The following is a 72,089-nucleotide window of genomic DNA, read 5'->3' on the forward strand; positions in this document are numbered from 1 at the left end:
TACCCAAACAGGAGAACATTCATCCAGTGGAGGCGGCAAAAGAGTATTTAAGAGAAGTCACCTTAGTCACCTCCATTGTACTGTGGGTAGCTGAAGAACAGGTGTCAAAGAGCGGATCAGACTGAAAGCAAAAGTTTGATGCTAATAAAGAAGAAGGCGGATGTTCTGCTGGGTGCTCGTGACTTGTTTGCTTTTGGTGTGAGTGAGAAAATAAATAGCAGAGGATGGTTTTGATCCAGCGACTTCTAGGTTATGGGCTGCACCAGGCTTGCGCAGCGCCACTCTGGTCGTGGTTGATGCCCTCCGTAGTCGTACTTGAGGCAAAGTTTGACGAAATCAGTAACAGGTTGATCAATGTTCCCAGAGAGGTGAAGCTGCCGCCCCGACCTTCCTTCTGTGAAGGTGATTCCAGTCACTCCCCACTTTCCCATCAGAGCAACGTCACAGAAGAAATAACATCGCCTTCACAGAACAATCATTCAGCACGAAAGTAAAATATCTGAACTATGCTGACCAGAATCAGTCTGCTCAAACGTCTGTTCTTGTTGGAAGAACAAATCAGAAGGTGAATAGTTGTCTGGCTACCGAAGGGCAGTAATGTCGCAGCTCCTGGTTCAGGGAGCAGAGTGCCGCAGCGGAAGCGTGCTGGGCCGTTACACCGAGGTCGAGGAAACGGGGCTAATCTCGGCTATTTACATTCTCCCTCTCATCAAAAGTGATCATTACGCACGTTCCTGTTTGCTTTGCAGCAAATACCTATCAGAATCTTTCTTGCAGGCTCATCCTGACATTAGTCCCAGGAATGAAGGAGACAGCATGACACGTTACATCATTGTAAAGGTCACAAATAGGGAACTACAGTGAAAATGCTTTAAAGTCTCAGCAGCTCTCACAGCATGTGTAGGGAGAGAAAACAACTAACGTTTCGAGTCCAGGTGACCCTTTGAGAAATCTGGATTGGAAACGTTACCCAGTAGTACCCCACAGAGGAGCAATATAGATACATACTGATGTCCGTGAATAGCTCACAATAAGGAAATAAAGCATTATCGAACAATAAATCACAACAGAAACCGAGTTCCCAACTTCCCCTCTCGGACGGATGTGAACAATCCAACCAGCCAGACTATTTACAACAAGAGAAGACGAATTTTACCCGAAGTCCTGGGCTCAATATTAATTCCTCAACCAGAGTCACAGAAGGAGATTATCGAGTCATTAACTGGGCTGCCGCCTGTCGGGTCTTGCTGTGCGTATTTTAGCAGGAATCTCATGCCCTGAGACCAACGCTTTTCCATTGAATTGGAGGAATTGGATCTTCCTGAGGTTGAAAATCTTGCTGGTGAAATTTAACCTCTTGGAGGAAAATAAAACAATAGGAGTGGGATTCGAACCCTCGCTTCCAGAAACGACTGCGATCTGAACGCGGCACCTTTGACCGCGCGGCCATCCTGATGCATTGAATTCCGTACACAAAGATCCGCACACAAATCGACTTAAATTCTATCTTCATCGTCAATTCATTTCAAACAAGATATGCTTTTCCTACTTTTGACCGCGAGCTAGAGTCCTGTATCTGAGTGCCATCCCTGTCCCTGCCGCTCGGGGTTAAGAAGCTTCGCATTGCTGCATTGATCAGTTTGCTCCAATCAACAAGGACCGAACTACCGCCGACCTGTTCCTCACCCGAAGATATTGAGAGTCCAAGATCTGAGCGACGTGCTGTATCTAATCGGAGTCGAGGAATCGAGGCTATTGACTGCTATTTACATTCTTCCTTTCCTTCCAAACATGGCCGGGATTTTCTCAGACCTTACTTTCTTGCTATTCTGTTCGTTCAATTATCTCTCATCTTGGTGCTTTGTTTAGATGCTTAGCTGTCCACAATATCTTTTTGATCTGGACAAATAATCGATGCTCCAATTAGAACAAAATGTTTTGTTTCAATCGGTTCAATCCAATCCTGAGGAGGGAATTCTAATCTCCTCAGGATGATGTTTAATGATTTGCTGAATGATCTGTTTTTTGTTGACGCCTTGAAAGGTTATGTCACTGGATTGGGAATCCAGGGGACAGCAATAATCTTTGGGACAGAGAATAACTCCCAGGACGGCAGCTGGTGAAATTTAAATTCACTGATTTCGTGAATCTGGAATTTAAAGGCATCGGAGCTGGTTACATTTGGTCAGGAGTAAGGTGGCACATTTTCTGATTGGTTGTTTAATTCTCCGCAGTAAATACACAACTTCTTCACCGACTATCCACAATGTTTTCAAAAACAGTTGAATTTCCACGATATTTCCAATGTAACTGATATTGTTGCACAAATAATGTAATCAGACGAACAGTGCGTTTCGGAAGCTGAGATTTTCCAATAGTTCAAGTGTTGGTCTCCAAATCCAATGGCCTTTTTCGAAGGAGATTCTATCCCTTCTCACAGGCAGATTGGGACTCCGGACATCGCATGAAAGCACTAACTTCCTGGAGTGATTTCAGGCTGGGTTTATAATGCTTTATATCGAACAAATTGTCAATGACTGTCCTGTTAAAAGCAGTTCAGTTAGCGGAGTGGCTGTGGCTTTGTACTTGCAATCAAATGGGGCAGCACAGTAGCACAGTGGTTAGCACAGTTGCTTCACAGCTCCAGCAAGCTGTCTGTGCGGAGCCTGCGCGTTCACCTTGTGTCCAAGAAGAGAGCCAAGAAAGTCATTAAGAAACCGGCAGTAAAGGGCGGCAAGAAGCGGCGAAGTTCGAGGAAGGAGAGTTACTCCATCTACATCTACAAAGTGATGAAGCAGGTTCACCCCGACACCGGCATCTCCTCCAAGGCCATGAGCATCATGAACTCGTTCGTCAACGATATTTTCGAGCGTATCGCGGGTGACGCTTCCCGCCTGGCCCATTACAACAAGCGCCACACCATCAGCTCCCGGGAGATCCAGACCGCCGTGCGCCTGCTGCTGCCCGGGGAACTGGCCAAGCACGCCGTGTCGGAAGGGACAAAGGCGGTCACCAAGTACACCAGCTCCAAGTAAAACTGCACAATGGACTGAAAACCACCCCAAACACAACGGCTCTTTTAAGAGCCACCCACAATATCTGTGAAAAAGCTGCACCGTCTTTTCCCGCATTGACTTCATGAGAAATCTCTTTGTGGAGGATAGAGATTTGTTCCGTTCCAGAATGTTGTGAATGTGGCTTCATACCCGCCCGTCACAGACAGTTTCACACAGAAGAGACACTCAAACTGAAGTGAGAGCGGATTTTAAACCCAGTCTAGTATTTGTGACGGACAATGAGGAGAAACACAATTTCAGGAGGGAATTATTTAAATTTAATGATAAATATATTCATAGTTTAACAACAGGTGAGTTAATGGAAATTATTATTTTGTTTCTCTCGGGTGACCTGGTTCCCGCTCCCAGAACAGAGTAAAGGCGGGAATGAAGAGGGTATTTTTGGGCTGATGTGTTTATTCCGCAGTTTTCCCAGGGGGCGGAATCAGCGAGATTTGAGCACACACAGGACCTGTGTCCATTGCAGCGCTTTAAGATCTGCCTCTCCCCGGCCCTCCCTATTCTCCGGACACAAAGCTGCCTGTTCCACCGGCGGGATAGACTCGGGGATTCTCTCCACAGTTCCCAGTGTAACATTCCCGGCCGCTTTCAGGAGAGAGGCTCAGAAATCAGCCCTTTCTCTCTGTCCCTGTGTAGCCTGTGTGAAGGAGTTGGTTGGTAGTCTCTATGTTTCTGCTTTTGCAGTGAGCTGAGATTTGCTCCGTTTTAAATTGCTGAACGGGGTCTTATTACCGCCGGTTACAGATAAGAGACTGACAAATTCAAACTGTTCCTAAAATAGAGCCAGGATTCTGGGAGGGAAAACCCAATAAACAGATCACAAAGTGTGAGATTCAAATGGTTTCCTGAACATTGAGCCGTTCCGTTATTTGGGATTTTCCTGCACTGAAATTGGCGGGAGTTTCGAATTTGAAAATGTCAGCCAATCAAAACCTCCAGATTCTTCTCTCTGGCCTGTGATTGGTTAATTGATGACTGCCCTAAAGTTTTTAAATATAATTTGTTTCCACAGACAAATACCAGAATATTCTGAACATGAATAAATGTAACGTCTGCTCCACACAGGTCACAGGGAAGAGTGTCGCCAGCTCCTCACCCACATTTCGGACATTGTCACTGACAGAGCACAGAGACAGACAGGCCATCAGTTCCACAGTCTCAGGCAGCATAAATAGTTCCAGAGACACATTTTCAACTCATTAATCAAACAGCAGGAGAGACAGACGCTGTGTCCATGTCAGCCTAACTCAGTACCACTGACAGGAGGCCCCATAAATCCCAGTGCAAATTCTCACCCTCTCTCGGTGCTATGTCTTTTCGTCCACGTCTTTTCGTCCAACGTCTTTTTGTCCGCCCGTCTTTTGGTCCAACGTCATTTTGTCCGGTGATTTATTTCGTCAAAGATTTTTTGTGACTTTTTACGTGTTTTTGCTGGATGATTTTTTTTGTCAAAGACTTTTTGTAACTTGACTTTTAGTAACTTGCTTAGTAGCACTCCACTCCACTTTAACTTTTGTACATGGAAATCTTCTCTAATGCACATAATATACAATAAAGGATCTTTATTACCGGCCTCTTTCCTTTAACGAGTCTCGTTAAAGGATAGTTATTATCGTTCTCTCCCCTTTAACGAGCCTCGTTAAAGGATAGATATTATCTGTCTCTTTCCTAATCCCGAATTCGCCCATCCCGAAATGGCAAAGTTCATTGTGTCAACGAAGAGTAAACGGAAGGTGGCTGATGGAAATAACTATATCTACGATTTTCATTCGAGCAGTGCAAACCAAGGAAAAGAATACTGGAGATGTGAGAAAAGAAGGCTATGTTCAGTGCGGATTCACACGGTCACGGAAAACAATGAGCCTAAAATTATTTATTTCTCTAATGAGCACCTTCATCCAGCTGATGTCGATTCGTTAAATGCTAGAAAAGCAGTTGCAGAAATAAAGCATGAAGCAGTGGAAAACATAGCAGCAAGTTCGCGTAGCATACTAGCGGCCAAGTTTACGCAGCTATCAGAAAATACCTGCTCTCAACTCCCAAGGCTGCCCGTCGTCTCAAGGACTATTCAAAGGTGCCGACAAAAAAATTCTGGATTTCCCGCTAATCCAGCGGCTAGACACGGTTTTGAAATACCTGACAAATATTGCAAGCTTGACAATGGCGAGCAGTTTCTGAGATACGATTCGGGCGTCGAGGATCAACAGCGCTTACTAGTATTCGCATCAGAAAGTGCTCTTTAGGATTTAGCATCATATCGTCATTGGGCATGTGATGGAACATTCAAGATTGAACCACAACAGTGGTTTCAACTGTTCTGCATTCATGTACAAGTTAAAGGTAGCAGTCTACCACGGGTCTTTGCATTACTGCCGAATAAAAGGAAGCAGACATACGAATTATTCTTTGACCAATTGAAAATTATGCAACCTGATGCAGATCCGATTGATATCATGGCAGATTTCGAAGCTGCAGTTCACAAGGCAATTAATTCATCATTCCTTAATGCATCTGTCGTGGCATGTTTGTTTCATTTGAGCCAATCTGTGTTTCGAAAAATTACCGATTTAGGCCTCAAAGAAAAATACAACACAGACTCTGAATTCTGTCTTAAAATTCGATGTTTTTCAGCATTAGCTTTCCTCCCCGTTGAAGATGTCGAAGAGGCTTATGAAGATTTGATAGACGATGAAGAAATACCTGCTGAATTCATCGTTTACTTCGACTTGACTTACATAGGCATTGTGAGAGGACGTGGTGCCAGACGAAGGAGAGAAACACCTACGTTCCCGACAGCTGTATGGAATGTTAATCAGCGTGTTCTACAAGATCTCCCGAGAACAAATAATGCTGCCGAGGGGTTTCATTCTGCGATTAAGCGTTCGGCGGGTGGAGCTCATTTGAATATCTGGAGGTTAATCAAAACTCTGAAGGAAGAGGAAGGGTTAATAATAGGCAAAAAGGCTCAAATTCTTCGGGGGATCAGGCGACTTCATGTACGCAATATAAGAAAATAACTGAACGCCTCAAAAGATTGGTCGTTGAATATGATCCTACAGCGAAAATTGATTTCTTGAGGAATGTTGCTCACAATTTACATCAATTTTAAGTAATTTGGGAATTCATCAGTAGTAAACTTTTAGATCTTTTTAACTGCATTTTTAGATTTTTTAACTTTTTAACTGCATTTTTAAGCTTGCATTTTACTTGAATTTCATCAATTACTTGCATTTTAGCAATTAAATTCACTTGCTGTATTATAGAATATAGAGAAATACAGCACAGAACAGGCCCTTCGGCCCACGATGTTGCGCCGAACTTTTGTCCTAGGTTAATCATAGAATTTTGGACAATTTGTCATGGCCAATCCACCCATTGTGCCTGCTTTCTATCAATTAAATGCTTTTATACGGAGTTGATTTGCAATTGGTTAATTGGACGAAGTGACGTTGGACAAAAAGACGGGTGGACAAAAAGACGTTGGACCAAAAGACGTGGACGAAGTGTCGTTGGACGAAAAGACGCGACACGCCTCTCTCATCCTCACTCTATCAGTTCCACGATGGAGCAGGCTTAGTGAAATAATCAATATCAGAGAAAACTGGTTTCCGGTTAAGAATTACACAATTAACCTTAATAATGTACTCTGAGATTCGAGTTAAATACGAGTCACATCACTCACATCAGGGATGGCTGTACTAATCCCCAGAGTGTGTCCTCACAAATACATTAGATGCAAACCCAAATATCAGCTCCATTCTCAGATTGAGATATGCTGAATGTGACAAAGATACAAATTCCGATTCTCATTTAAAACTCACCTAATTTATGAAAATAAAAGATACAATTTTATTTCGATGACTAAGAACTGAGCTGTAACTTGCAAACTATTGCAAAATCCTCACTCACTCAGTTCCAGATGGAAGACACTGCCGCAATTCCAGACTGTGGTCCATTTTACATTCATGTCAGAATTCTGACTCAGAATCAGTTTGAGTGTCACAGATCATATCAATGTGAGCATCTTGAGTTAAACTTCCAGAACAATCCAGTATCAGATTGAAGGTTACATTATCTTTCACAATTGTGTTTGATATTAAATGCTGGTCCAAAGCTATCACACATTTTTTGCTTAAAACCTCCCACAGCAATGGTCTCTTTCTGTGCTGGAAATTTACGTGAAATGAATGCAAACTTATAAACTGTCCCTGAGATTGAAAGGTCACATCCTGAATCGCATCCGCACATTGAGCCACAGAGCCTGACAAGTACAGGATAATCCTCAAACAGTTGTTGAGAGTAAGATCCATCCTCACACTAGAAATGGTTAAAATACTCTCAGAGTGGAAACAATAATGACATGCAAATGAAATGAAAATCGCTTATTGTCACGAGTCGGCTTCAATGAAGTTACTGTGAAAAGCACCTCGTCGCCACATTCCTGCGCCTGTTTGGGGAGGCTGGTACGGGAACCGTGCTGCTGGCCTGCCTTGGTCTGCTTTAAAAGCCAGCGTTTTAACCCAGTGTGCTAAACCAGCCATTAAATGGAAAGATTGGAAGACTGATGGCAGACTGCTCGCACACACACAGGTATACACACACACAGATATACACACGTATACACTCAGATACACACAGTATACAGGCCCTCACACATTATACACACAGAGTTACACACTCACGTACACTCAAACATACACACACAGGTATACACACACACAGGTATATATATATACACGTGTACACACGGTATACAGAGCCACACACATTATACTCACACAGTTGTACACACCCGCACACAGGTATATACACACAGGCACATAAACATTCACACATATTCTCAAATACACATACATATATAGAAGCACATGTGTGCACACACACAGATATACACAGAGACACTTACATTGCATCAGATTAATAATTTATCCAGCTACAGTGAAGTAACAGCGATATATTTCCAAAACAGGATGGTGACTGACTGGAGGAGAGCCTACAGGTCGTGGTGTCGCTCTGTGTCAGCCGCCCTTGTCCCTCTCTAGATGGTGGTGGATGTGGGTTTGGAAGGTGTTGCCAAAGGAGCCTTGGTGACTTCCTGCAGTGAATCCTGTAGCTGGTATACACGCTGCCAATCTGCATCAGTGTTGGAGCGAGTGAGGGTTTACAGATGGGATGCCGATCAAGCGGGATACCTTGTCCTAGATGGTGTCAAACTTATTCAGTGTTGTTGAAATTGCAACTATTAAGGAAATGGAAATTATTCCATTACATTCCTGATTTATGCCGTGTCGACAGGGTTTGGGCAGCCAGGGAGTGAGTGACTGGCCACAGGAGTCGGTGTCTTTGACCTGCCTTGCAGCTACAGAATTTATATGAGCAGTTCAGTTGCTGGCCAATGGCAATCAGTAAGATGTTGGGAGTAGGGTTTCAGTGATGGTAATTGTGGTGAATGTCAAGGGGTGATGGTTCGATTCTCACTTATTATGAAATATGAAAATATGAAAATCGCTTATTGTCGCAAGTAGGCTCCAAAATAAGTTACTGTGAAAAGCCCCTAGTCGCCACATTCCGGCGCCTGTTCGGGGAGGCTGGTACGGGAATGCTCTTTTCTTGGAAATTTCAGGCAAAGCCTGGATAATGTCCAGGATTGCTGCATTTGTACATGGACTGTTTCATTAACAGAGGAGTTGTGAATGGTGCTGAACATTGTGCAATCACGGAAAGCCTGAGATGGTGGGTGTTTGCAATATTTACAGCGTGTGTCCCTGTGTGAGTACATACCATTTCAGACATTGATTGCACATATTAAGTGTTTGCTGGAAGGGGGAAGCCGAGTTTAAAAAGAAACGTGTCCTGTAAAGAAATGTCAGATCAGACAGACTTGTGGCGAGCAGCTGAATATTTCTTTTTACTTTAACGGAAAGTGTTTCGTTTTACTGTACCGGATATTAAGAAAAGTAACTAGCAGAGAATGGTTTCGATCCATCGACCTCTGGGTTATGGGCCCAGCACGCTTCCGCTGCGCCACTCTGCTCCTTATTATTGTGTTGTAGCGACACAATTCTTCACTTTCGCAGTGTTGTTCATCAGGAGCACATGTGCTCGACAGCGCACCCTGGCGGCACAATTCCACTCTGTCACTTACCAACAATGGAACACACACAGCAGCAGGACACTGTCACCTTACACAAGATAACACACACGCAAAGGAGAATCGACTGTCTGATCATATATGGAAAGTGATCCTTCCTAAAATCTAGCCTCTTTCCTCTTGTGTAACTGTGTTCTCTGCATCTTCGCTCTGTTATTGAAAGGTTTTCCCTGATGTTAAGTAAACTGCTTTCCGATATTTAAGTATATTCTCTCCCGCTGAACTGTGATTTCTACCGTGGAACCGAGATCTCTATACTGTGTAATTGCTCTCTGCTGTGGAATATGATGTCTGCTGTGAACTGGGCACTCCGCTGGGAAACTGCGATCTCTCCTGTGGAAATGTGCTCTCTGCTGTGGGACTGTGTTCTCTGCTGTCAAACTGTGCTCTCTGCTGAGGAAATGTGGACCACATGTGATGCAGCTGAGGATGATGAGTGATCATTGTGGACATTGTGAACTTACTGGCCAGAAACGTCAGAATTCTATTTTTGTTTTTAATGGACAGCTACAATCCACGTATTTATTCTGAGACACAACAATGAAGAAAAGTGAATCAGTGCTCAGCAGATTCGAACATCCCACACCTCCGGTTTGTTCTTATTGAGAACCCCGTCCTCAATTGAAATTTTTGCTCTAAGGATTGGACCACCGCCTCCTGTGAATACGGCAGCAATACCTCCAAGATCTGATCTGTAACAGAATCACAGAATAATGCAATGTCCCCTCGTGACAGACCCTTCTAGTGAGGGGAACAGGTGATCCCTATCCGCCCTGTCTATACCTATCATAATCTTGTGCACCTCGATCAGATCACCCCTCAGTCATCTCTGTTCCTGGGAGAGAAGAAAAACGAACCTCTCTTCATATCTTAAAAGCAAGCAAGCAACATCCTGCTGATTCACCTCCGCACCCCATTCAGTGCAGTAACATATTTCATATGACGCGTTGACCAGAATTGCACACGGTACTCCAGCTGTGGCCTCACCAACATTCTATACAACTCCAACATGACCTGTCTGCTTTTGTAATCCATGCCCCGATTGATAAAGACAAATATCTCAGATGCCTTTTCCAGCAGCCTATTAACCTGCCCTTCTGCCTGCAGAGATCTATGGACAAACACTCCAAGGTCCCTTTGTTCCTCAGGACTTCCCAGTGTCAGGCCATTCACATTAATCCTATAATAATATAATAGCCTTTATTGCCACAAATAGGCTTATATTAGCACTGGAATGAAGTTACTGCGAAAATGCCCTAACAAATGGATCACATCTCATTTTCAGCGTTAAATTCCATCAGCCACTTTTCTGCCCATTTGACCATCCCGTCTACATCTTCCTGCAACTCAAGACACTCAACCTCACTGTAAGCTTGAAACTCAGTGAAAGGATTTCACTCTCCTCTCGGAATCTGATCACCACCTCAATCCTAACATTCAGCTTTGGTGGGCAGACAAGACAACTTCCTTCCCGCAGCCCCCCAGCGCAGACTGGATAATATCCCAAACTCCTATCCTGCTATTGTCACATTGCTCCCCCACCTTGTTCTCTTCACAAAACACCAGGAATCTCAGACCAAATCTTCAGACCTTTGATTCTCTCTTCAAACGACATCTTGTCCCTGATTATGTCCATCCTGGGAAGAGGGGCTTGACATTACGAGTTTCTCTGCAGACATCCAGTTGCTGTTGATGGACCAAAAGAGGCCTCAAACCTGAAAGTGTTTCAGGCCTGTGAGCATGTCTCCATTAGACAGTGCATTCAGTACCTGCAGAGTAGACAACAATGGAGAGAAGGTTGAGCAATTTCAGCGTCACAATTCTCTGGACATAGAGGATTCAAAATAAAACTTATTGAAAATACTGAACAGATCCTCTGAGAACAGGACTTAAGTCAAAGGGGAAAATCCAATGGATTTCTAGTGGAAAGATTTAACAACTGGATGATGGCAGCTGAAATTTGTCCTTGCGTTATAATCTCTGTAGATATTATACTGAATTGAAACCTGCAAAAGGCATACTTTTCGACTAGAAATCCAACACATTTCCCTCTGTTATGGAAGTTGTCAATCGCACAGATGGTCAAACGGAATAAGGCTCGGCTGGGATTTTAATCCATATTTTTCATTAGGGAACAGACACTATAACGCACTAAGATACAGAGTGTGAGGATGTTCAGCTAATCACAACGGAATGCTGGAAATACTTTACTGATCTGTAGTATCTGTGAAAAGAGAAATAGTTAACATTTCACATCCTGACCTTTCATTGCAATGACCTGTTTCTCTCTCCACAGAAGCTGCCGGATCAGCTGAATATTTCCAGCATTTTCTGTCTTTGTTTCAGATTTGCAGCATCCGCAGTATTTTGCTTTTGGGCCAAAGGACAATGAGTTGCCTTTCCTGCCCTCAGGGTTATTGCAGGTCTCTCTGTCTGTGGCTGTCGCTGATTCGGCCAAACATTTACATTCTATCATTAATTGTCCGTGAGAATGGGCGGTGGGGTGATTCTGGAACCGCTGCAAGTCCATATGGTGTATGTACACACACAGTGCTGTTAGGGAGGGTTCCAGGTTTGGATGGTGCCTCGCGGAGGAAAAGTCAATGTCAGGAGTGGGATTCGAACTCTGACCTCCAGAGGAGACTGCGACCTTCACTCGGCTATCCTGAAGTATTCGAAAGGTAAGGTGCGATTGGGCCGAAATCGGGTGCTCTTTCCGAGGTTCGGTACCGACTCGATGGGCCGAATGGCCTCCTTCTGCACTGGAGGCATTCTATGATTATTTAAACAGGGTGAAAATGGCAGCATCAGGAAACAAGGACAAGTTAAGGTCGCAGACCAGAGTAAGTGTCCTATGTAATGACACATAGAACATGAAAAATAATTAGATAAATAGATTTATTGTGGACTTATGCCATCTGCTGGCTGAACGGGAGCCGTTCGACACGGACACTTTCATTCAGAAGCGTTTTAAGTTGGAGTGAAATAACGTACGCAATGTAAGTATTTATTACGAAACAGTTTATAAAACTAATCTAAAGAACCAAAAGGACACAAAAAGAATCAGCGGGTGATGGTGGTATAGTGGTGAGCATAGCTGCCTTCCAAGCAGTTGATCCGGGTTCGATTCCCGGCCATCGCAATAACAAATTAGAAACTTTTGCGCCCCTTCGTTAGTTTCAAACTGAGGAAGAGAAACAGTTTCTCACTCAGAATTTATGCCCAATTAGGGAGGGGAGTGAAATAAGTAACTTTCTCATCATTTTTAATGTGGTTTCAATATGGACAGTGTTCCACTATTCACCCACAAGCCGTCAAACAACAGCTAAAAGTCACAGCTTTTTCACCAGCCTCATGATGTGGACGAAAGACACAACAGACACGTTACAGACGAGGATGGGATTTGAAGCCACGTGTACAGAGCACAATGGATTATTGTGCATCACCTTAACCACGTGGTACAGATGCTTTACTGCATGGCCCTTTAATATCCCTCAATCTAACGACTTTGCGTTTCTTTCGCACGGTTGGGTGTAAATAAAACATGAATCTATGAGGAGAAACACTAACTGCTCAGCAGTTGGGCTTGTGGCGCAACGGTAGCGCGTCTGACTTCAGATCAGAAGGTTGTGTGTTCAAATCACGTCAGGCTCACGGTGTTCCAGGAATTTCTCTCTCTGTGGTGATGTTCTGGAAATGACTCCGATCTAAACCGCAATGCTGGTAATTTTTTTCCGGCTGTATTATTAGCAATTTTTTCCGGCTGTATTACCCGCTCAGTTTATATTTTTGAGCAGTTTCATTAAATATCAGGGGACTCGGCTAGTTCAGTCGGTAGAGCATGGGACTCCACATCCCAGGGTCGAGGGTTCGAGCCGCACGTTGGGCGTTTCCATATTATTATCTGAGAATATTGAACCAACTGTTTGGGCAGCATGGTAACACAGTGGTAAGCACAGTTGCTTCACGGCCCCAGGTTCGATTCCCGCCTTGCTGCCCATGGGTGAGACCAGAACTACTGGTCAGTTAAAAACAAGGATGTTGCCCTTTTCGGACGGAGATGAGGAAATTTCTCACTGTCAGAGAGTTGTGCGTCTTTGGAACTCTGCCTCAGAAGGCGGTGGAAACGGGACATTGATTATTTTTAAGGGGGAGATGGGGAAATTCATGTTCAGCAAATAAATCAAAGGTTTATCGGACTTACATACAACCATTCCATTCAGCCAGTTACCTGGGTGCACAAGCACTGGGTGCGGTTTTTATTTGATATATCAATTCCACACCATGGTGAAACGGTCTTAAAATATCGCTTTCATTTCTTCACGTGTTCTGCACTGAAATATTCGCTGCAATACCTTCACTGGAGCGCCACCTTCCTCCCGATTTCAGTCAATGACACCATCCGGGCTCCTCCGGATTTTTGAACCCGGGACCTCTCACATTTTATCACAGCTGAGAATCAATGTCAATGTCAGGAGTGGGATTCGAACCCTCGCCTCCAGAGGAGACTGCGACCTGATGTATCCAAACGGATCGGAGGGGATAGCCGAGTTGGGGTGCGCTTTCCGAGGGTCAGTGCAGACTGGATGGCCGAATGGTCTCCTTCTGCACTGGAGGGATTCTATGATTACTTAAACAGGGTGTAAACGGCAGCATCGGGACACAAGGACAAGGTGAGGTCTCAGGCCAGAGCAAGAGTCCTATGTAATGACACACAGAACATCAGAAATAAATACATTTATTGTGGACTGTTGCCATCTCCTGGCTGAACCGGAGCCGTCCGACACGGACACTTTCATTCAGGAACATTTTTAATTGGAGTGAAATAACATAAACATAGAAAGAAGTTTTTTACGAAACAATTTATCAAACTAATGCAAAGCATCAAAAGGACGTAACATTTGACAGTAAGTGATGGGGGAATACTTGTGAGCATCGCTGCCTTCCAAGCAGTTGATGCGGGTTCGATACCCGGCCATCGCAATAATAATTTGATCGGAAGCGTTTGCGTGATTCCGTGGGTTTCGAACTGAGGAAGAAAGCCTGGAGAAAGTGAGGTGGCTGGAGGCAGGAATCTTCGCTTGTTGTAAATAGTCTGGTTGGATTGTTCACATCCGTCCGAGAGGGGAAACTGTGATCTCGGTTTCTATTGTGGTTTATTATTGGATATTGTTATATATCCTTATTACCCCTCTGTGGGGTATTCCTGGAAGTTATTACATAAACATTTCCCCTTCTGGCTGTTAAATAATTTGAAAACACTGAAAAACTCCTGGTTCTATCTTTACCAAATGACATGACTGTGTTAATAAAACAGAACCCATTCCAGTCAGTGGAGATGTGATATTGGCATCATTAATACTCACACACCACAGCAGATGTTGTCTGTTTCCCTCAGAGAGTCAATTGAAGAGATTCCCTATTTTGCTACTTTGAGCTTCACAATGTTGTAATGCTGTCTGCTTCATTCCTGGGACAAATGTCCGGATCACACTGGAAGCAAGACTTTGATACTAATTTACTGAAAAGAAAAGGCGGATGTGCTGCAGGGTGATAGCGACATGTTTACTTTTGGTGTGAGTGAGAATATAAATAGCAGAGGATGGTTTCGATCCATCGACCTCTGGGTTATGGACCCAGCACGCTTCCGCTGCGCCACTCTGCTCTTTAAAGCCGCTGTGTTCACAGTTACTGCTCTGCGGTAGCCAGATAACTATTCACCTGCTCCATTGTTTTCTTAAACGAAAACCCACGTGTTATGAAGCTCACCTTTGCTGGGGAATAACAGGAAACATCAGCACGGCTGTAACAGACAGAGAAAGACACACAGAGAAGCAGGAAGAGACTATCAGGGCACACACACAATGACACACACAAAAGGTGCCGAACAAAGCAGCAAGATACTGAGATGGACAAACTGGTTATTTGGGAAAAAGGGATTATTTGTTGAACAAAGATAGGCATTTAAATGCATTTCCTGCTGTGCAACTGTGGTCTCTGCTGTGTCACTGCTCTGTCGTGGAAATATTATCCGTCTGAAGCAGATCCTTTCTCCGCCATTACTGAGACGAAGTTCCAGATTTACCATATCCTGACAGGAAAGATTAGTTCAGGCCTCTGGATTTTCAGACCAGTTCGCTCACCTGAACATTCACAGATAACAATATGGAAGCGCCCAACGTGGGGCTCGAACCCACGACCCTGGGATTAAGAGTCCCATGCGCTACCGACTGAGCTAGCCGGGCTGGTGCCAAAAGTACTATTAACCCTCTTCCTGAGGAGTTAGAATTTGCTAAGCAGCGAAATTTGTATCGAACCGTTTACTAAAATTCCGATTAATTCTTCGGTCACAGTCGCTGGGAGCAGGGCTCGAACCTGCTGGGGAAAGTCCATAACCACTCGATCATCGCAGCTATGTTCAGCAGGTCATTCATTAATAATGTAGTGGATACAAAACATTATAAAACCAGCCTGGAATCACTCCAGGAAGTGCTTGCATTCCTGCGATGAACGGTGCCCCGGTGTTTGTGTGAGGAGCGGTTGAATCGGCCTTAAAAATGACCATTGGATTTGGAGAGAAGCCTTGAGTGACTCGAAATTCCCGGCTCCCTAAACGCACAATTCCACTGATTCAATTGTTTGCGGAAGAAAATCAGTTAAATTGGAAATATCCTAGAAGTTCATTTTTGCTTTACATGGAACAGCACCGAACTTCCCAGTCTAGATCCAAATTAAAGCAATTCAATCAGAGAAACTGACAGCACAGAAGGAGACCTGTGCGGCACGGTAGCATGGTGGTTAGCATAAATGCTTCACAGCTCCAGGTGGATTGGCCATGTTAAATTGCCCGTAGTGTAAGGTTAATGGGGGGATTGTTGGGTTACGGGTATAGGGTGGATATGTGGGTTTGAGTAGGGTGATCATTGCTCGGCGCAACATCGAGGGCCGAAGGGCCTGTTCTGTGCTGTACTGTTCTATGTTCTATGAATGGTTACGTGATGACGCATCCACAATGATCAGCTGTTCTCCCCGGATCGCGCTCAAAGCACAAGCCTGGAGCAGCTGCTCAAACAGGAAATACATTATTTTTTGTTACAAGTCTTTGGTCGCCAGTCTTTGAGAGATCAGAATTTCTCCATGGTGTCAGGAGTGGGCAGTATGGCACAAGGACTTCACCCCCTCAGCCCGCTACTGTCATAGAATCATAGAATCCCTACAGTGCATAAGAAGACCATTCGGCACAACAAACATGTACTGACCCTCCGATGGCTCACCCACCTGCCCTCCACTGGAATATTGGGTCCGATGGAGCAACTCTGCCCTCCAATTCCAACCCCTGATTTCCGCTCTCCCTCTCATGAGTGGGGTGCAGGATTGGAGGGTCAGCGCAGACTCGGTGGGCCGAATGGCCACCTTCTGCATTGCACTGGTTTCTATGGAAACAGATGTAATCACAGTATTTATTCAATTGGTTTAAATATTGGCTCGCAGCTGGCAGGTTTACAGGCCTCGTGGCCTAATGGATAAGGCGTCTGACTTCGATGAATTTGGTGATGATATCAGAAGATTGCAGGTTCGAGTCCTGCCGCGGTCGTTTTACACATTAATCCGGTGGAACTTGCTGACAGCCGAGCTTTTCCTCCTCAGCTCAAAGTTCCACCTTTCCATCCAAACATTGCAGGGCTTTTTTTGGAATATAATTTCTTGCAACATTGTTCATTCAAGTCGCTTTCATCCTAGTATTTTGTTTAGCCCCTGATGAATCCACAGCATCTGTTTGACTTGGATAAAGTGTAGAATAAAATATTATGTATCAATCGGTTCAATAAAATTCTGCGGAGGAAATTCTAATATCGTCAGGAAGACAGACAGAGTCAAAGGGTCATAGATGTTTGCAGCATGGAAACAGCCCTTCGGCCCTGCTTGTTAATGCCGCCCAGTTTCTATCACTAAGCTAGTCCCACTTTCCCGCATTTGGCCCATATCCATCTATACCCACCCTCACCATGTAACATTCTCACTGATTTTTAAAAGACAAAATGATCCCCGCCCCTCCCACTGCCTCTGGCAGCCCGTTCCAGATGCTCCTCATTACCTTATTTATGCTCCTCATTATTTCATAGACCTCTATGACATCAGCCGAAACCTCCTACGCTCCAGGAAAAAAAGTCCCAGCCTATAACGCCTCCACTTTTCACTCAGACCATCAAATCCTGGTAGCATCCTTGTAAATCATTTCCGCACACTTTCTAGTTTAACAACATCCTTCCGGAAATAGGCTGACCAGAACTGAACACAATATTTCTTGTGTGGTCTTACCAATGTCTTGTACCACTTGAAAAAGACGTCCAAACTTTTGTATTCAATATTGTGACCTTAAAACCTAGCATGCTGAATGCCTTCTTCACCACCCTGTCCACCTGTGACACCACCTTCAAGGAGCTGTGAACCAGTACCCCTAGATCTGTTTGTTCTGTAATTCTCCCCAACTCCCTCCCATTAACTGAGTAGGTCAATCCCTGATTTGATCGACCAAAATACATCACCACCCATTTATCCAAATTAAACTCCATCTGCCAGTCATCGGCCCACTGGCCCAAGATGTTTAATAATCAGCTGAATCAACTGTTTTTTGTTCAGAGGGATGAAAGATTATGTCACTGGATTGGGAATCCAGAGGCCCGAAATAATCTTTGGGACAGGGACTAAATCCCACCATTCAGCTCCACCACCCTCTGACATCAGCTCAGTAATATAAGCTGCTTCATTTCTTAAAGGTACATTGCTTAAACATCGCTTGTTAAAGGTACTCTCACATGACACGTCTAACAGTGTAATTAGATCACCTGATTACCTTGTTTTCACGGCTGAGCGGCCGTTTCTGGAAAGACAAAATCTGCCAGCAGTGCCCCAGATGAAGCTGGCGTCTGTTTTGGAGCTTCTGAAGCCGCATGTTTTCATGGTGCCAAACTCATGCCTAAAGCTGGTGTCGTGATTTAAATCGATTATCAGGCAGAGGATTAGTAATATCAGTATAGACATTTGTGCAAGACAATTCACTCCTCAGGCCAGTTGAACTCGGAATCTAAACTGCATCCTCGTTCCGGATCCACGACACCAATCATCAGGTGACCCTCAATAAGTGGGCCAACGCAGAGTCGCAGGAAATGGATCAACAACGGGGATGGATTCAGACCCGCAGATGCAAAGCACAATGGATTAGCAGCGCATCACCTTCACCTCTCGGCCAACTCGCCATGTAACCTGACTTCACCAAACCACCTCATGGACTTTTAACATCCGCAATAACTAACGGAAGAAGGTTATCCTTATACATTGGTCCTGATGTGCAGCCAGATGTGAAAAGTTGGAAATATAGTTTCTGCAGGCAAATTACATATCAGCTGAAGGATTGTTGTGAATGGACTGATGGGAAACACCATGTCCAACATGTTTCTACACATTGTTAACAAGACACCGCGGAAAGACTGAAAGATACAAACATTTGATCGCATCATAGAACATAGAACATAGAACAATACAGCGCAGTACAGGCCCTTCGGTCCTCGACGTTGCACCGACATGGAAAAAATCTAAAGGCCATCTAACCTACACTATGCCCTTATCATCCATATGCTTATCCAATAAACTTTTAAATGCCCTCAATGTTGGCGAGTTCACTACTGTTGCAGGTAGGGCATTCCACGGCCTCAGCACTCTTTGCGTAAAAAACCCACCTCTGACCTCTGTCCTATATCTATTACCCCTCAATTTAAGGCTATGTCCCCTCGTGCTAGCCACCTCCATCCGCGGGAGAAGGCTCTCGCTGTCCACCCTATCTAACCCTCTGATCATATTGTATGCCTCTATTAAGTCACCTCTTAACCTTCTTCTCTCTAACGAAAACAACCTCAAGTCCATCAGCCTTTCCTCATAATGTTTTCCCTCCATACCAGGCAACATCCTGGTAAATCTCCTCTGCACCCGTTCCAAAGCTTCCACGTCCTTCCTATAATGAGGCGACCAGAACTGTACGCAATACTCCAAATGCGGCCGTACTAGAGATTTGTACAACTGCAACATGACCTCATGGCTCCGGAACTCAATCCCTCTACCAATAAAGGCCAACACACCATAGGCCTTCTTCACAACCCTATCAACCTGGGTGGCAACTTTCAGGGATCTATGTACATGGACACCGAGATCCCTCTGCTCATCCACACTACCAAGAATTTTACCATTAGCCAAATATTCCGCATTCCTGTTATTCTTTCCAAAGTGAATCACCTCACACTTCTCCACATTAAACTCCATTTGCCACCTCTCAGCCCAGCTCTGCAGCTTATCTATGTCCCTCTGTAACCTGCAACATCCTTCCACACTGTCTACAACTCCACCGACTTTAGTGTCGTCTGCAAATTTACTCACCCAACCTTCTGCGCCCTCCTCTAGGTGATTTATAAAAATGACAAACAGCAACGGCCCCAGAACAGATCCTTGTGGTACGCCACTCGTAACTGAACTCCATTCTGAACATTTCCCATCAACTACCACTCTCTGTCTTCTTTCAACTAGCCAATTTCTGATCCACATCTCTAAATCACCCTCAATCCCCAGCCTCCGTATTTTCTGCAATAGCCGACCGTGGGGAACCTTACCAAACGCTTTACTGAAATCCATATACACCACATCAACTGCTCTACCCTCGTCTACCTGTTCAGTCACCTTCTCAAAGAAGTCGATAAGGTTTGTGAGGCATGACCTACCCTTCACAAAACCATGCTGACTATCCCTAATCATCATGATGGACATCACTCAGACGCCTTCAAAATCCGGTCAATGTCGGAGTTATTATGATTCTAATTCGTTATCCAGAGAATCCCTGCGGGACATTCGGCCTCTTGAGTCTGCACCGAACTTCCGAAAGCGCACTCGCCCTGGGCTCACTCCTCCGCTTCTCCCCGTAACCCCGCACTTGCTCATGACGAAGCCAGCTAACCTACACATGGTTAGACTGTGGGAGGAGACAGGAGGGCCCAGAAAAAAACCCACGTAGACACGGGGACAACGTGCAAACTCCACACTGATAGTCACAGAAGTTGAAATCCAACTATGATGAAAGTCCAACTGACAGGATGAATTGTTCAACCTCCGCATGAGTTTGGTGAGTGGGAAAATCAATGACAGATGAATGTATAATTTGTAAAAATGTGAGGTTATCCACTTTGGGAGCAAAATCAGGAAGCGAGATTATCATCTAAATGTCCATGAATAGGAGAGGGGAATGTGCAACGAGACCTGAATGTCCTCGTACACCTGTGGCTGAGGGTAAGCTTGCAGGTGGAGCAGGCATTGAAGGAATCCAACAGTATGTTGGCCTTGATCACGATATGATTTCAGTGCAGGAGCAGGAATGTCTTGGGGCAATTATACAGGGCTTTGTGAGACCACGTCTGGAATATCGTGTGTACATTTGGTGGGTCGGGTACGTTTTGGCGCCGTCCTTTTGGCACCGATCATTTGACACCACCATTTTGGCGCTGAATTAATTTGGCGCTCATTATTTTGGCGCCAAACAGATGAGCGCAGAGACGTATTTCTAGCTTTCAAATGTGAAAAGAGAACAGGCTTATGTAGCACCAAGGCTGTAGATTGTTATCATTAATTGCTGAAGTAGTCTGAATTGGCGCCAAAACAGATGAGCGCCAAAAGGTCGGCGCCAAATGATCGGCGCCAAAAGGGTGGCGCCAAATGGTGGGTCTCCTTCTCTGAGAAAGAATGTTCTTGCTGTAGAGGGAGCGCAGAGAAGGTACAGCAGACTGATTCCTGGGATTAAAGGTCAGACAAATATAGAGAGATTGAGCGGTTGCAAGCGTATTCACTGGGATTCAGAAGAATGCACGGGGGGTCTCATAGAAAGCAACCGAATTCCAAAAGGACTGGGTAGAAGAGATGCAGGAAGAATGTTCCTGATGTTGGGATGTTCAGCTCCAGGGGTCAGAATCTGAGGATATGGGGTAGACCGTGTTGGATGGAGAAGAGTATAAATGTCTAGGCAGGGTTTAGTCAGGTTGGAATTTGCTCCCACAGGAATTTGTTCAGGCAAAAACACTATATTTTCAATAAACAGTTTGACAAAGCACGTGGGGTGAATGCAATCAGCAATACGGGAGGGGAAGCGGGGGAAGGAGGGTGCAGCCTATTGAGTTGGATGATCAGCCATGATCACAATGAATGGCAGAGAAGGCTCGAAGAGCAGAATGGCCTTTACTTTCTCCTATTGTCTATGTTTCTATGATTGGCGAAGAGCAACCTGAAGGCTGCGAGGCGGGCGATGCCTCTGATCTTCACCAGAACAGACAGTGAGACGGAACATTGATCATAAAGAGACAGTGAGAGAATACAACATAATAAACACAGGGAGCAACAATGGGAAATAACAAATCCATTCGCTTGGAATGTTCAATATCGTTTGGAATTGATAAAACCCCGAATGAAAAGGAAATTACATTGGAATTCCCGCCATTTTAGCATCTGGGAGAGAAAGGAGAAACGGAGAGAACAATGTAGGAAGCAAAGAAAGGATGGGACTGCTCCCTTGTACCTCAAAATAAAAGGAAATTAAACTCTACCATTCGGGTATTCAATCAGATTCGGATTCATTTTGAACTCTAAAGCCTAAAGTATTTCTCACTCACTCAATATATTGAGACATTTGAGAATAATGTGACCCCAAAGGATAATGTTGTGTTTCTGCTCTCTAGTTATTTGTTTTTTTCTGTTACTCTTCCATTAGATGTCAATCCACAGTAAGTAACGAAGGAAGCATTTTGGTTAGCACAATTGCTTCACAGCTCCAGGGTCCCAGGTTCGATTGGGTCACTGTCTGTGTGGAGTCTGCACGTCCTCCCCGTGTGTGCGTGGGTTTCCTCCGGGTGCTCCGGTTTCCTCCCTCAGTCCAAAGATGTGCGGGTTAGGTGGATTGGCCGTGATAAATTGCCCTTAGTGTCCAAAATTGCCCTTAATGTTGGGTGGGGTTACTGGGTTATGGGGATAGGGTGGAGGTGTTGACCTTGGGTAGGATGCTCTTTCCAAGAGCCGGTGCAGACTCGATGGGCCGAGTGGCCCCCTTCTGCACTGTAAATGTTATGATATGATTATGATGAAAGGAGAGAGGGAGCGAATATTCTGTTCCCTTTCATGATCCTGTTCTGATCTTCAGTTTACAGAATACAATCAAGGTGTAAATGAGGAAATCTGTCAGCATTGAGATTTAATCTTCGACAGGAGGTGTTGTGGTGCATGACCACGCGTCTCAATGCCGATCCGAAGGCTACGTGTTAAATCACATCAGGCTCACAGAGTTTTTCTGCTAGTTTCAGGATTTTATATCTGGATAAGTTCATTGTGTGGGGCAGTTATGAAAATCACACAAAGATAGGGAGTGAAGTATGTTGTGAAGAGGACAGAAGCAGCTTACAGACGGATACAGAGAGGTTGAGTGAGTGACAGAAACCTGGCAGCTCCAAAGCAATGTTTAAAAAGCGCAGGCTTTCACTTTGCATAGAACATAGAACAGTACAGCACAGAACAGGCCCTTCGGCCCTCGATGTTGTGCTGAGCATTGTCCAAAAGCAAGATCAAGCTATCCTACTCCCTGTCATTCTGGTGTGCTCCATGTGCCTATCCAATAACCGCTTGAAAGTTCCTAAAATGTCCGACTCCACTATCACAGCAGGCAGTCCATTCCACACCCTAACCACTCTCTGAGTAAACAACCTACCTCGGACATCCCTCCTATATCTCCCACCCTGAATCTTATAGTTATGCCCCCTTGTAACAGCTACATCGACCCGAGGTAATAGTCTCTGAACGCCCACTCTATCTATCCCCCTCATCATCTTATAAACCTCTATTAAGTCGCCTCTCATCCTCTTCCACTCCAAAGTGAAAACCCCTAGCTCCCTCAACCTTTCCTCATGAGACCTATCCTGCAAACCAGGCAGCATCCTGGTAAATCTCCTTTGCACCCTTTTCAATGTGTCCACATCCTTCCCACAATGAGATGACCAGAACTGCACACAATACTCCAAATATGGTCTCACCAGGGTCATATATAGTTGCAGCATAACCCCGCGGCTCTTAAACTCAAGCCCCCTGTTAATAAACGCTAACGCACTATAAGCCTTCTTCATGGCTCTATCCACTTGAGTGGCAACCTTCAGAGATCTGTGGACATGAACCCGAAGATCTCTCTGTTCCTCCACATTCCTCAGAACCCTGCCATTGACCCTGTAATCCACATTCACATTTTTTCCACCAAAATGAATCACCTCGCACTTATCAGGGTTAAACTCCATCTGCCATTTTTCGGCCCAGCTCTGCATCCTATCAACGATGGATACGTGGGTTTGAGTAGGGTTATCATTGCTCGGCACAACATGAAGGGCCTGTTCTGTGCTGTACTGTTCTAATGTTTCTTTGCAGCCTTCAACAGCCCTCCACCTCATCCACTACTCCACCAATCTTGGTGTCATCAACAAATTTACTGACCCACCCTTCAGCCCCCTCCTCCAAGTCATTGATAAAAATCACAAATAGCAGAAGACACAGCACTGATCCCTGTGGTACACCGCTGGTAACTGGTCTCCAGTCTGAAAATGTTCCATCCACACCACACTCTGTCTTCTATGTGATAGCCAGTTACTTATCCAATTGGCCAAATTTCCCTCTATCCCACACCTCTTTACTTTCTTCATGAGCTGACCATGGGGAAACTTATCAAACGCGTTACTAAAATCCATGTCTACGACATCAACTGCTCTACCTTCATCGACACACTTAGTTACCTCCTCAAGGAATTCAATCACGTTTGAGCAGGAAGAGTAAAAATAAACAGAGCTTTACTTCCATGTTCAACGGCTGCAGAATTACCACGGATCTCGGATTTCGAGTGCATGAGTCACGAAAACTGATTGTGTCAGTGCAACAAGTAATTAAGAAGGTGAGTAGAATTCTATCCTTATTCTGAGAGGGTTTGAACATAAAAGTAAGGGTGTTATTCTTGAGTTGTAAAGGCAATTGGTGAAACCACATCACAGGATCAGAGAATTGTTACAGCGCAGAAAGAGGTCTTTTGGACAATCGTGTTTGCACCGTCTCTCCAAACAAGCATTGCGACTTCGTACCATTCCCCTGCCCTTTCCCCGAATTTCTACATTTTTTTTCTATTCAAGTAATCACCCGATGCTCTCTTGAAAGCTTCAGTTGAAAATGCTGCACCACACTTCCAGTCAGTGCATTGCAGACCCGAAGCACTCGTTATGCAGAAGAGTTTCTTTTTCAAACATCACATTTGCTTCCTTTGCACATCAATTGAAATCGGTGCCCTCTCGTTCTTGTTATTTTTCTCGGCGGAAGTGTGTCTCTCTGTTTACTCCGCCCAGCCCCCTCATGATTTCGAACATCTCCATCAAATCTCCTCTCAGTCTCATCCTCTCCAAGGAGAACATTCCCAACATCTCAAACCTAACATCATGAATGGAACCAATCCTGTAAACCCATTCCTCACGCTGCACAATCCGTCCACAGCCTTCCAATATTGTGACTCCCAGAGCTGTGCAAAATATTCCAGCTGATGTCTAACTGGTGGCTTGTACCAATTCAGCATAACCTCCTTGCTCTTGTTCTCTTTTCCACTCGTAGTAAAGACCAGAATAAGATTTGCTTTATTACCTGTTCTATCCACGTGTCCTGCTACCTTCAATTATCAATCCACAGAAACACTCAGTTCTCTCTGCTCCTTTATCCCATAAATATTTTACCGGCAGCACGGTAGCATAGTGGTTAGCACTATGGCTTCACAGCGCCGGGTCTCAGTTTCGATTCCGCTTGGATCACTGTCTGTGTTCTCCCTGTGTCTGTGTGGTTTTCCTCCGGGTCCTCCGGTTCTCTCCCACACTCCAAAGATATGCAGGTTAGGTCGATTGGTCATGTTAAATTGCCCTGAGGTTAGATGGAGTTGCTGGGATGCGGGGATAGGGTGGAGGTGTTGGCTTCAGTGGTGAGCTCTTTGTCGAGCCGGTGCAGAGTCCATGGTCCGAATGGCCACTGTCAATTCTATGATTCTATACTTTACGACCAAAATGCATCATCTCACACGTCTCCAAAATGAAAATCATCCTTTGTCGCTTGAAGGTCTAGACTGCCCACGTCTCAGTTTACAAAATTGCTAAGTTTGTACCAACATCAAACTTTGAACCTGTTCCCTGGACACCATGATCTATCACATTGTTATATATCAGGGAAAGCAAATGTTCCAATAGGAACCCATGTGGAACACTACAAACCTTCTTCCTGTCCGAAAAGTCTCCACTGACCATTATATTTTGTTTCTGATTATTCAGCCACCTTTATATCCATATTGCTGCTGTGCCTTTTATTCCAGGAGCGATAACATTTCGCTGATTCTGTGCGATTTTTGTCTCCTTATTTAGGGAAAGATGTCAATTCCTTGGAGACGGTTCAGAGGAGGTTCCTCCATTGGTGTCAGTAATGAGCGGGTTTTCTATTGAGGAAAGTTCAGACAGACTGCACTTGTTTCCAGTGGAGATGTGAAGAGTGACAGTTGATCTGATTGAAGTACATCAGGTTTTGAATGGTCTTGACACGGTGGACGTGGAAAGGATGTCTCTGCTTGTGGGTGAGAGCAGAACTACTGGGCAGCGAAAACAAGGATGTCTCCCTTTACGGACGGAGATGTGGAAATTTCTCACTCTCAGAGAGTTGTGCGGCTTTGGAACTCTGCCTCAGGAGGCGGCGGAAGCGGGACATTGATGACTTTTAAGGCGGAGATTGAAAGATTCTTATTCAGCAAATAAATCAAAGTTTTATCGGTGTTACATACAAATTTTGCATTCAGCCAACTACCTGGATGTACAAGCGTTCGTTTGTTTTACTTGATATATGGGGATAAATTCACAGTCCTACACCATGGTCAAATGGTCTTTAAATGTCGTGTTTGTTTCTTCACGTGTTCTGCATTGATATATTCTCTGGAGCTCAGACCTGCTCCCGATTTCTGTCAATGACACCATATCGATCGTACTGATTTTAAAAAATAGGGCTCGTCTGGGATTTGAACCCAGGACCTGTCGCATTTTACCACAAACGTAAGTCCCTAAACACCCACACCAACAAGCCGCCCAACCACCTTCCCACTCAAACCAGATTATCATTGGCTCCCGAAGCTTATTGTATCAGCTCAATTCTTAATTCCTGTTCTATTTCGTTTGGTTGCTAAAATGAAATCAAAAGAGACATTTTTTGTCCCTTGCTTGTCGTACTGGGATGATTGGGTAAATTGGGTTGTTTTTGGTTTGTTGGCCTCCACTGCAAACATACGGGACCAGTGTTTGCCGTTGCTGAGTAAGCACGGGGCAATGGTCACTCCGAACGATTCTGTAATGAAGCTGCTCATCAAGTATTCTCTTTCTCAATCTGCTGAAGGCTGAGCTGACACATTGGAGGTGAGGGCGATTCCTATCTGCTGGATATGCCTTTTTCCAGTGTAGGTTTCCTGTCATGGAAAACGGTCCACATTTTCCACGATCTCGCCATTTTATTCTGTGTGCCATTCTATGTGAGTGTTGACAACATAAGTCAGCTCTTGGAATGCATCATATTTCAGTCAGTGGTGTGTGGAAAGTAGGATTCAGTCTGTGGAGCTCTGTCTCCCATACTCTATATGTTCAGAGTGACCATTGCACAGTCCCTGTGGATTCGCTCCATTGGGTTATTTGACACTATCACCCTGCTAAATGGGATCAATTTTGAAATACAATTCCTGTATATTTCATTCTCTGACACTATATGACAGAGTCAGATTCATTCCATATTTGTAATATTCCGGTAATTCATAGGGTTCTGGCATATCGGCTGTAACAGTCTGTCTTTGGGATTCAGTTAAATCGCTTTGCGAGAGTCTCTCGGACTGTATGAGAGTCTGTCATTCATTCTGTCTCATTCCTTCTCTGAAAATCTGTGTGAAGGTCGAACTAAATCTGTAACGATCAACCTCTGATATTGTTATTGAGTGGATAAAATCATGATGTTGTTGGCCAATTTCCGTTAAAATGTCTGCACATCAGAATCAAGATCAGAATATGGAGATGCCGGCGTGGTATTGGGGTGAGCACAGCAAGAAGTCTGACAACACCAGGTTAAAGTCCAACATGTTTGATACAAACATTAGCTTTCGGAGCACTGCTGCTTCTTCAGGTGAATTAAGTGTCCTTCACCTGAGGGAAGGAGCAGTGCTCCGAGAGCTAGTGTTTGTAGCAAACATGTTGGACTTTAACCTGGTATTGTAAGACTTCTTACTGTCCACATCAGAAGGTTGCGTTCAAATCACTTCAGGCTCACGGAGTTTTTCAGCAGTTGGTTCCAGGAACTTCTCTCTGTGTGGGTATGCTCCCGAAATGACTCAGTTCAAAAGCACGATGAAGTGATTTGAACGCAAACTTCTGATGTGGACAGTAAAATGTCTTACAACACCAGGTTAAAGTCCAACATGTTTGCTACAAACACTATTGATGTGCCATCAATTGCACGAGAGACGAGTTGCTTTACAAAAGTTAGGCTTTAATAAACTAGAATTTAGCCCTGCGGTTGTCTACAATAAAATGGACGACCACCGGGCGTTTGACTATTTATACCTAGGCAAGGAGGCGTCGACCAATCGGTCGAGAGGCACATGACCGACCAGGGCCAATGGTAAGCCGGTGTTCTGCCCCAATGGCAGACAGGTATGCAAATCATATCACCACATTCACCCCTTGCGGAGAACGAAGCGGGGAGGGGGATATCAGCGAGAGCCGGAGCGGGGGTGGGGGGGGGGGGGGGGGTGGGGGGGGGGGGGTTGGGGGGGGAGAGAACTGGTGATATGAGTAGCAGCTGGGAGGACAATGATTTTCTCTCCTTTCCTTTATCAAATTTGGGGGCTTCCCACTGGCCCAGACAATAAGCAATATTACACAAAGTCCCAACAAAGGCCATGGAGCTGTTGAAATTTAGATTGATTCGATCCGTCTTTTCGTGGCCCGTGACGTTCTGGCAGACCGCCGCAGTGGAGGAGGTGACGTCATGTCCGCCGATGGTGGTGGTTCCGCTGACGTCCTGGAGTCCGGGAGCGACGGTCCTTGAATAGTCTCCGTCACCCGAGCTGGCTGTGGAAACGCCATGGATGGGGAAGGGGGAACCTGAGTGGGGCGCTGGGGGGGGGGAAAAACCGGGGGGGTTCTGTGGTGGAGGGGGGGAAGCCCGCACGCCGGCGGGTGCCAGGTCCCGGAGGGAGACTATGTCCTGCCGACCGTCGGGGTACTCCACATATGCATACTGCGGGTTAGCGTGGCGTAACTGGACTTCTCCACCAACGGGTTGGACATGTGTACCCGCACATGCTTCTGGAGCAAGATGGTCCCGGGGGTGACCAGCCATGTCGGGAGACGGGATCCAGAGGATGACTTTCTGGAGAAAACAAGAAGACGTTCATGAGGTGTCTGATTAGTTGTGGTATAGAGGACTGAGCGGATAGAAGGTAGGGCATCGGGGATAACCTCTTGCCATCAGGAAATAGGGAGATCTCTGGACAGGAGGGCCAGTAGTATGGTCTTCCAGATGGTACCATTCTCCCGCTCGACCTGTCCGTTACACCTGGGGTTATAGCTGGTCGTCCTGCTAGAGGCAATGCCCCTGTTGAGCAGGAATTGACGCAGCTCGTCGCTCATAAAGGAGGACCCCCGATCGCTGTGTATGTATGTGGGGTAGCCGAACAGGGAGAAGACGGAGAGGAGGGCCTTAATCACGGTCGATGTTGTCATGTCGGGGCAGGGAATGGCAAAGGGGAAGCGGGAGGATTCATCAATTACCGCCAGGAAGTAAATGTTGCGATTGTTAGAGGGAAGGGGCCCCTTGAAGTCAATGCTGAGACGTTCGAAGGGGCGGGATGCTTTGATCAGGTGTGAGCGCTCGGGGCGGTAGAAGTGCGGTTTGCACTCTGCGTAGATGTCGCAGTCATGGGTTACTGTCCTGATTTCCGCGATGGAGAAAGGCAGGTTGCGGGCCTTAATGAAATGGTAGAGACGGGTCACCCCTGGATGGCAGAGGTCCGCGTGGAGGGAGCGGAGGCGGTCTATCTGCGCGCTGGCGCAGGTACCGCGGGACTGGGCATCAGGAGGCTCATTGAGCTTCCCAGGACGATACAAGATCTCACAGTTGTATGTGGACAACTCGATCCGCCACCGTAAGATCTTGTCATTCTTGATCTTGCCCCTTTGTGCATTATCAAACATGAAGGCTACTGACCGTTGGTCTGTGAGGAGGGTAAACCTCCTGCCGGCCAAATAGTGCCTCCAATGTCGCACCGCTTCGACTATGGCGTGGGCTTCCTTTTCCACAGACGGTTGGCGGAGTTCGGAAGCCTGGAGAGTTCTGGAGAAGAAGGCCACGGGTCTGCCGCTTGGTTCAGGGTGGCCGCCGGAGCAACATCTGATGCGTCGCTCTCGACCTGGAAGGGGAGGGACTCGTCGTTGGCACGCATCGTGGCCTTTGCGATGTCCGCTTTGATGCGGCTAAAGGCCTGGCAGGCCTCTGTCGACGGCGGGAAGGTCTTGGTTTGAATGAGGGGATGGGCCTTGTCAGCGTAGTTGGGAACCCATTGGGTGTAGTATGCAAAGAAACTCAGGCAGCATTTGAGGGATTTGAGGCAGCTTCTGTGGAGAGAGAAACAGGTCGTTCCAATGAAAGGTCAGGATGTGAAATGTTAACTATTTCTCTTTTCACAGTTACCACAGATCCGTAAATTATTTCCAACATTCCCTTGTGATTAGCTGAATATCCTCACACTCTGTAACCTTCGTTCGCTAAAGTGACTGTTCCCTAAAGAGAAGTCTGCATTCAAATCCCACCCGAGCCTTATTCCGTTTGACCATCTGTGAGACTGAGAAGTTCCTCCGTAGCAGGACAAAACCTGTATTTTACCGGTTTAAATTGTCCTTCACTTTCCTGCGGATAATCTACAGAGATTTTAAAACAAGGACTGATTCAGCTCCCATTATCCAGATGTTACATCTTTCGACTAGAAATCAACTGGATTTTCCCCTTTGACTTGAGTCCTGCTCCCAGAGGATCTGCTCAGTATTTTCAATAATGTTTTATTTTGAATCCTCTGTGTCCAGGGAATTGTGACGCTGAAATTGCTCCAACTTCTGTCCATTGTTATCTACTCTGCAGGTATTGACTGCACCGTCTAATGGAGACATGCTCACAGGGCTGTGAGAGAGGCTCCCTTTCAGGTTTTAGGCCTCCTTTGGTCCATCAACCGCAACGGGGCGAAATTCTCCGACCCTACCTTCCGGGGCCGCCGAAAATCTCCGCCACCCGGGAATGAGCGGGGGCGGAATAACGCCCCCCCCCCCCCCCACCCCCATCAGCGTTACGTCCGCGCCAATCGGTGAGGCCCCTGCGGCGATTCTACGGCCCGTGATGGGCCGAAGTCTCGCCGCTGGGAGGCCTCTCCCCCCGCCGTGGTTTGAACCGCCTCTGGTAGTGGAGGAAAGACACAACAGACACCTTGCAGACGAGGATGGGATTTGAAGCCACGTGTACAGAGCACAATGGATTATGGTGCATCACCTTTACTGCATGGCCCTTTAATATCCCTCAATCTAACTTTGCGTTTCTTTCGCACGGTTGGATGTAAATAAAACATGAATCTATGTGGAGAAACTCTAACTGCTCCGCAGTTGGGCTTGTGGCGCGACGGTAGCGCGTCTGACTCCAGATGAGAAGGTTGCGTATTCAAATCACGTCAGGCTCACGGTGTTCCAGGAATTTTTCCCTGTGTGGGAATGTTGTCGAAATGACTCCGTTCAAAACCGTAATCCTGATAATTTTTTCCGACTATATCATCGTTCTATATCAGATTATACCGGCTATATCAGATTTACCCGCTCAGTTTATATTTTTGAGCAGTTTCATTACATATCAGGGGTTTCGGCTAGTTCACAAAGATCGGCAATTACATGTATTTCCTGCTGTGTAACTGAGCATGGGACTCCACATCCCAGGGTCGAGGGTTCGAGCCGCATGTTGGGCGTTTCCATATTATCATCTGAGAATATTGAACCAACTGTTTGGGCAGCATGGTAACACAGTGGTTAGCACAGTTGCTTCACGGCCCCAGGTTCGATTACCACCTTGCTGCCCATGGGTGTGACCAGAACTGCTGGTCAGTTAAAAACAAGGATGTTGCGCTTTTCGGACGGAGATGAGGAAATTTCTCACTGTCAGAGAGTTGTGCGTCTTTGGAACTCTGCCTCAGAAGGCGGCAGAAGCGGGACATTGATTATTTTTAAGGCGGAGATGGGGAAATTCTTGTTCAGCAAATAAATCAAAGGTTTATCGGACTTACATACAACCATTCCATTCAGCCAGTTACCTGGGTGCACAAGCACTGGGTGCGGTTTTTTATTTGATATATCAATTCCACACCATGGAGAAACGGTCTTAAAATATCGCTTTCATTTCTTCACGTGTTCTGCACTGAAATATTCGCTGCAATACCTTCACTGGAGCGCCACCTTCCTCCCGATTTCAGTCAATGACACCATCCGGGCTCCTCCGGATTTTTGAACCCGGGATCTCATATTTTATCACAGCTGAGAATCAATGTCAATGTCAGGAGTGGGATTGGAACCCTCGCCTCCAGATGAGACTGTGACCTGATGTATCTAAACGGATCGGAGGGGATTGCGCCGAGTTGGGTTGCGTTTTCCGAGGGTCAGTGCAGACTGGATGGCCGAATGGTCTCCTTCTGCACTGGAGGGATTCTATGATTACTTAAACAGGGTGTAACCGGCAGCATCAGGACACAAGGACAAGGTGAGGTCTCAGGCCAGAGCAAGAGTCCTATGGAATGACACACAGAACATCAGAAATAAATACATTTATTGTGGACTGGTGCCATCTCCTGGCTGAACGGGAGCCGTCCGACACGGACACTTTCATTCAGGAACATTTTTAATTGGAGTGAAATAACATAAACATGGAAAGAAGTTTTTTACGAAACAATTTATCAAAGTAATGCAAACCATCAAAAGGACGTAACATTTGACAGTAAGTGATGGGGGAATGCTTGTGAGCATCTCTGCCTTCCAAGCAGTTGATGCGGGTTCGACTCCCGGCCATCGCAATAATAATTTGATCCGCAGCGTTTGCGTGATTCCGTGGGTTTCGAACTGAGGAAGAAAGCCTGGAGAAAGTGAGGTGGCTGGAGGCAGGAATCTTCCCTTGTTGTAAATAGTCTGGTTGGATTGCTCACATCCGTCCGAGACGGGAAACTGTGATCTCGGTTTCTATTGTGGTTTATTATTGGATATTGTTACATATCTTTATTACCCCTCTATAGGTATTCCTGGAAATGTATATATAATCTTTTCCCTTTCCCGCTGTTAATAAGACCATAAGACCATAAGACATAGAGCGGAAGTAAGGCCATTCGGCCCATCGAGTCCACTCCACCATTCAATCATGGTTGATTTCAACTCCATTTACCCGCTCTCTCCCCATAGCCCTTAATTCCCCGAGAAATCAAGAATTTATCAATTTCTGTCTTAAAGACACTCAATGTCCCGGCCTCCACCGCCCTCTGTGGCAATGAATTCCACAGACCTACCACTCTCTGGCTGAAGAAATTTCTCCTCATCTCTGTTCTAAAGTGACTCCCTTTTATTCTAAGGCTGTGCCCCGCGTCCTAGTCTCCCCTGCTAATGGAAACAACTTCCCTACGTCCTTCCTATCCAAGCCATTCATTATCTTGTACGTTTCTATTAGATCTCCCCTCAACCTCCTAAACTTCAATGAATATAATCCCACGATCCTCAGACGTTCATCGTATGTTAGGCCTACCATTCCTGGGATCATCCGTGTGAATCTCCGCTGGACCCGCTCCAGTGCCAGTATGTCCTTCCTGAGGTGTGGGGCCCAAAATTGCTCACAGTATTCTAAATGGGGCCTAACTAGTGCTTTATAAAGCCTCAGAAGTACATCCCTGCTTTTATATTCCAAGCCTCTTGAGATAAATGACAACATTACATTTGCTTTCTTAATTACGGACTCAACCTGCAAGTTTACCTTTAGAGAATCCTGGACTAGGACTCCCAAGTCCCTTTGCACTTTAGCATTATGAATTTTGTCACCGTTTAGAAAATAGTCCATGCCTCTATTCTTTTTTCCAAAGTGCAAGACCTCGCACTTGCCCACGTTGAATTTCATCAGCCACTTCTTGGACCATTCTCCTAAACTGTCTAAATCTTTCTGCAGCCTCCCCACCTCCTCAATACTACCTGCCCCTCCACCTATCTTTGTATCATCGGCAAACGTGGCCAGAATGCCCCCAGTCCCGTCATCTAGATCGTTAATATATAAAGAGAACAGCTGTGGCCCCAACACTGAACCCTGAGGGACACCACTTGTCACCGGTTGCCATTCCGAAAAAGAACCTTTTATCCCAACTCTCTGCCTTCTATCTGACAGCCAATCGTCAATCCATGTTAGTACCTTGCCTCGAATACCATGGGCCCTTATTTTACTCAGCAGTCTCCCGTGAGGCACCTTGTCAAAGGCCTTTTGGAAGTCAAGATAGATAACATCCATTGGCTCTCCTTGGTCTAACCTATTTGTTATCTCTTCAAAGAACTCTAACAGGTTTGTCAGGCACGACCTCCCCTTACTAAATCCATGCTGACTTGTCCTAATCCGACCCTGCACTTCCAAGAATTTAGAAATCTCATCCTTAACGATGGATTCTAGAATTTTGCCAACAACCGAGGTTAGGCTAATTGGCCTATAATTTTCCATCTTTTTTCTTGTTCCCTTCTTGAACAGGGGGGTTACAACAGCGATTTTCCAATCCTCTGGGACTTTCCCTGATTCCAGTGACATTTGAAAGATCATAACTAACGCCTCCACTATTTCTTCAGCTATCTCCTTTAGAACTCTAGGATGTAGCCCATCTGGGCCCGGAGATTTATCAATTTTCAGACCTTTTAGTTTCTCTAGCACCTTCTCCTTTGTGATGGCAACCATATTCAACTCTACCCCCTGACTTTCCTGAATTGTTGGGATATTACTCATGTCTTCTACTGTGAAGACTGACGCAAAGTACTTATTAAGTTCCTCAGCTATTACCTTGTCTCCCATCACTAGATTACCAGCGTCATTTTGGAGCGGCCCAATGTCTACTTTTGCCTCCCGTTTGTTTTTAAAGTATTTAAAGAAACTTTTACTATCATTCCTAATGTTACTGGCTAGCCTACCTTCATATTTGATCCTCTCCTTCCTTATTTCTCTCTTTGTTATCCTCTGTTTGTTTTTGTAGCCTTCCCAATCTTCTGACTTCCCACTACTCTTTGCCACATTATAGGCTCTCTCTTTTGCCTTGATGCATTCCCTGACTTCCTTTGTCAGCCATGGCTGCCTAATCCTCCCTCTGATAACCTTTCTTTTCTTTGGGATGAACATCTGTACTGTGTCCTCAATTACTCCCAGAAACTCCTGCCATTGCTGTTCTACTGTCTTTCCCACTAGGCTCTGCTTCCAGTCGATTTTCGTCAGTTCCTCCCTCATACGCCTGTAATTACCTTTATTTAACTGTAAAACCTTTACATCTGATTCTACCTTCCTTCTTTCAAATTGCAGACTGAATTCTACCATATTATGATCACTGCTTCCTAAGTGTTTCCTTACTTTAAGATCTTTTATCAATTCTGGCTCATTACATAACACTAAGTCCAGAATAGCCTGTTCCCTCGTGGGCTTCATCACAAGCTGTTCCAAAAAGCCATCCTGTAAACATTCAATGAATTCCCTTTCTTTGGGTCCACTGGCAACATTATTTATCCAGGCCACCTGCATATTGAAGTCCCCCATGATCACTGTGACCTTGCTTTTCTGACATGCCCTTTCTATTTCGTGGTGCATTTTGTGCCCCTGGTCCTGACCACTGTCAGGAGGCCTGTACATAACTCCCATTATGGTTTTTTTGCCTTTGTGGTTCCTCAACTCTACCCACACAGACTCCACATCGTCTGACCCTATGTCGTTTAGTGCTATTGATTTAATTTCATTTCTAATTAACAAGGCAACCCCGCCCCCTCTACCCACCTCTCTGTCTTTTCGATAGGATTTGAATGGATTTAAAAACACTGAAAAACTACTGGTTCTGTCAGTCCAATCAGTGGAGATGTGATATTAGCATCAATAATACTCACACACCACAGCAGATGTTGTCTGTTTTCCTCAGAGATAGTCAATTGACGAGCTTCCCTATTTTGCTACTTTGAGCGTCACAATGTTGTAATGCTGTCTGCTTCATTCCTGGGATCAATGTCCGGATCACACTGGAAGCAAGACTTTGATACTAACCTACTGAAAGGAAAAGGCGCATGTTCTGCAGGGTGATAGTGACATGTTTGCTTTTGGTGTGAGTAATAATATAAATAGCAGAGGATGGTTTCGATCCTTCGACCTCTGGGCCAGCACGCTTCCGCTGCGCAACTCTGCTCCTTATGTCCACAATATTCGCAATGACTGCTCTGCGGTTGCCAGATACCGATGCACCTGCTCCATTTTTTTCTTCGACGAAAACCCACGTGTTGTGAAGCTCACCCTACTGGACAATAACACAAACATCAGCACGGCTGTAACAGATAGAGAAAGACACAGAGAAAAACAGAAAGAGACTATCAGGGCACACACACAATGACACACACAAAAGGTGCCGAGCAAACCAGCAAGATACTGAGATGGACAAACTGGTTATTTAGGAAAAAGGGGGTTTCTGTTGCACAAAGATAGGCAATTAAATGTATTTCCTACTGTGTAACTGTTCTCTCTGCTGTGTGACTGTTCTCTCTGCTGTGTAACTGTGCTCTCTGTTGTGTAACTGAGCTCTCTACTGTGTAACGGAGCTCTCTGCTGAGTAAATGAGCTCTCTGCTGTGTAACTATTCTCTCTGCTGTGTAACTGAGCTTTCTCTGCTGAGTAACTGAGCTCTCTGCTGTGTAACTGTTCTCTCTGTCGTGGAACCGTGACCCTGCCTTGACAGATCTTCACTGTGGTTGTCTCAAATCATTCCCTGTTGCGGAAATGTGTTCCCGGTTGTGGAAATATAATCCGTCTGAAGCAGGACCTTCCTCCGCCATTACTGGGACCAAATTCCAATTCCAGATTTATCAACTCTTGTCACGAAAGATTAGTTCCAGCGGCTGGATTCTCAGTCCAGGGACATAATCTTGTGTTCCTGTTATCAAAACAGATCGTTCACCTGAACATTGTCAGATAACAATATGGAAGTACCCAACGTGGGGCTCGAACTCACGACCCCGAAGTTAAGAGCCCCATGCTATACCGACTGAGCTAGCCGGATTGGTGCCAAAAACGCTATTACCCCTCTTCCTGAGGAGATCAGAATTTGCTAACTTTGTGTTAAATCGTTTCCTAAAATTCCGATTCATTCTTCGGTCACAGTCGCTGGGAGCAGGGCTCGAACCTTCTGGGGAAAGTCCAACACCTTAACCACTCGATCATCGCAGCTAAGTTCAGTAGGTCATTCATTAATAATGCGGTCGATATAAAACATTATAAAACCAGCCTGGAATCACTCCAGGAAGTTCTTGCATTCCTGCGATGAACGGTGCCCCGGTGTTTGTGTGAGTTGTGGTTGAATCGGCCTTAAAAATGACCATTGGATTTGGTGAGAAGCCTTGAGAGAGTCGAAATTCCAGGCTCCCTAAACGCACAATTCCACTGATTCAATTGTTTGCGGAAGAAAATCAGTTCAATTGGAAATATCCTCGAAGTTCATTTTTGCTTTACATGGAACAGCTCCGAACTTCCCAGTCTAGATCCAAATTAAAGCAATTCAATCAGAGAAACTGACAGCACAGAAGGAGACCTGTGCAGGCCGAATGGTCACGTGGTTACGTGATGACGCATCCACAATAATGAGCTGTTCTCCCCGGATCGCGCTCAGAGCACAAGCCTGGAGCAGCTGCTCAAACAGTAAATACATTATTTTTTGTTACAAGTCCTTGGTCGCCAGTCTTTGAGACATCAGAATTTCTCCATGGTGTCTGGAGTGGGCAGTATGGCACAAGGGCTTCACCCCCTCAGCCCGCTACTTACATAGAATCATAGAATCGATCCAGTGCAAAAGAAGACCATTCGGCACAACAAACATGTACTGACCCTCCGAATGCTACCCACTGCCCTCCACTGGAATGTTGGGTCCGATGGAGAAACTCTGCCCCCCACTTCCAACCCCTCATTTGCGGCCCGCCTCACATGAGTGGGTGCAGGATTGGATGGTCAGTGCAGACTCGATGGGTCGAATGGCCTCCTTCTGCATTATACTGTTTTCCATGGAAACAGATATGATCACAGTATTTTTTCACATGGGATAAATTTTGGCTCGTATTCCATAGGGGATGGCCCCGTGGCCTAATGGATAAGGCGTCTGACTTCGGTGAATATGATGATGACTTCAGAAGATTGCAGGTTCGAGTCCTGCCGTGGTCGTTTTACACATAAATCCGGTGGAACTTGCTGAGAGCCGAGTTTTCACTCCTCAGCTCAAAGTTCCACCTTTCCATCCAAACAGTGCAGGCCTTTTATTGGATTATAATATCTTGTAACATTGTTCATTCAATTCGCTCTCATCGTAGTATTTTGTTTAGCCCCTGATGAATCCACAGTATCTGTTTAACTTGGATAAAGTATAGAATAAAATATTATGTATCAATCGGTTCAATACAATTCTGTGGAGGAAATTCTAATTTCGTCAGGAAGACAGACAGAGTCAAAGGGTCATAGATGTTTGCAGCATGGAAACAGCCCTTCGGCCCAGCTTGTTAATACCGCCCAGTTTCTATCACTAAGCTAGTCCCACTTGCCCGCATTTGGCCCATATCCATCTATACAGAACCTGCCCATGTAACTGTCTAACTGATTTTTAAAAGACATAATGATACCCGCCCCTCCCACTGCCTCTGGCAGCACATTCCAGATGCTCCTCATTACATTCTTTAAGCTCCTCATTATTTCATAGACCTCTATGACATCACCTCTTAGCCTCTTGCGCTCCAGGAAAAACATTCCCAGCCTATCCAGCCTCCACTTTTCACTCAGACTATCAAGTCCTGGTAGCGTCCTTGTAAATCACTTCTGCACTCTTTCTAGTTTAACAATATCCTTCCGAAAATAGGGTGACAAGAACTGAAAACAATATTTCATGTGTGCTCTTCTGAATGCCTTGTACAACTTCAACAAGACGTCCCAACTCTTGTATTCAATATTCTGACCTTGAAACCTAGCATGCTGAATGCCTTCTTCACCACCCTGTCCACCTGCGACACCACCTTCAAGGAGCTGTGAACCTGATCCCATAGATCTGTTTGTTCTGTAATTCTCCCCAACTCCCTTCCATTAACTGAGTAGGTCAATCCCTGATTTGATCGACCAAAATGCATCACCTCACATTGATCCAAATTAAACTCCATCTGCCATTCTTCGGCCCACTGGCCCAAGAAGTTTAATAATGAGCTGAATCAACAGTTTTTTTGTTCAGAGGGATGAAAGATTATGTCACTGGATTGGGAATCCAGAGGTCTGAACTAATCTTTGGGACACGGAATAAATCCCACCATTCAAATTCATGATGTAATAGATTTTCAGGGGGGTTGACAGGGTGGATGCCGAGAGGTTGTTTCCCCATGTGGGAGAATCGAGGACCAGAGGGAATAATCTCAGAGTAAGGTACCGGCCGCCTAGTTAAACCAAAAATGATGAGAACTTTTTTTCTCAGAGTATAGTGTACCTGTGGAAATGTCGTTTCGAAGCGAATGGAACGTCGAGGCTGCGTCAGTGAGTATGTTCAAGATTTAATCAGTAAAGAAATCAATGGTTATGGGTTTGAGGCGGGAAAGTGGGTTTGAGGATTATATCAGGTCAGTCATAACCTCATTGAATGGTGGAGAAGACAGGATGGGCCGAATGGCCTACTTCTGCTCCTACGTCTTACAGTGTAATGGGATCATCTTGTTTTGGGGGTTGGACGGCCGGTTCTGGAAATACAAAATCTGCCAGCAGTGCCCCAGATGAGGCTGGCGTCTGTTTTGGAGCTTCTGAAGCCGCATGTTTTCATGGTGCCAAACAGCTGCCTAAAGCTGGTGTCGTGATTTAAATCGATTATCAGACAGAGGATTAGGAATATCGGTATAGAGAATGGTGCAAGACAATTCACTCCTCAGGCCTATTGAACTCCGAATCTAAACTTTATCATCGTTCCGGAAACACTAAACGAATCATCAGGTCAAGCGGCCCAACGCGGAGACGCAGGACATGGATCATCGACGAGGATGGATTCAGACTCCCAGATGCAAAGCACAATGGATTAGCAGCGCATCACCTTCACCTTTCGGCCAACTCGCCATGTAACCTGACTTCACCAAACCACCTCATGGACGTTTAACATCCGCAATAACTAACGGAAGAATGTTGTCTTTGTGCATTGGTCCAGATGTGCAGCCAGATGTGAAATGTTGGAAATATAGTTTCTGTCAGCAAATTAAATTTCCATCACGTTAGCTGAGGGATTGTTCTGAATGGACTGATGGGAAACACTTCAACACCATGTCCAACATGTTTCTACACATTGTAAATAAAACACCGCGGAAAGACTGAACGATACAAACATTTGATCGCATCATGATGGACATCACTCAGACGCCTGAAACACCACTTCACTGTCAGAGTTATGACGATTCTAATTTGTTATCCACCGAATCCCTGCAGGACATTCGGCCTCTTGATCTGCACCGAACTTCTGAACGAAACCGGAGGCACCCGGAGGAAACACACGCAGATACGAGGTGAACGCACAGACAGCTCCCTGGAGCTGTGAAGCAACTGTGCTCTCCACTGTGCTACCGTGCTGCCCCATTTAATTGCAAGTACAAAGCCACAGCCACCCCGCTAACTGAACTGCTTTTAACAGGACTGTCATTGACAATTTTTTCGATATAAAGCATTGTAAACGCAGCCTGAAATCACTCCAGGAAGTTAGTGTTTTCATGCAATGACCGGAGTCCCAGTCTCTCTGTGAGAAGGGATAGAATGTCCGTGAAAAAAGCCATTGGATTTGGAGACCATCCCTTGAACTGTTGGAAAATCTCAGCTTCCTAAACGCACTGTTCGTCTGATCACATTATTTGTGCAACAATATCAGTTACCTTGGAAACATTCTGGAAATTCATGTGTAATTGAAAACATTGCGGACAGTTGGTGAAGAAGTTGTGTATTTACTTCGGCGCATTAACCAACCAATCAGAAAATGTGCCAGCTTGCACCTGACCAAATTTAACCAGCTCCGATGCCTTGAAATTCCAGATTCACGAAATCAGTGAATTTCAATTTCACCAGCTGCCGTCCTGGGATTTATTCTCTGTCCTAAAGATTATTTCTGTCCCCTGGATTCCCAATCCAGTGACATAACCTTTCACCCCGTGAAAAAAAAACAGTTCATTCAGCAAAACATTAAACATCATCCTGAGGAGATTAGAATTCCCTCCACAGGATTGTATTGAACCGATTGACACAAAACATTTTGTTCTAATTGGAGCATCGATCGTTTGTCCAGATCAAACAGATAGTGTGGACAGCTTAGCATCAAAACAAAGCACCAAGATGAGAGATAATTGAACGAACAGAAGAGCAAGAAAGTAATGTCTGAGAAAAGCCCGGCCATGTTTGGAAGGAAAGGGAGAATGTAAATAGCAGAGAATAGCCTCGATTCCTCACCCCGGGGTAATGGCCCAGCACGCTTCCGCTGCGGCACTCTGCTCCTTAAACCAGGAACTACGACCTCACTGCCCAGCGGCAGCCAGACAACTATTAACTTCCTCATTTGTTCTTCCAACAAGAACACACGTTTGAGCACACTGATTCTGGTCAGCATAGTTCAGATATTTTAATTTCGTGCTGAATGGTTGTTCTGAGAATGTGATGTGATTTCTTCTGCGACGTTGTGCTGATGGGAAAGTGGGGAGTGACTGTAATCACCTTCAGAGAAGGAAGTTCGGGGCGGCAGTTTCACCTCTCTGGGAACATTGATCAACCTGTTACTGATTTCTTCACACTGTGAGTCACGTGCGACCCGGCGAAACTGAAACACCAGCAGAGTGGCGCAGCGGCAGCGTGCTGGGCCCATAATCCAGAAGTCGGTGCATCGAAACGATCCTCTGCTATTTACTTTCTTACTCACACCAAAAGCAAGCAAATCGCTATCACCCAGCAGCACATCTGCCTTTTTTTTGATTAGTATCAAACTTTTGCTTTCTGTCTGATCCGCTCTTTGACACCTGTTCTTCAGCTACCCACAGTACAGTCGAGGTGACTAAGTTGACTTCTCCCAAACACTCTTCTGCCGCCTCCACTGGATGAATGTTCTCCTGTTTGGGTATTGGTGGGGTTCTTCGGCTGCTTGTCTGTGAAAGCAGCACCGGAAGCAGCTGTGGAGAGAGATTCCAGTCGCCAGAATGCAACTCTCCAATTGGATACTTCACGTTGCTTAGATCTCAGACTCTCAATATCTTCCTGTGAGGATTAGAAAGAGCGGGAATTTGGTCCTTGTTGATTGGAGGAAAGTGATCAATGCAGCAATCAGAAGCTCCTTACCCCAGCGGCTTGGACAGGGATGGGACTCAGATACAGGACTCTGGCTGGGTTGTAATACAGGAATTTGGGTTTAGTTCCAACTCTGCAACTATGAAAAAAAAAGTGAAAATGGGGGATGTAGTGATCCTCACTTGAGTATGTACAGATGGGGCTGATGGGAAATGGAAGCACCACCAGGGGGCTGCTCGGGGACATATGAGAGTGACGCCGAAGGCCCTCCCCCTCACTTTGGCTGGAGAGACGGTGAGGAAGACAGGCACGAAATTTGAGCTCAATGCTCCTAATGTGGCCAGGCCTAGTTGCAGAGCATAGCGAATCATTATATTTACAATTGAAGTTCTGTAAGTCAAAGCTAACGCGGTCATTTTATTGTGTAGAACAAGAAACCTTCCTTCAACTGCTGAACGACTTCTAGCATTCTTTCAAGAACACAACAACATCCGCACTCCGAACGATGGGCTATTTACTGGGGTTGCCCACTTCATCACTTACAACAGCAACGCAGCACCTCAGGCAGCAAGTCTGACACGGTTTTCAGCCCTTTCTGTACTTTGCAAAGATGCTCGCGTTGGATCATTTAAATACTGTTTTCCACACAGAATGTACAGTGCGATAGGCAGAGAAAGATTTGCCACGCTTCGCTTGTGCTTCTTTAATTTTCCTGTCATCGGTGTTCTCCCAGTTTACCTTGTTTTAAGGAAATGAAAATCACTTATTGTCACGAGTAGGCTTCAATGAAACTACGGTGAAAAGCCCCTAGTCGCCACATTCCGGCGCCTTCCGGGGAAGCTGGTACGCAAATCGAACTGAGCTGCTGGCCTGCTTGGAAAGCAAGCGATTTAGCCGAGTGAGCTAAACCAGACCCAGTAAATAGCGCTCTCAACATGGCTGTGGGATGGTTAAAGCAGTTGGAGCATGCCGAATACCGAGCCATCAAAGGAAATTTCACGCAGAATAATAATCAGTTTAACACAAATCGTTATCAGTGGCGTGAGGGAAAATAAAGTGTGACACATATCGAGTGGTTCCCTGAGTAGACCGCCAAAGTTAATTTGGCTGGATGGTTTATCAGCAAAATGTTCAAATAGACAACACAATGGCTTTTGGAGAGATGGAGGCATTCGAGGTCACAAACTGGCGAACACTACACATCTTACACAACACAGCAGACAGAGGCAGGGGAATCCCAGCGATTGGAGGACTGACCGGGAGGGTTGCTGGAAACCAGGTATCTGATCATTCCCATTCAGATAATGGAGCTGTAAAGGCAGAGTCGGGGACATGATAAACCCATGTACACATCACGGCTCTCACTGCAAGGTCTACTGCAAATATCCTAACACATCTGAACCAATCACTACGGCACTGCATGGCAGCCTGTTAAAACGCTGGGAGGGAGGTGTGCGCAGTGGAGAACTTCGTTTAGGGCATCTGTCATGTATTACTGCAAGCCACGGCATCCCTATTGATGGCATGAACTCCACGAAGTGTGTTTGAACACAATGGGGAAGGCACTTCCGGGCAGCTCGGAGTTCGAGCATCAGAGGGCACGGGAGATTCTGCTCCTTCCTCTAGCTGCCTAGCTATCCTACAAGGAACAAGGGGCCCTCGATCATACATAAAGAGGTTGGTCGGTTGGTCTAGAGAAGGTTCCTTTCAGCCAAATCGAATCTGGATGCCCTCGCCCATCTGACTTGCTCTGTTGTGCCCGTTCCAGCTTCAGTCCTGTACACGGACTGGAGAGATGCTACCACAATGCAGCGCCTCAAAACCATGTCGGCGGCTTCCAGGTGGAAAAACACTGCTACAATTTTAAATATAAATTAATTTGAACTCGCTGTCCAGTTTCTGGAATATTGCAACACAATCTTCAAATAACCTCTGCCTTAGATGACGCAATGCCTATGTTAATTTAAAAATAAACAACAATCAGAACGATGTTGCAAAGTCAATATCCCAGAGGTGAACCAACAGGGTATAAATCAGAGAATTTTGGAATTAAGGTTCAATACAGATAGATTCCCACCAGCACAAATAGTCACATCACTGCATTGAAAATGTTTCTTCGAATGTTTGAGAAAATATTCTACCCAGTAATTGCGATCATCGGTGTTCCTGGTAAGAAACTTTAACTGTTGAAATTGTGTCAACCTGCCTGTGAGTTTCTCGCGGGTTTTACTCCGCGATTCATATTGCGACATGTCGACTGCATGGTTACCGTGCATCAGATTCATTAACAGTGATGTCGGTTACTGAAAGCAAATGCGGTGATTTATGTCTGCAGTTTCATCGCAATTCCTCACCTGATTACAAATCTGAATTTGAAACTCAGAGGCTCTCTGAATTCCCAAGTGGTTGTAGATAGAAAACCGTGAATGTGAAATCGATGGCCGTGAACTTAATTTCTCTGATGGAATTTGTGAGTGGAAGTAGCAGCAGCATTACACTGAGTGTGGGTGACTAACCAGATCAGGTAACGTGACCACCATGACATGTATTCATGGTCCAATTGATATGTGGCATTGGACTTCGGTCAGTCAACTAACCGAAGTTAAATACCTGACCCACTGACCATCTATATCAGTGAAAATCTAACAGAATTGAATATCTGACATTCGTGACCATATATTATTGTGAGTATCTGTCCCTATCAGAATGTACTCACTGAGAGGCATTCACTGATTGAAATAATTGACAACAACGACTATGCGTTTACAGGAGTCCACGTAACTGTAGATTTCGACTGAGTATGATCATCATCTTGGATGGAGCACCTAATACCTGTGATGATGTATTTCTGTGAATATCTGTGGAAGTAATTGTACTGATATGTTGTGACACATTCTTTGTTTAAATTGGCTAGTCTCTTCCCCAATCCAATGACAAGTCTCTGGGTTTAGTAACGGATTACACAGAAAACGGAAATCTTTTCTGTTATCAAGAAATAAAATATTATCAAGAGAATAAAATACAATTTGTCGCTATTTGTCTCTTTTATGTAGAACTGTTCCCACAAAAAGAAAATATCAACTAACTCCGGACATTCCAACAACCCTACAACAGTCTAAAGTGTACTCCAATCGGCCTTTTCTTTTACTTCACTTCCCTTCCCCTCGTCATTGAATTCGGCATTGAAAGTCATTAATGACGAACTTGCATTCTTTATTTGAATGTCCACAGTTAAAGACGGCAGCTACGCCCGATAGTGCAGTAAAACAGACTTAAGGCAGAAACCCTAGAAAAGGAAATTAATTTCTGAGTGCACATCGTCGATTGAAGGCTTTCAGTGAAAAAATGGGATATCGAGATGTGTTCCTATGGATTTTACGTGGACAGATATATTGCTGATTGAATACAGTTTCATTTTGTTAATTGTTTAATGTGGTCAGTATAGTCAAGTCTTTGCAACGATGCTCACTCTCGGAAAGAAACACATTGGGCTGGATTCTCAGGTGCGCCGTCCTTCCCGGTCGCGCTTAATTTGCCACTGAAAATGAGCGCAGAAAGGAAGTTATCGAAATATTTATACGTTGCAACGAACGGCTCTCCCAGAATCACACATCCACTCGTTCCTGACAATTAAACCACCCGGAAACACTTTACAGAATTCCATTCCACGTTGTGTTTTCATTTTATCTATTTCTCTAAAACGTTGAACTCCAATGTTTATTTTGATATTTATTTTTCATTGTTAACCTGTCTGTTTAGGTCAGCATTGAGCCCCCATTCTGTCTCTTATTTTGGGAACCTCGTTACTTGGATGAAAATGCTGCACCCGAGGCTACAGTCGCATTAATTTTCGAACTGATTTGTCCTCTCTTCAAGTCTATCAATCATTATGATTGTATACAGATACCCCGGTTTCACACTGCACTCAATTTAGACATCGTCTTTCCACTTCGCGATTCCGCGCGCGTTCTCTCTGGAAATGATAAAGGACACTGATCCCAGTGCTGATAATGGTGGAACCGCACTTAGCCGATCTTCAAAATCTGAACAAATATCTTTCTTCTCTTCTCTCTGGATTCTGTTTCTGTTGTTGCCAGTTTGTTCTCTATTCTGCCTCTTATCCTCTTACTCAATTTGGTCTGTGATTAGACATGGGCATGTGTGTTGTTACTGACTGAATATTTCGGAAAATCAAGGATCATAACACCACCAGCACTCATCTAATTAACAAATTGCGATGGTTAATTATAAAATTTGAGGAAGCATAGACTTACTTTTGGTACACGTGCCAACTTACTTAGTTATTTTCACTTGCTGTACCTTCAACTGAAAGTATTAGCTGCATTCAAATCTTTCAGTAATGATTCGTAGCGAATTCATGAAAGGATTTTTCACCTGCTCTCACTGCCCATTTCCATTATTAGTTTGTTTGGATTTTTCTGATTAGTTTATAAAATGCATGCCGAAAATGTACTTTGCTTTGCATGGTTTGAAAGAGTTCACAGTTTACTTCTAGCGATCCCAGCTTTCTCTCCATTCTCCAGATTCTATATTCTCATAGACGGCGCCACAAACTTTGCTTCTCCAGGTTTAGGAGATGTGCTCCAGACGTCAATTTCTATTGATGCCAATCTATTCCGTTATATTTCGAATATATTAAATCAAGGTTTTCTAACTGTCCGCGTCCGGGAAAAGTTAACCCCAAAACCTCCTGCTGGGATATTCCGATTGGTTCATTTAGATTCGTTCGATATTCATTCTTAATGGATCTCCTCTCCTCCTCAGGACTTCTGATCTGACAATTGAAACCCTCGTGTTGTCTTCCACCTGGTTTCTGTGCATGGATCTGTTGTGAAGTAACCGTGTGCGGACTGTCGGTGTATTCATCGGGACTTTTCACACTGAGATTGTCCCAATAAAAGAACTGCAATTTCTACATGCTGTGCTGCCTTTGTGCATCAGGCGCTTTACACTTGTGGGACAATAGATGTTTTAATCCTTCCTTTGGCTCTTGGTGCTCAAAAAATGCCGGCTGCGCGGTATTTATGCAGGATGCGTCTCCCAATCTTTTCTCCTGATATTCGTTCATTCCTCGGCACATTTATGAGACCATAAGATCATACATCAGAGCAGAAGTCGCCATTCGGCCAATCGAATCTGCTCTACCAGTCAATTAGAGCATGGCTGATCTAGTAAAGTAATCCTCAACTCCACTGAGCTGCCGTTCCCCCATAATCCTTTATTCACTTTATAATTATAAACCGGTCTATCTCAACTACTACTCTACTTAACGACCTGGATTGGATTGGATTGGATTTGTTTATGTCACGTGTACCGAGGTACAGTGAAAAGTATTTTTCTGCAAGCAGCTCAACAGATCATTCCGTACATGGAAGAAAAGGGAATTAAACAAAATTCAAGAAAATACATGAGAATACATAATAGGGCAACGCAAGATATGCAATGTGACTACATTAGCATTGGCATCGGTTGAAGCATACAGGGTGTAGTGTCAATGAGGTCAGTCAATAAGAGGGTCATTTAGGAGTCTGGTGACAGTGGGGAAGAAGCTGTTTTTGAGTCTGTTCGTGCGTGTTCTCAGACCTCTGAATCTCCTACCCGATGGAAGAAGTTGGAAAAGTGAGTAAGCCGGGTGGGAGGGATCCTTGATTATGCTGCCCGCTTGCCCCCGGCAGCGGGAGGTGTAGATGGAAACAATGGATGGGAGGCAGGTTTGTGTGATGGACTGGGCGGTATTCACGACTCTCTGAAGTTCCTTGCGGTCCTGGTCCGAGCAGATGCCATACCAGGCTGTGATGCAGCCCGATGGGATGCTCTCTATAGTGCATCTGTGAAAGTTGGTAAGGGTTAATGTGGACATGGCGAATTTCGTTAGTTTCCTGAAGAAGTATAGGCGCTGTTGTGCTTTGTTGGTGATAGCGTCGACGTGAGTGGACCAGGATAGAATTTTGGTGATGTGCACCCCTAGGAATTTGAAAATGCTCACCATCTCCACCTCGGCTCCGTTGATGCTGACAGGGGTGTGTACAGTACTTTGCTTCCTGAAGTCGATGACCAGGTCTTTAGTTTTGCTGGCATTGAGGGAGAGATTGTTGTCGTTACACCACTCCACTAGGTTCTCTGTCTCCCTCCTGTATTTGGACTCGTCGTTATTCTAGATGCGGCCCAGTATGGTCGTATCACCAGCAAACTTGTAGATGGAGTTGGAACCAAGTTTTGCCACGCAGTCGTGTGTGTACAGGGAGTAGAGTAGGGGGCTAAGTAGGCAGCCTTGCGGTGCACCGGTATCGAGGACTATTGTGGAGGAGGTGTTGGTGTTCATTCTTACTGACTGTGGTCTGTTGGTCAGAAAGTCAAGGATCCAGTTGCAGAGTGGAGAGCCAAGCCCTAGGTTTTGGAGCTTTGATATGAGCTTAGCTGGGATTATGGTGTTGAAGGGGGAGCTGTAGTCAATAAATAGGAGTGTGATGTAGGGTCATTGTTTTCGAGATGCGCTAGGGATGAGTGTAGTGCCAGGGAAATGGCGTCTGATGTGGACCGGTTGCGACGGTATGAGAATTGAAGTGTGTCAAGGCGTTCCGGGAATATGGAGGTGATGCGCTTCATGATCAGCCTCTCGAGGCACTTCAGTACAACTGACGTCAGGGCCACCGGGCGGTAGTCATTGAGGCACGTTGCCTGGTTCTTCTTTGGTACCGGTATGATGGAGGTATTCTTGAAGCAGGTGGGGACTTCGGAGTGGAGTAGGAATAGGTTAAAGAGGTCTGAGAATACCTCTGCCAGCTGGTATGCGCAGGCTCTGAGTGCACGACCAGGGATCCCGTCCGGGCCAATCGCCTTCCGTGAGTTCACTTTCAGGAAGGCCGATCTGACTTCGGAAACTGTGATGGTGAGTGTGGTGATCACAAGTTAACCAGATGCAACACAACTGAGCGACCACTAGAGGGAGCACGGGAGAGCCATATAAATAGATCAGGACAGGAAGTGAGGACACACTCTTCACAGCAGGCGGGCTGGTAAGCAGGACACAGCAAGCAAAGCTGGTAGTTAGCACTGGAAGGTAGTTCTAGGTCGAGCTCTGGAAACTGAACGAACCCACAATAAAGCATCTTCTCCACATTTGAGACTGCGAGCTTTATTAAGACACGAGGAACAACACATGGTACCCAGGAGTGATTTCAGACGCTTATGACAGGACAACTCAGCTGCAGATACAGAAAACAAAAAAAATGGCATGGAAATCTCAACGAAGAATGGCATGGAGATCTCCTGCTGGACATTCGACTTGGGAAGACATTGCTGATGAGAGGATGTGCCTTGGATACCCACTTCACCTGGACACGACTGGAAAAGTAAGAAGTGTCTGGGAAAGGTTTAAACAAACGTTCGATTTCGGTATCATAGCATATGATGCAGCAGCAGCCTCAGACGAAATTAAAATAGCAATCCTCATCGAAGGACATGAAGCTAGGAAAGTTTATAATGGATTTAAATACTCAAAAGGTGAAGACAAAAACAGCTTACAAACGTTACTAAACAAATTTGAAGAGTACTGTGAGAAATTTGAACAGCAAGACATACTCAGAGTCCAAACTGCACAGAGACTGAGTGATGCAAAACTTAAAAAATCACGAAAAGAGCAAGAAATCGCGAATGAAAAGTACAGATCAAAAAGAAGAAATAAAAAGAATTTCTCACAAAGCCAAAACGCTGAAATCCAGTCCAGATCGGAAAGAAAAGGTAACTTACAACTTTTAGAAAGAAAAAACGCTGAAATCCGCGATAAAATGGCGTCGGAGCACATTTTGCAGTCTCTGGTAAGCAAAGAACTACAAATCGCGTCTGCGCATGCGCCGGAACCGGAATTCGCGCATGCGCCGGAACCGGAAGTCGCGCATGCGCAGTTTACAAAAGATCGCGGCGCCGATCGTTATGCGCATGCGCAAGCCGCGCATGCGCAATCAAAAAAAGTCTTCGTCGCGGACCGTCATGTGCATGCGCAAGCCGCGCTTGCGCGATGGACACCGAACCGCACAAGGCAAGAAAGCCGATTTGCGCATGCGCAAGTCATGCCAACGCGTGACGTCATGACGTCTGAGAATCCTGACCACGCCCACTTAAAAGGGAAATGCCCGAAAATTGAAACCAAGACACTTAAAGTGGTAAAACCAAATTTTCTTGCCTCAGAACACAGAAAAACGCCTGAACTTAAACCAACAGTGAAAAACAACTTGCACAAAACCTTGGAAAAAGCTGCCTTCACCACACACAGTGAAGCGAACAAAAAGAATTCCGAAACAACAAAAGATGATTTGTTTTTCGACGATTACCTCTCAGACCTGACTGAGTCAGTCGGATATGCTTATCACAGCATCAGCGACACGGTCGCAAAGCACAACACGAACCAACTCGTGGTAGATGAATCCAACCAAGATGATTTGGTTTTCAAAGAATACTACTCAGACATGACTGAGTCAGTCGGATATGCTTATCACAGCATCAGCGACACGGTCGCAAAGTTCAACACGAATCAACTCGTGGTAGAAGAATCCAACCAGGATGATTTGGTTTTCGGAGAATACTACTCAGACACAGCTGAGTCAGTCGGATATGCTTATCACAGCATCAGCGACACGGTCGCAAAGTTCAACACGAATCAACTCGTGGTAGAAGAAGCCAACAAAGATGAAATGGGTTTCAAAGAATACTACTCAGACATGGAGGAGTTATTTGGACATGCTGATCACAGCATCAGCGACACCGTTGCAAAGCTCAACACGACTCTACTCATGGTGGATGAATCCAACACCATGGTGCCATGGCAGCTCGTCGATACATTGGATGACAGCAATACCCAAGACGAAGACGACGCCACACAGAGAGCACAGGAAGACTCCACGGACCGAGCGATGACAGGCTCCACAGTGCGAGTGATGAAAGACGCCAACAGGGATGCAAGCAAACACTCCCGGGCGGACACCAAGCATGAACAAGACCATGAAGGTAAACCCGCTGTACCTGAGCAACCGCAAGCAGACTATGAAAGTCTACCAAGCTCACAGGAACAAGAAGAAAGAGCGGACTATGAAAGTCCAACACGCTCACAGGAACAAGAAAAAAAGCAGACTATGAAAGTCCAACACGCTCACAGGAACAAGAAGAAAGAGCGGACTATGAAAGTCCAACACGCTCACAGGAAAAAGAAGAAGACAATGCACCTCTGCCCACTGCATGCGAAAACAGTGACAAGGTGATCACACTCAACGTACAGGATCACAGTGAGACTGACAGTTCTCAGCTTGTCTGTACAGAAGCACAGAGTCGGGCCACCCAACAGTCCAGAGAGACGATGCCGAAAGAAAACATGCAGATTTTGACTCCAGGAGCACCTGGAGCCCAGAGAGACAATGCCGAAAGAAAACATGCAGATTTTGACTCCAGAAGAGGAGCACCTGGAGCCCAGAGAGACAATGCCGAAAGAAAACATGCAGATTTTGACTCCAGAAGAGGAGCACCTGGAGCCCAGAGAGACAACGCCAAAAGAAAACATGCAGATTTTGACTCCAGAAGAGGAGCACCTGGAGTCCACAGAGACAATGCCGAAAGAAACCATGCAGATTCTGACTCCAGAAGAGGAGCACCTGGAGTCCAGAGACATCAAACAAAAAGAAACCATGCAGATTTTGACTCCAGAAGAGGAGCACCTGGAGTCCAGTGAGATAACATCAACAGAAATCATGAAGATTTTAACTCCAGAAGCGGAGCACCAAGAGTCTAGAGAAACCACGTCAGCTGAAATCATGCAGATTTGGACTCCAGAAGAGGAGCGCCGAGAGTCCACAGACACCGCGTCAAATGTAATCAAGAAGACTTTGACTGCGGAAGACGAGCACCAAGAAAGCAAAGATGCGGAATCCAATTCTCCACAACTGATTGATGTCACCTGCACCGATGCAACATCAGATCATTCGCACCACTCGCGAGACGGAATGCTCAATGACTCAAATTCTCCACTCGGGACACTCATAGAGTATAACAAGAAAAACAAAAGTCAAAAGAAACACAGCAAGAACAAAAACAACATGAAGCGCGACAAGACCAACAACAATAGCAAGAAGCACAGCAGAAACGAGAACGACAACAGCAAAAAGAAAAGCAACATGAAGCGCGACAAGACAAACAACAATAGCAAGAAGCACAGCAGAAACGAGAACGACAACAGCAAGAATAAAAGCAACATGAAGCGCAACAAGACAAACAACAACGTCAGGCACAAAGATAGCGACAACGACAGAGGCAGAAACAACAAGAATGGCAACAAACACAACAAAGTCAGGAGCAAAGATAGCGACAACAACAAAGACGGAAACGACAAAAACAGCGACAAGTACGGCAACGGAAACAACAAAAACAGGAACGACAGAAACAACAGCAATGAAACAACGACTTGTACACAATGGCACTACTTGGCACATGATGGACGATGCCACAGCACACTGCAAAACGATAACAGGACTACAAACATGTCATGGGATGACAACGAATCGCACAAACTCACGTCTGCTCCAGAACAAGCAAGCACATCAGCATCCAAGGCGGATGAGACAATAAATCAACACCACAAGCACAAAAAAAAGTCCATGCCAGTCAACATCAGTGATGTGACCATGCAAACATCTCGGGATGACGCATTGGGTACTTAAGATAACAAGGAACACCAACAACATTCACAGCGGACTTGCAATATCAATACCACCACGTCATCAAAAACAAAAGAAAAAAAAAAAAGCTCTGAACAAATTCATCAAGTTTGGACTCATAAATGTGTTTATTAAGTTTGGACATATAAATACATTGGCTTTGTTAACTAAAGCAATAGCATCATCACTTGTATAGATACGCATATCATAAGTTACTGTTTTGTATAATTTTCCTTAATGATGTACAGAAACTATGTAATGAGAAAGAGGGGGATGTGGTGATCGTAGATTGACCAGATACAAAAACAACAGAGCAAACACGAGCGGGAGAGCTATAAATACACTGGGACAGGATGTACAATTTTCTTTAACGATGTTCAGAAAATATGTTAAGAGAAAAAGGGGGATGTGGTGATCACAAGTTAACCAGATGCAACACAACTGAGCGACCACTAGAGGGAGCACGGGAGAGCCATATAAATAGATCAGGACAGGAAGTGAGGACACACTCTTCACAGCAGGCGGGCTGGTAAGCAGGACACATCAAGCAAAGCTGGTAGTTAGCACTGGAAGGTAGTTCTAGGTCGAGCTCTGGAAACTGAACGAACCCACAATAAAGCATCTTCTCCACATTTGAGACTGCGAGCTTTATTAAGACACGAGGAACAACACAGTGAGTATGGGTGAATTATGGGCTGCTGGGGCACTCGACAGTGGATTGTTGGTTACCTGCTCAAACCGAGCATAGAATGCATTCTGTTCATCGGGGAGGGGTGCGCTGCTGCCAGAGATACTGCTCAGCTTTTTGTGGGGTACCTGATCGAATACACACTTGAAATCCAAGGGTATATCAGTGGCATGTTTCCCGTTAACCATCACCGGTGTTATTACCTCAAAGAATGTAATGAAATGGGCAGGCGTGAATTCCCATTCATGAAGCCACGCTCACTCTTTATTTCATAGAATTTACAGTGCAGAAGGAGGCCATTCGGCCCATCGAGTCTGCACCGTCTCCTGGAAAGTTCACCCTACCCAAGGTCAACACCTCCACCCTATCCCCATAACCGAGTAACCCCACCCAACATTAAGGGCAATTTTGGACACTAAGGGCAATTTATCATGGCCAATCTACCTAACCTGCACATCTTTGGACTGTGGGAGGATACCAGAGCACCCGGAGGAAACCCACGCACACACACGGGGGATGTACGGACTCCGCAGAGACAGTGACCCAAGCCGGAATCGAACCTGGGACCCTGGAGCTGCGAAGCAATTATGCGATCCACAATGCTACCGTGCTGCACGGTGCTGCAGCTGCTGTGGACTTCTGGTTAATGTGTTGGGCCATATTTCTCTTCCTCTTTGAAATAAAAACCACACCTATTGTGTTGGAGCACTTGATAATTATCTAGAGATACTGTCTGGTTCTCAAATATTTGAGGACGGATCTCATGTGCAAGAGTGAACTTTGATGCTTGAGATGGGGTGGGGAGAATGCCTAATCCAAGATCGGTTGTGTGGACCTGTTTACAGGTTAACACAAATTGGAAAGCAGATCCCGTGAATTGATGGAGGATCGTGACAAATTACAGCAAATTGATATAGAACATAGAATAGTACAGAACTGTTCAAAAAATAATCATATTGCTTGTAAGAGACTGTTCCAAAGGGTATACCGGTTGCCTGATTGTCACAGAGTTCCTGTGTCATCCGTGGTCGAATCCTGTGGATTGACGCATCACAATGACCGGGTTGTTTCCAGATTTAGGATCACCCCGAGGCATGAACGGTGATGAGGAAATGTCCTGAACAGGAGGAAAGGAACTCAGTACAGCCCTGTGACGGACTGCACTGCGGCTCCGTTTGAACCTAAAGAAAGTTTCATCCTCAGGAAAACGCCCGGGAGTCATTATCCTTCTTGTTCTCATGAAATACCTGATCGACAGCGAGCGCCGATCTCAGCTGACTGTGTCGAAGGCCGAGACTCTCTGATTCCTAAGAATGCATTTCACTCCTGTCAGTGAAATGGATTCAGAGTTGGGGCGTATTCTGACGGTGTTATGACCCTGATTGTGTGGGGACGTATGGTCGTCAATACTGTCCAATCCTGAGGGTGTCCCTTTCCTGAGTTTGTGGCACGTACTGATTCAGGAGCGGGGGACGGGCTGATCCTGGGAGAAATATGTTATTGGGGATGTTCAATTCCAATGCGTGGAGCTGTGCACGAAAGCCGACAATTCCATTTGATGCTCAGATCCATGGATTGAAACGATTCTTGGCTCGTATCAATGCAGATCCAGGCTCCCATCACATAAGATCTGACATTGGGTCGGAAGAAATCTTGGATCACCTTAAGTGGTAACATGTGTCTGACACTGTACCGGAAGCTTTTGGGCAAAGTATACATAATTCCCGATGCGGGTTGTTGCTCGTTCTGGGTGAGTGTGCTTTACACTCAATTGGCTCTGTTTATTACTTAGCTCTGGAGTCACCAGGTATCGTTATGATACCGCCACAAGGCTCAAGTTCAAGTTCAGATCAATGACTCAACACCAGTTAGTAAGTTCAAACAAGACACGTTTATTATTACACAGTTATTTGCTACTCATGCATATAAAACTAAGAAATAATTGTTCCTACTACTACTAGGCCAATACTTATCTGGAATAAGGGAACTGCCGGATCAGGGAACAATGGCCTCTTGCTCTGCACTGGGTCCGCAGTTTTCCAGTTGGTGTGGACTAAAGGGGTCAGGAGTGTCTATTCTCGTAGCGTGCGTTGTATGACACTTACTTGATGGCGGCTGCTGACTAGGCCTCTCCTTCTCTTGGTCAAGGTCTTCTGCTGCTAAGGTGTTCTGCTGGGAGGGCCGGCTGGTCAAGAAGAAAGATTCAGTCCTGGGACCTTACTTTTATAGATCCCAGGGACTTCGCGACCTTCTGGGTGGACGCTCTATAAACTTGCAATCGATTGGGTGGTTCTTGGGGCTGATTGTTTCAGACTCCACTGGCGCCGGGATGTCTGACCGGCTATAGAATGTAGCGATTGCAGTTAACTGTTGTGTCCATTGTGCCTGGGAATCACTGGGAATCGCTTCATTAGAATGCAAACTGCTACTTTCTGTGCTGTATGGTTTCTTCACAGACAGAATCCACAGAGAGGTTCTGCAAACTGCTTGTCTCTTTGCAACTGTCCGTTTTTCCCTGTAACCTTTGCGTTTTTCCATTCTGTGTGAGGAAGTGGCCAACCCAGGTGGCTTCAGGGGATATTCCAAGCTAAGATAGGTTTCTATGGGGTGGTGCTGAACCTGGAGATGGTCTATTCCTTAGCAGAGTGTACCGTTGCAGTGTCTGTAGCTACGTTTATGTATTCTTCCCTGTCGCAGTAAACAAACTGACCACAGGCTTCTGCTCCTGAATCTTGGTGAATGCAATAATCCAGCCGGGTGCTTCAACCTGTAAAGTATCCAGTCCCAGTTGGTGTTCAAGCCAGTGTAAGTTCGGATAATGGGGTGATGAATGGAATTCTTCTCTGATTCCAACCTTTGGTGCCATAATTCAGGCTTTAGTTTGGATGTCGAAATATGGCCTGTCAGCGGGGAACCTGTCCAAATGTTTAAATAGGATGTCCAAATGTATTAAAGCATGTGAATTAACAACCAGCTCCCTGCAGTCAGCTTGATTCCAGTGCAAACTCCATTAAATCTTTGTTGGTGCAAATTGGAGATAACTTCGGTCGAGGTTGAGATTTATGAGATTTTAAATTGTGAACAAAGCCCACTCCAACCACTTTTACTGCGAAGCAGACGTTTTAGTGCCGGCAAACCAAAAGTGACATGCTTTATCTGTAATTGCGAATGTTTTCTCCGGTCTCTTTCTTACAGTTAACCTACTGGCAATTCACATCCTGTCCAGGAGAAAATGCGGTCTTTCCAACTGCACCACTTGCTACCTCATCGCCATGGCAACGGCGGACTTATTGGTCATTATCGTTGTGGTCATACTGACTACGATCAACGATTATTATTTCCCAGTGAGTTTCCTATACATCACCCCTGTGTGTAGTATAAAATCTGTCCTGATGGGTGCAGCTACAGAGTGTTCTGTTTGGTTCACCGTAACGTTTTCCTTCGATAGATTTGTGGCCATTTGTTGCCAGAAACTGCAACCCAAATATTGCACCGTGAAAACTGCGGCTGTGGTACTATCAACAACCGGAATTATTCTACTTTTAAAAAACATTCCCTTCTACTTTACAAAGGAACCTATATTCATATTCAAAAATGTACCATGGGGCTGTGAAACAACGATAAGCTCTTATACTGATCGCATATGGATTGGATTTCAGTGGTTTGATAAGATTATAACTCCATTGCTCCCGTTTGGCTTAATTGTATTGATTAACGCTCTGACAGTAAGACACGTTTTCATGACAAGTCGAATCCGTAAAGCACTGAGGTCTGAGCGTAAGGGAGATAAAAACAACAGTGACCCAGAGATGGAGAGCAGACGGAAGTCTATGATTTTACTCTTTGCCATATCTGGCACCTTCATACTCTTGTGGTCGGTCAATGTTATAAAATTCATATATATTAAAATTATCGAATTATTTTCCATCAGCGATTCGGCATATATATTACAAGATGTCAGCGCTACTCTGCTTAATTTAAATTGCTGCACAAACACATTTATTTACGTGATCACTCAGGCCAAGTTCAGAGAGCAAATCAAGTTGGCGATGAGATATCCGCTCACAGTAATTATACAGAGACTCGGCCAATCAGGGAGATCTGCCTCATAACGAAGAGGCGAGTCCAGAGCATCAGCCAATCACGACGACCATCTTCAGTAAAGCAGAGAGCCTCTTCGTGTCACTTCGACAACTTTCAGCCAGATATATTCTTCCAGTGAGCAACGGTCACCTCAGAAAAACATAGAGCATGACATTTTGATCTAGGATCTTCAGCCAATCAGGCATTCTATACCTACCTGAGACCTACTGACCAATCAGCACGTTTACCGTTGAGACAGCGAATGCATTGTGCCCAGCGTGTGAGCAGCATCTGTGTGGACGAAGTGCAACTTTAGGTCGCTGATTGACAGCTCCCTAACACCCTCTCACATTGTAATGGGCAATTCTACTAACCAATTGGTGAATGTTTATCAGCAATTTGACTGCACTCTTCGTTGCTGAAACTATATTTATGTATTAAGCATTTAGCTCAAACCTAAATGTTGTTCTTGTTGAGCTGATATTTATCTCCCTGACATATTTAGACTGACGAACTCCGAGAGCCATGTACGATTATTGTCATATACAATAAATAATTGCTGCATACAAATTACCGTGATGGGAAAATTCTGTATGGCCCAGTGTTTTTGTTTTCAACTTCAGGGTCCAGGTTCATTACAAAGTGTCTCCGCCTACTTTTTGTAAGAGTCCCCTGCAAAAAAACATTATAAAGTTTTCCCGGAATAGTCCTGGTAGATGCAGGAAGGATGTTCCCGATGAAAAGTTGGGCAGTTTGCGATGGAGTGGCGTATTTAGTGTGCTGCCAGGTTATCTGTCAAATCAAAAATCGTACAATCTTTGCTAACTTTAGCAATAGGTGAGGAAAAAGAAGACCCGAAAATAATTCCAAAGAAGCCCTCAGGTGAAGAATACCCAAAAAGTACGCGATTCATTCACCAAACAAAGATCGGAAGAATCGATAAAGGTCTGTATGGTAGCCGTCAAAGGCTCAGCGAAGAAATGTGCATTTCGAATGTACACTAATGAGCTAGTCAAGGACCTAATAATCAGTTGAGTCCACAACTACCTTACCTGCAGCACCTACTGCGAAAGGATGATGTATCGCTGCAAATAGCGATTAGAATGTGCATGCTGAAGGAACAGTCAGAAAGAAGCAGCAAATATTTTAGCTGGGAAACTTAGGCTCTGGTGTCCACGGCACAGCCTGTCCCAGCTGTGGTGGCCATCACACTCAGAAACAAAACAGCATGTTTGACATGTAGTAAATGCTCCAATTAATGTGGAAAGTGGAGTTATTATGCAGAATGCTGCAGATCGACACCACAGCAGTTTTCTTGTGGCATCAACCTCATTGCAGCCTGTCAGTCCTCCACGTTTTGGAGCATGAATTTCTAAAGTCGCTAATGCCCAGTCAAGTAGATACAACATTGGGCAAAAACCGTAAACCTGATAACATGTCTCTGAGAACAAGAACAAAGAACCTTCGGCCCAGGACCTTCGGCCCTCCAAACCCGTGCCGAGGTTGCTGCCCGACTAAACTAAAATCTTTAACACTTCCTGGGTCCGTATCCCTCTATTTTCATCCTATTCATGTATTTGTCAAGATGCCCCTTACATGTCACTATCGTCCCTGCTTCCACCGCCTCATCCGGCAGCGAGTTCCAGGCACCTACTACCCTCTGTGTAAAAAACGTGCTACGCAAAACTACTCTAAACCTTGCCCCTCGCACCTTAAACCTATGCCCCCTAGTAATTGACCCCTCTACCCTGGGGAAAAGCCTCTGAATATCCACTCTGTCCATGCCCCTCATAATTTTGTAGACTTTTACCAGATCGCCACTCAACCTCCGTCGTTCCAGTGAGAGGAAACCGAGTTTATTCAACCGCTCCTCATAGCTAATGCCCTCTATACCAGGCAACATCCTGGTAAATCTCTTCTGCACCCTCGCTAATGCCTCCACATCCCTCTGGTATTGTGGCGACCAGAATTGAACACTATACTCCAAGTGTGGTCTAACTAAGGTTCCATACAGCTGCAACATGACTTGCCAGTTTTTATACTCAATGCACCGGCAAACAACAGCAAGCATGCCGCATGGCTCCTTGACTACCTTCTCCACCTGTGTTGCCGCTTTCAGTGACCTTTGGACCTGTACACCTAGATCTCTCTGACTTTCAATACTCTTGAGGATTTTACCATTCACTGTATATTCACTACCTGCACTAGACCTTCAAAATGCATTACCTCACATTTGTCCGGATTAAACTCCATCTGCCATCTCTCCGCCCAAGTCTCCAAACGATCTAAATCCTGCTGTATCCTCTGACAGCCCTCATGGCAATTCTCAATTCCACCAACATTTGTGTCATCTTTTGGGGCAGCATGGTAGCATGGTGGTTAGCATAAATGCTTCACAGCTCCAGTGTCCCAGGTTCGATTCCCGGCTGGGTCACTGTCTGTGTGGAGTCTACACGTCCTCCCCGTGTGTGCGTGGGTTTCCTCCGGGTGCTCCGGTTTCCTCCCACAGTCCAAAGATGTGCGGGTTAGGTGGATTGGCCATACTAAATTGCCCGTAGTGTCCTAAAAAGTAAGGTTAAGGGGGGGTTGTTGGGTTACGGGTATAGGGTGGATACGTGGGTTTGAGTAGGGTGATCATTGTTCGGCACAACATCGAGGGCCAAAGGGCCTGTTCTGTGCTGTACTGTTCTATGTTCTATGATCTGCAAACATACTAATCAGACCAGTTTCATTTTCGTCCAAATCATTTATATATACTTCGAACATCAAGGGCCCCAGCACTGATCCCTGTGGACACCACTATTCACAGCACTCCAATTAGAAAAGCACCCGTCAATTGATACTCTCTGCCTTCGATGACCTAGCCAGTTCTGTATCCACCTTGCCAGCTCACCCCAGATCCCGTGTCACTTCATTTTGTACCAGTCTACCATGAGGGACGCTATCAAAGGCCTTACTGAAGTCCATATGGACAACATCCACTGCCCTACCTGCATAAATCATTTTTGTGAGCTCTTCGAAAAACTCTATCAAGTTAGTGAGACACGACCACCACTTCACAACACCATGCTGCCTCTCACTAATACGTCCATTTTCTTCCAAATGGTAGATCCTGTTTCGAGGAATTCTCTCCAGTAATGTCCCTACCACTGACGTAAGGCTCGCCGGCCTGTAGTTCCCTGCATTATCCTTTCTCCCCTTCTTAAACAAAGGGACAACATTGGCAATTCTCCAGTCCTCTGGGACATCAACTGAAGACAGTGAGCATCCAAAGATTTTTGTCAAGGCCTCAGCAATTTACTTTCTAGCCTACTTCAGTATTCTGGGGTACATCCCATTATGCCCTGGGGACTTATCTACCTTAATATTTTTCAAGACGCCCAACACCTCGTCTTTATCGATCTCAGTATGACCCTGGCTATCTACACACCCTTCTCCAGACTCAACATCCACCAATTCCTTCTCTTTGGTTAATTCTGATGCAAAGTATTCATTTAGTGCCTCTCCCATTTCCTCTGGTTCCACACATAGATTCCCTGCCTATCCTTCTGCGGGCCAACCCATTCCCTGGCTACCCTCTTGCTTTTTATGTACGTGTAAAAGCCTTGGGATTTTCCTTATCCCTATTTGTCAATGACTTTTCGTGAACCCTTCACGCCCTCCTGACTCCTTGCTTAAGTTCCTTCCTACTTTCCTTATATTCCACACAGGCTTCGTCTGTTCCCAGCATTCCAGCCCTGCCAAATGCCTTCTTTTTTCATTTGACGAGGCCTGCAATATCTCCCGAAATTTTCCGTATTTATCCTTCTTCCTCACAGGAACACGACTGTCCTGAATTACTTTCAACTGACACTTGAAAGCCTACCACATGTCAGATGTTTGTTTCACCTCAAACATCCGCCTCCAATCGAGGTTCTTCAGTTTCCCCCTAATATTGTTATAATTAGCCTGCTCCCAATTTAGCGCATTCAGCCTAGGATCACTCTTATCCTTGTCCACCACCACTTTACAACTTACTGAATTCTGGTCACTGTTCCCGAAATGCTCCCCTACTGAAACGTCTACCACCTGGCCAGGCTCATTCCCAAATACCAGGTTCAGTATAGCCCCTTCCCTAGTTGGACTGTCTACATATTGTTTAAAGAACCCCTCCTGGAGGCACCTTACATACTCTGCCCCGTCTAAGCCCCGAGCACTAAATGTGTCCCAGTCAATATGGGGGAAGTTGAAGTCTCCCATCAGAACAACACGGTTGCTTTTTCCCTTTTCCAAAATCGGTCTACCTATCTGCTCCTCGATCTCCCGCTGGCTGTTGGGAGGCCTGTAGTAAACCCTCAACATTGCGACTGCACGCTTTTTATTCCTGACCTCTACCCATATAGCCTCACTGCCCTCTGAGGTGTCCTCCCGTAGTACAGCTGTGATATTCTCCCTAACCAGTAGCGCAACTCCGCCACCCCTTTTACATCCCCCTCTATCCCGCCTGAAGCATCTCAATCCTGGAACGTTTAGCTGCCAATCCTGTCCTTCCCTCAACCAGGTCTCTGTAATGGCAACAACATCATAGTTCCAAGTACTAATCCAAGCTCTATCTTCATCTGCCTTATCCGTAATACTTCCTGCATTAAAACATATGCACTTCAGGCCACCAGGACCGCTGTGTTCAGCAACATCTCCCTGTGTGCTCTGCCTGAGAGCCATACTAGCCCTATTTCCTCGTTCTCCCTGAATGTTTTCACGTTCTGACCTATTGCTCCGGTGCCCCCTCCGCCCCCCCCCCCCCCCCCCCCCCCCCACGGCCATACTCGTTTAAACCCTCCCGTGTGACACTCGCAAACCTCGTGACCAGGATACTTATGCCTCTCCAGTTTAGATGCAACCCGTCCTTCTTATACAAGTCACCCTTGCCCCGGAAGAGCTCCCAGTGGTCCAGGTAACGGAAATCCTCCCTCCTACACCAGCTGTTTAGTCACGTGTTTGGCTGCTCTATCTTCCTATTTCTAGCTTAACTGGCACGTGGCACAGGGAGTAATTCCGAGATTACAACCCTGGAGGCCCTGTCTTTTAACTTACTGCCTAGCTCCCTGAACTCCTGCTGCAGGACCTTATGCCCCTTCCTGCCAATGTCGTTAGCACCAGTATGTACAACGACCTCTGCCTGTTTGCCCTCCCCCTTCAGGGTGTCCGCTTCCCGTTCGGAGACATCCACAAGCCTGGCATCAGAGAGGCAACATACCATTCTGGAGTCTCTTTCACATCCACAGAAGCGCCTATCTGTGCCTCTGACTATAGAGTCCCCTATGACTTTTGCTCTTCTGCGCTTTGACCCTCCATTCTGAACATCAGAGCCAGCCGTTGTGCCACTGCTGTGGCTGCTGCTGTTTTCCCCTGATAGGCAATTCTGCCCCGACAGTATCCAAAGGGGTATACTTATTCGAGCGGGGGACATCCACAGGGGATTCCTGCACTGACTGCCTGCCCTTTCTGGTGGTCACCCGTTTCTCTGCCTCCACCTTGAGTGCGACCACATTTATATAACTGCTATCTATGACGCTTTCTGCCACCTGAATGCTCCTAAGTGCATCCAACTGCTGCTCCAACCGAACCTTGCGGTCTGTGAGGAGCTCCAGTTGGGTGCACTTTCTGCAGATGAAGCCATCCAGATGCTGGAAGCCTCCCGGACCTGCCACATCTCACAGTCAGAGCACTTCACCACTCTAATTGACATTGCGCCAATTAATTAGTAAATTAAAATTTAAAGTTAGAAAAAAGGAAACTGTATGTTTCCTCGCACTAGATTTCTACTATAAATGTGAAAGTTAAATTCAGTACTCTCCGATCTCTGGCTTAGATACCCTCTTGATTATAATTAAGTAATAAGTAATTATGTTTATTTATTTTAACAATCCTTAATTTTTAAATTTAGTGTAGATTCCCAACCAGCCAATCAGGTCACAGCTTTACTGTGATGTCACTTCAGTTTCCCCTCCCCCCACATACACATTTTGAAAAGGTAATAACATTAAAAATGAGTAAGATACATTTAAACTAATTCAGCAGGGGCATGGGAACCTGGATTGTAGTTTTGGGGTACGGGAGATTGAGAGTATAGAGGTCAGGAGCACAGATTTGACTTCGCAAGAGGGTGCCAGTGTTCAGGTAGGTGGTTTGAAGTGTGTCTACTTCAATGCCAGGAGTATACGAAATAAGGTAGGGGAACTGGCAGCATGGGTTGGTACCTGGGACTTCGATGTTGTGGCCATTTCAGAGACATGGATAGAGCAGGGACAGGAATGGTTGTTGCAGGTTCCGGGGTTTAGGTGTTTTAGTAAGCTCAGAGAAGGGGGCAAAAGAGGGGGAGGTGTGGCGCTGCTAGTCAAGGACAGTATTACGGTGGCGGAAAGGATGCTAGATGGGGACTCTTCTTCTGAGGTAGTATGGGCTGAGGTTAGAAACAGGAAAGGAGAGGTCACCCTGTTGGGAGTTTTCTATAGGCCACCTAATAGTTCTAGGGATGTAGAGGAAAGGATGGCGAAGATGATTCTGGAAAAGAGCGAAAGTAACAGGGTAGTTGTTATGGGAGACTTTAACTTTCCAAATATTGACTGGAAAAGATATAGTTCGAGTACATTAGATGGGTCATTCTTTGTACAATGTGTGCAGGAGGGTTTCCTGACACAATATGTTGACAGGCCAACAAGAGGCGAGGCCACATTGGATTTGGTTTTGGGTAATGAACCAGGCCAGGTGTTAGATCTGGAGGTAGGTGAGCACTTTGGAAACAGTGACCACAATTCGGTGACCTTTACGTTAGTGATGGAAAGGGATAAGTATACCCCGCAGGGCAAGAGTTATAGCTGGGGGAAGGGCAATTATGATGCCATTAGACATGACTTAGGATGTGTTGGTTGGAGAAGTAGGCTGCAAGGGTTGGGCACACTGGATATGTGGAGCTTGTTCAAGGAACAGCTATTGCATGTTCTTGATAAGTACGTACCAGTCAGGCAGGGAGGAAGGGGTCGAGCGAGGGAACCGTGGTTTACCAAAGAAGTGGAATCTCTTGTTAAGAGGAAGAAGGAGGCCTATGTGAAGATGAGGCATGAAGTTTCAGTTGGGGCGTCTGATAGTTACAAGGAAGCGAGGAAGGATCTAAAGAGAGAGCTGAGACGAGCAAGGAGGGGACATGAGAAGTCTTTGGCAGGTAGGATCAAGGAAAACCCAAAAGCTTTCTATAGGTATGTCAGGAATAAAAGAATGACTAGGGTAAGAGTAGGGCCAGTCAAGGACAGTGGTGGGAAGTTGTGTGTGGAGGCTGAGGAGATAAGCGAGATACTAAATGAATACTTTTCGTCAGTATTCACTCAAGAAAAAGATAATATTGTGGAGGAGAATGCTGAGACCCAGGCTATTAGAATAGATGGCATTGAGGTGCGTAGGGAAGAAGTGTTGGCAATTCTGGACAAGGTGAAAATAGATAAGTCCCCGGGGCCGGATGGGATTTATCCTAGGATTCTCTGGGAAGCCAGGGAAGAGATTGCTGAGCCTTTGGCTTTGATTTTCAGGTCATCATTGGCTACAGGAATAGTGCCAGAGGACTGGAGGATAGCAAATGTGGTCCCTTTGTTCAAGAAGGGGAGTAGAGATAACCCCGGTAACTATAGGCCGGTGAGCCTAACGTCTGTGGTGGGTAAGGTCTTGGAGAGGATTATAAAAGATACGATTTATAATCATCTAGATAGGAATAATATTATTAGGGATAGTCAGCATGGTTTTGTGAAGGGTAGGTCATGCCTCACAAACCTTATCGAGTTCTTTGAGAAGGTGACTGAACAGGTAGACGAGGGTAGAGCAGTTGATGTGGTGTATATGGATTTCAGTAAAGCGTTTGATAAGGTGCCCCACGGTCGGCTATTGCAGAAAATACGGAGGCTGGGGATTGAGGGTGATTTAGAGATGTGGATCAGAAATTGGCTAGTTGAAAGAAGACAGAGAGTGGTAGTTGATGGGAAATGTTCAGAATGGAGTTCAGTTACGAGTGGCGTACCACAAGGATCTGTTCTGGGGCCGTTGCTGTTTGTCATTTTTATAAATGACCTAGAGGAGGGCGCAGAAGGATGGGTGAGTAAATTTGCAGACGACACTAAAGTCGGTGGAGTTGTAGACAGTGTGGAAGGATGTTGCAGGTTACAGAGTGACATAGATAAGCTGCAGAGCTGGGCTGAGAGGTGGCAAATGGAGTTTAATGTGGAGAAGTGTGAGGTGATTCACTTTGGAAAGAATAACAGGAATGCGGAATATTTGGCTAATGGTAAAATTCTTGGTAGTGTGGATGAGCAGAGGGATCTCGGTGTCCATGTACATAGATCCCTGAAAGTTGCCACCCAGGTTGATAGGGTTGCGAAGAAGGCCTATGGTGTGTTGGGCTTTATTGGTAGAGGGATTGAGTTCCGGAGCCATGAGGTCATGTTGCAGTTGTACAAAACTCTAGTACGGCCGCATTTGGAGTATTGCGTACAGTTCTGGTCGCCTCATTATAGGAAGGACGTGGAAGCCTTGGAACGGGTGCAGAGGAGATTTACCAGGATGTTGCCTGGTATGGAGGGAAAATCTTATGAGGAAAGGCTGATGGACTTGATGTTGTTTTCGTTAGAGAGAAGAAGGTTAAGAGGTGACTTAATAGAGGCATACAAAATGATCAGAGGGTTAGATAGGGTGGACAGCGAGAGCCTTCTCCCGCGGATGGAGGTGGCTAGCACGAGGGGACATAGCCTTAAATTGAGGGGTAATAGATATAGGACAGAGGTCAGAGGTGGGTTTTTTACGCAAAGAGTGGTGAGGCCGTGGAATGCCCTACCTGCAACAGTAGTGAACTCGCCAACATTGAGGGCATTTAAAAGTTTATTGGATAAGCATATGGATGATAAGGGCATAGTGTAGGTTAGATGGCCTTTAGTTTTTTTTTCCATGTCGGTGCAACATCGAGGGCCGAAGGGCCTGTACTGCGCTGTATCGTTCTATGTTCTATGTTCTATGTTCTATTCTAATTTACGCATCACAGGACCACTTTATCAGGATGAAATTACTGAAAATCTATCAGTAATACAAAGCCCAGCATTAGACCACCCTCAACCGTTTTCTGACAGGAGAAGAAAGAGCCACAATGTCAATCCTTTCCCAGACCTTTCCATTTCTGTCTGAATTATTCTTGTTCTTCTTGATGGGCTGTGGACATTGCTGCAGGACAAGAATTTATTCATGATGTGGAGATGCCGGCGTTGGACTGGGGTGAGCACAGTAAGAAGTCTTACAACACCAGGTTAAAGTCCAACAGGTTTGTTTCAAACACGAGCTTTCGGAGCACGGCTCCTTCTTCAGGTGAATGGCCATTCACCTGAAGAATGAGCCGTGCTCCGAAAGCTCGTGTTTGAAACAAACCTACAAGAATTTATTGCCCGTCCAGAATTTCTCTTCTAATGAGATGTTCTTTTTCGGCCATATCAGAGAGGAGGTAAGTGTCATCCAGATTGCTGTGGGTCTGGAGTCACATGTAGACCTGACCAGGTAAGGAAGGCGGAAATTTTTATCTAAAGTTAACAGATGGACCAGATGGGGTTTATAACAATTGACGGTAATTACATCACCGTCATTAATGAGATGAAGTTTCAATTCCAGATGTACTAAATCAGAGGATTTAAATTTGAACATCTCTCTTGTCCCTAGAGAAGAGTGCGGACCGTTAGATTCCCAGTCCTGCGATTTAACCTTTCACCCCTGTTATCAAAACAGTTCAGCTCAATATTCCGAGATTTCAGAAAACAAAGAGCCAAACGTGAAGCTCGAACCTATGATTTTGCAATTTGTAACCCCGTGCTCACCCGGCTCAGCCAGCCAGGCGGATCGCCTGCGTCGCGTAAAACCTCTTGCTCGATAGATTAGAATTTTCTCCACAGAATGTCAGTAAACAGATTTATACATTTTGATCAGTTTGGGGAATTAATAATTTATGGAGATTTATTAAATCAGTGAATTCAAATTTCAACAAATGCCTTGCCCTCAAAAATTAGTTCAGCCCATGGAATTCCCAGTCCACTAACAGAACCTTTCCTCCCTATTATCAAAGTAGTTCCAATCCTTATTCTCACATTAAACTAACTGAAGCGGCCATCGTGGGTCTCGAACCCACAACCATGGGTTAAGAGTCCCATGCTCTCCCAACTGACCTAGCCGGGCTGCTTTTTGGTGGAATCTTACACCACTTCATCGGGAGATAACAATTAACAATTTATGGCGATCAAAACAGATATAAATATAGACATTTAATGCAGGTCCATCGAGCCTCTTGAACTATTAAATATGATTAAGGTTGATCTTTTGCCTCACCGCCACACTCCAGCTCTCTCCTGACACGGCTTGGCACTTTTTGAGTCTAGAAACCTATCAGTTTCGCTCTTACCTATTTTTAATGATATGAAAGCAAGTTATCGTGGATGCGGGAATCTAAAACAAAAGCTGAAAAAAAAGCTTTTGAAACATTTTAGAAAGAGTCATCAACGCTCGAAACGTTACATTCCTTCTCTGTCCACAGATGCTCCTAGACCTGTTGAGAGTGTCCAGGGTTTTCTGTAAATAGGTTCAATGTTTGGCCTCCGCGACCTTCAGATTCACCATCGCCTGAGTGAAGACATTTCTCCTCATTTCAGTGTTGAATGACCCCCGGTATCTGAAATTGTGACTCCTTGTTCTAGACCTCCAACTAGAAGAAACAACATCCCTGGATCCAGTCTGTCCAGCCCTGTTAGAATTTCAAATTTCATAGTTTCAATTAGACCCCATCTAATTCTTGAACATTCCAATGATTCGAGACCCAACTCCCCAACATCCCCTCAGACGACAATGCTGAGCTCTCAGTAATCAGTCTGATGAATCTGCGCTGCTCTCCCTTTGTGAAAACTAGAATCTTCCTGCTACGCAGACGATAACTGGACACAATACTCCAGGTGTAATCTCCCAAGGTCCTCTACAGCAGTACCTCACAAACAGAGACTAAAAAAAGGCATTTGGATTTGGAAAGAATATTACAGTTAACACTACTTGTCAGCAAGCCGAAAAGAAGCAGTAATTGCAGCCCCAGTTGAGCATTTAAAATTGCCTGAGACACAGACAAAATCATTGGAAATGACAAGAATTCAATTGCAGATAAGCTGCTTGAACATGAAAAAGAATTAAAGCAGCTTGAATATGATATGAGGGGAAGGAAAAGTAAAAAAAAAAAGAGAAGAAAGGGGAAAGCTAGAATAGCCCCAGCGGAACAAAAGAAAGGGAAAGGGAGGTATAGATCAGGGAAATGGAAAAAGAGAGAGAGTTTGAACTTCAGAAAATGCTCCTGTAACATGGCAGTCAGTTAAAATTGGCGGGTGTAAAGAGAAACGTACAGTCTGAGGATAGTGTTGAGGACAGTGAGCATAAACGTCGTAGTCGAAGGCTTGGTCAGTATTTATTTAAATATGCCCAAGCATTGCCAAGATTTGAGAAGGTAGCTAAGCAAATGAAATGGCCACAGGACATGTGGTTATTACTGATTCAAATAAAGTTGGTAGTTAGAGCTGGTGAAGTGTTTGCATCACTATCAGAGGAGGTTTCTGGGACGTATGAGGAGGTGGAAAAATCAATCTTAGGTGCATGTAGGCCTAAAGCCTACAGACAAATGGTGCATGTAGGCCTAAAGCCTACAGACAAATGTTTGACATATAAGGACATACATGATATATACATACATGGTCAAACATACATGAAGTTGGAAAGGATCAAACCGAATAATTTTGTAGATGGATAAGGGATTTGAAGATAGACCAAACGTATAAAGCTCTTAGAGAAATTATAATTTTGGAGGAGTTGAAAAATTCGATGCCTGATGTAGTGAGAACTCATGCTGAAGAGCAAAGGGTTAAAATTGTGAGATTAGCAGCAGAAATGGCAGGTGATTATTGTTATGGGCCAGGGTTTAGGGAAACCCAAAGTGAATCGTGGAGATCACCTGACCCACGACATTTACTAGATTGTGGTATGGGGAACACACGGCCCACACTACGTGTGTGGTGCAGTAGAAATTTGAAAGTAATTTTTAAAGCAAAACTACTTTTATTCTATGAACTCAGTTAACCTTTATAAAACATACAGTGAATATCTTAGCAGCCATCAAGTCAAATACACCCCCTAAGATTACAACACTCGAAGTAATCCTTAAACGTTCCCTTTAACATCCATAAAACAACAATCATTTTTACAGATGCACATCGGGATTAAATTCACGACTGAAAGCAGTTATCAGTCTTTATTCACCAAATGAACTAGATTTTGCCTTTAGATGGCAGGGAGATCGAAATTACACCTTCTTTGGCTAGCTGCAGCTCCAACACTAAAACGAAAGAAAAAACAACAGACACACGCAAGCTTTTCCTCAAAGCGAAAGAAAAAAGCAGAGCTAGTGCTCAGCTCTGCACACATCGTTCCAGCCACCTGAGCAGACAAACATTTCTTAAAGATTCATTCCCATGAAATTATGAATTAGTTCATCAATCAAAGTTTGTTTTTGGACATCAGTTTCAGCCTGTGAGGGATACAAACTGGGGAAACGAGAAATAGTCAAGGCAAAGGCGATCTGATGGGAGATAGCAAGGAGAGTGTACCTCAGATATTAAAAGAAATCCTGGAGGGTGGAAGATAAATGTAAAGTTTCAGATTTGTTTCTGTAATAAACTAGGCCATATGAAGTTAAAGTGCTGGGGTTGAAGAAAAGCACGGGGAAGGCTGATTTTGTAAAACAGGAGAAGCAATTGAAGCAAAGAAGTTGCAAATGATTGTACAGCCTAATCAAGAGGTGATTGATTAGAAGGTGCCAGATCTCATTAACGAAAAAGATTTTAATTCCGTGTGTAAAGTTTACTCCTGTGTACCAGGATGAGTAGGTAAAGAAGTCAATGTTTTACGATATTCGGGATAGTCAATCTTTGATGGTACGAGATGAGGAGTTTTGTAGTCTCAGAGGAATATTGCCAGAAATGGTGGTAGCATGTGGAATTCAGCTTGAGAAGAGTTGTATTCCATCGTATAAGTTAAGGTTGGAAAGTCAGGTGAAGACTGGTGAAGTGGTTGTCGGAGTAATAGAGAAACTATCTTGTCCTGGTTCATCTCAGCTGGGCTCGTCCTTCAGGTAGCGATCGCGGATCCTTGAACTTGGCTGGTTGATATGCTGCAATTGGTCGCACACAGGCCGGTCCAAAAGAGGCCGATCGCGAGTGTGCAGGGCTTTTTATCCTTCGTCTCTTTCGTCCTTTGGGCGGTCCTTACTCCAGGTCCAATGGTTCGATAGGGTTTTCGATCACCCTCATCGATCTTAGTCAATTAGGATGCGGATACCTCGATGGCTGGGCGCGTTGGTCTTTCCAAGTAAGGAGGTGGGGGGTTAGTCTGCTATCTTTGATGGTCCTCAGTGCGACTGCTATTGTCTTGGGGACAATGGTAGTTGATTCTCAATGGATGCAAGTTTCAGCCAAGTCTGGTTTCTTTGCACAACACAGAGAGGCTGTGTACCTGTCTGTGACCAAAATTGATCACAATTCACATGGTCCATTGCAGGCGGCCATTTTACATTGCACCATTCCTTCCTCTTGATCCTGATCGCCAAGCGTGTGGATCACAATCTTGATTCCGTAGTCTACCTTATCAAGCCATACACACACACCTACTATTTACATGTCAGAATCACTTGGTTGGAAAAACGAGTTTGCAGTGGATGGAGAATTTGTCCGCCCACTCAGCCAATCAAACACAGCCTGCGAGAGTGCTCGCACTGTGACAGAATTTTTTTTTCCGAATGTCTTGTCTCCGCAAATGGTTGGTTTCAAAAACAAATGAGGGAGTCACATATGGTGACGATCCTAATGGGAAATTGACGTTAAGGAGGATCAGACAGATAAAGGATATGTTAAGCAACAAGATAATAACAGATATTATGCTTGCTCCCCGAGGAAGATACGAAGCTACTTACAGTTGGAGGAAAGCCTGAACAAGATGAAGACGACCCTGATGATCTACATCATGATCGTCGCTGGAACAGTACAGTTGCACGTGTTACCTATCCCGACCTCCCTCACCACACAGGCCCTGAACACGAATACCCAAAACAAAAACCCCAGCCCGGACACTACACCACACATAGACCCAGCCATCCATACCCCCACATGGTGTGAGAATCTCATTAAATGGTACTCCCTGTCATACACAGCAGAGGCTTTACCAGTGGGAGCCATATTGTGCAGTGTCATCCAGACAATCAGATTGCGGAAATGGAGAAGGAGAGCCTCCCGCCCTCCAGTACACACCTTTGGAGGCCCTTTCCTCGGACTCCAGCAAACCCCACACCCTTCCTGAACCTTTTTCTTTAATGAATTCTGCAGTTGTTGTTTCGTTAATAAAGCTTACTTTCCGTATGTGAATGTTAGTGATACGAAGAAATGCGATGCTGCTATTGGATTTTTGTATTGGAGATAAGTTCTTTGATTGTTAAATAGCAGCATGAGTGTAGTCTAGTCAGAGATAGGTTGACGTTCCATTTTTATTATTTATAA

General features: G+C 45.2%; 1 protein-coding gene and 6 non-coding genes across 7 annotated transcripts; 4 read left to right on the forward strand and 3 right to left on the reverse strand.

Annotated features, from left to right (window-relative positions):
• Positions 1-224: 224 nt before the first annotated feature.
• Positions 225-3,093, forward strand: LOC119958863 (histone H2B-like). The gene is made up of 2 exons (XM_038787367.1): positions 225-490; positions 2,666-3,093. Exons 1-2 carry the CDS (start codon positions 225-227, stop codon positions 3,033-3,035), a joined length of 636 nt encoding a protein of 211 aa, XP_038643295.1. The 3' UTR covers positions 3,036-3,093.
• A 5,946-nt stretch (positions 3,094-9,039) lies between these two features.
• Positions 9,040-9,111, reverse strand: trnam-cau. Its single transcript has one exon. It is a non-coding gene; the product is annotated as a tRNA-Met (tRNA).
• A 3,187-nt stretch (positions 9,112-12,298) lies between these two features.
• Positions 12,299-12,370, forward strand: trnag-ucc. Its single transcript has one exon. It is a non-coding gene; the product is annotated as a tRNA-Gly (tRNA).
• Positions 12,371-14,821: 2,451 nt separating this feature from the next.
• Positions 14,822-14,893, reverse strand: trnam-cau. The gene has a single exon. It is a non-coding gene; the product is annotated as a tRNA-Met (tRNA).
• A 507-nt stretch (positions 14,894-15,400) lies between these two features.
• Positions 15,401-15,473, reverse strand: trnak-cuu. Its single transcript has one exon. It is a non-coding gene; the product is annotated as a tRNA-Lys (tRNA).
• A 1,260-nt stretch (positions 15,474-16,733) lies between these two features.
• Positions 16,734-16,822, forward strand: trnar-ucg. The gene is given in 2 exon segments: positions 16,734-16,770; positions 16,787-16,822. It is a non-coding gene; the product is annotated as a tRNA-Arg (tRNA).
• A 20,955-nt stretch (positions 16,823-37,777) lies between these two features.
• trnar-ucg lies at positions 37,778-37,866 on the forward strand. The gene is given in 2 exon segments: positions 37,778-37,814; positions 37,831-37,866. It is a non-coding gene; the product is annotated as a tRNA-Arg (tRNA).
• The last annotated feature ends 34,223 nt before the right edge of the window (positions 37,867-72,089 follow it).

This window comes from Scyliorhinus canicula, chromosome 31, assembly GCF_902713615.1.
Source record: "Scyliorhinus canicula chromosome 31, sScyCan1.1, whole genome shotgun sequence".
NCBI classification, from domain to species: Eukaryota; Metazoa; Chordata; class Chondrichthyes; order Carcharhiniformes; family Scyliorhinidae; genus Scyliorhinus; species Scyliorhinus canicula.

Bases quoted from the DNA above. Each gene is read 5' to 3' on its own strand.
- LOC119958863 (XM_038787367.1), top strand. From the start codon at position 225: ATGGTTTTGATCCAGCGACTTCTAGGTTATGGGCTGCACCAGGCTTGC. The intron at 491-2,665 runs GTAAAATATCTG...GTCTGTGCGGAG, and splicing joins AACAATCATTCAGCACGAAA to CCTGCGCGTTCACCTTGTGT.